Source organism: Mus musculus, chromosome 11, assembly GCF_000001635.26.
Source record: "Mus musculus strain C57BL/6J chromosome 11, GRCm38.p6 C57BL/6J".
NCBI classification, from domain to species: domain Eukaryota; kingdom Metazoa; phylum Chordata; class Mammalia; order Rodentia; family Muridae; genus Mus; species Mus musculus.
Window position 1 is genome coordinate 70,421,147 of NC_000077.6, and position 55,474 is coordinate 70,476,620.

At 47.8% G+C, this 55,474-nt stretch overlaps 4 protein-coding genes, 1 non-coding gene and 2 pseudogenes across 23 annotated transcripts; 5 read left to right on the forward strand and 2 right to left on the reverse strand.

Moving 5' to 3' along the window:
- Positions 1-5,338: 5,338 nt before the first annotated feature.
- On the forward strand, positions 5,339-5,832 carry Gm12313 (annotated as a pseudogene).
- Gm12314 (predicted gene 12314) lies at positions 7,870-8,407 on the reverse strand (annotated as a pseudogene).
- Arrb2 (arrestin, beta 2) lies at positions 11,339-19,682 on the forward strand. 6 transcript variants are annotated; one of them, NM_001271359.1, is made up of 16 exons: positions 11,434-11,607; positions 14,396-14,426; positions 15,017-15,077; positions 15,185-15,229; positions 15,415-15,611; positions 15,723-15,782; positions 16,164-16,231; positions 16,425-16,563; positions 16,798-16,882; positions 17,173-17,245; positions 17,502-17,639; positions 18,326-18,409; positions 18,516-18,595; positions 18,672-18,759; positions 19,018-19,129; positions 19,610-19,682. In NM_001271359.1, exons 1-15 carry the CDS (start codon positions 11,585-11,587, stop codon positions 19,109-19,111), a joined length of 1,266 nt encoding a protein of 421 aa, NP_001258288.1. In that variant the 5' UTR covers positions 11,434-11,584; the 3' UTR covers positions 19,112-19,129; positions 19,610-19,682. The 6 variants fall into 6 exon arrangements, 4 of the variants coding, with proteins under 4 accessions (NP_001258288.1, NP_001258289.1, NP_001258287.1 ...); NM_001271360.1 differs by having other exon boundaries at positions 18,705-18,759; XR_003949384.1 differs by having other exon boundaries at positions 11,339-11,607; positions 17,355-17,639; positions 19,018-19,677.
- Positions 17,109-17,172, forward strand: Mir7115 (microRNA 7115). Its single transcript, NR_106064.1, has one exon. It is a non-coding gene; the product is annotated as a microRNA 7115 (primary transcript).
- Positions 19,683-30,771: 11,089 nt separating the features above from the next.
- On the forward strand, positions 30,772-32,586 carry Med11 (mediator complex subunit 11). Its single transcript, NM_025397.3, has 3 exons — positions 30,772-30,917; positions 31,062-31,192; positions 31,956-32,586. Exons 1-3 carry the CDS (start codon positions 30,833-30,835, stop codon positions 32,091-32,093), a joined length of 354 nt encoding a protein of 117 aa, NP_079673.2. The 5' UTR covers positions 30,772-30,832; the 3' UTR covers positions 32,094-32,586.
- A 656-nt stretch (positions 32,587-33,242) lies between these two features.
- Positions 33,243-38,838, reverse strand: Cxcl16 (chemokine (C-X-C motif) ligand 16). Of its 4 annotated transcripts, NR_151496.1 has the most exons (7): positions 38,232-38,838; positions 37,883-38,021; positions 37,599-37,681; positions 36,930-36,999; positions 35,795-35,845; positions 34,509-34,916; positions 34,043-34,298 (listed from the first exon to the last, which is right to left on the reverse strand). NR_151496.1 is itself a non-coding variant. In NM_023158.7 (5 exons), exons 1-5 carry the CDS (start codon positions 38,299-38,301, stop codon positions 34,258-34,260), a joined length of 741 nt encoding a protein of 246 aa, NP_075647.3. In that variant the 5' UTR covers positions 38,302-38,838; the 3' UTR covers positions 34,043-34,257. The 4 variants fall into 4 exon arrangements, 1 of the variants encoding a protein (NP_075647.3); NR_151497.1 differs by lacking the exons at positions 35,795-35,845; positions 36,930-36,999 and adding an exon at positions 33,243-33,411 and having other exon boundaries at positions 34,013-34,298; NR_151499.1 differs by lacking the exon at positions 35,795-35,845.
- Zmynd15 (zinc finger, MYND-type containing 15) lies at positions 38,287-45,058 on the forward strand. Of its 11 annotated transcripts, none has more exons than NM_001029929.3 (14): positions 38,287-38,934; positions 39,406-39,994; positions 40,638-40,875; positions 40,965-41,120; positions 41,377-41,537; positions 42,293-42,445; positions 42,770-42,850; positions 43,003-43,119; positions 43,210-43,298; positions 43,387-43,485; positions 43,634-43,787; positions 43,961-44,019; positions 44,193-44,353; positions 44,769-45,056. In NM_001029929.3, exons 2-14 carry the CDS (start codon positions 39,424-39,426, stop codon positions 44,938-44,940), a joined length of 2,211 nt encoding a protein of 736 aa, NP_001025100.1. In that variant the 5' UTR covers positions 38,287-38,934; positions 39,406-39,423; the 3' UTR covers positions 44,941-45,056. The 11 variants fall into 11 exon arrangements, with proteins under 11 accessions (NP_001025100.1, NP_001335266.1, XP_006533893.1 ...); NM_001348337.1 differs by having other exon boundaries at positions 39,747-39,994; positions 40,641-40,875; XM_006533830.4 differs by having other exon boundaries at positions 38,793-38,934; positions 43,390-43,485; positions 44,769-45,058.
- The last annotated feature ends 10,416 nt before the right edge of the window (positions 45,059-55,474 follow it).

The window sequence follows — 55,474 nt, forward strand, 5'->3', positions numbered from 1 at the left end:
CTGGCTACTGACTCCTACTTCAGGCCGGATGACAAGGTGTCCTCAGATTGTGGTGTCCCACGGCTTTGGTTGGCTGCCCACGGGTCCCTGGATCTCAGTTCTAACTTAGGGCCTAGTCTCCCAAGCTGTCATTCTGTAGACTGTCATGGAGTCAGCCTGCCTCTGAGCTTAGTCCTCTCAGACAGACACATAGATACATAGATATCACCTGGTATCTCTTTATAGTCCCTAAATGGTTGTAGTTTTTGTAACTTTCTGGTCTCCAACCTTTTATGCATGAAAGAAGACAGTTGAGGTTACTCTGCCTTCGTGGGGACAGGAGCAAGATCACCACAGAGGTCACAAAAGGCAGAAACTGGGTGATGACTGCTGTCTTAGTAACTTTTCTATGCTGAGATAAGATACCATGACCAAGAAGTTTATTGGAAGCTGATAATTTCAGAGAGTCCATGACCACCATGGTGGAGCACACAGTAGTAAACAAGCAAGCAAGCCTTTGGTACAGGAGCTGAGAATTTACATCTTGAGACACAATCCCAAGGCAATAAAAAAAAAAGAGTTAACTGGGAACAGCATGAGATTTTTTAAAACTCAGAGCCCACCTCCAGTAACACACCTCTTCCAGCAAGGTCCCACTCCCAATTCTTCCCAAAGAGTTCCAACAACTGCAACTGGGGTATTCAGATTGGTGAGCCTAGGGGGCCATTCTCACCCAAACCACCACATCTGGCAACGCCCTCTCAGCTGTGTCCTGAGCATGAGTAGCTGGACTTGGATCTACATTTTTTTCTTATATGATTTTACTGATGTTGACGTTACAATAACAGGATGTGTTGGGTGTCTGTCATTGTGCCTGGGCAATCAAAACACGTCTTAGATGAAACAATGTCAGATACTTAATAAGCCTAAAGTTAAAAATCTATAACAGCATTATAAGCCAGATGTGATAGTGGACACATGTAACCCCAGCTTTCAGAGGGTTGAGGTAAGACGGTAGCAAATTTGAGGTCAGTCTGGGATACAAAGCAAATCACACTATAAACTGTAAGAATGAAAAAGATGGTCAAGGCCAGAAAGCATCTAATTAGATAAATCATGGAAGAGACTTCGCTTTCTTGTAAATGGCCCCACAGGTATGGACCACTGGGAAGGACAACATATTTGGAATCTGTGAAAATAACATCATATAGTTTATACCTATAGGGAGGGCTCTACTGAGCGGTGAGTGATGTCTGCCGTGCGGTTACTTGGTAGAAGTAACGTGGCAATCTCTTTTTCTGGATTATCCCATGGTGTCTTTCATCCCTAAAACTGTTCCCATCTGAATAAAATTCAAGATGTAGACTTTAACATGTCTGTTGAATCAGGCTCAAACTGGCCAGTAGAAAGTTCTGATCTGGGCAGCCTCTTTCATAACAGTTATTATTAGGCACTCCTGGAAACTCTTCCTCCATAACACCTCATCTATTCTTTGGTAATCCTGAAAATGTGTACCTTTTCTCTCTCCCCTTGTTTTTGGGAGAGCATCTTTAAATCGTGATCAAAAGTCCTGATGACGAGTTTGATTGCCTTCCATTGGGAGGATGAACTTGTCCCAGATGTCAATCTAATTTGAACCCAAGTTAGAGAGGATCTGATTGATCATTGGGAGTTGGGGTCAAAACTCTTTTAGCCATATTTGAACAACAAATTGGTTTAGGAAGAGTGGCTCACAGGTTAAGCTTAGCTGGAATCCACTGTTAGGGCTCAACTTATCTGTTCCATATTCCGTGAGCACACCTTAAGACATTGGGCCACTTTGCTCTATTAGGGGGTGTACTTCTGTGAAATCTCCAGAAGCAACAGTTCCAAGTTTCAAACACAAACTACAAAGCAAAACAAAATAAGTCTTCAAAACTAGGTGTGATGGTTTGTAGATGCTCAGCTCAGGGAGTGGCACTATTAGAAGGTGTGGCCCTGTTGGAGTAGGTGTGTCACTGTGGGTATGGGCTATAAGACCCTCATCCTAGCTGCCCAGAAGTGAGTATTCTGCTAGCAGCCTTCAGATGAAGATGTAGAACTTTCAGCTCCTCCTGCACCTTGCCTGCCTGGATGCTGCCATGTTCCTGCCTTGATGATTATGGACTGAACCACTGAACCTATAAGCCAACCTCAATTAAATGTTGTCCTTATAAGAGTTGCCTTGGTCATGGCGTCTGTTCTCAGCAGTAAAACCCTACCTAAGACACTAGGAGATACAGAATTTTGGATACTAACATAGAAGGCATGGAATTCTAAAGTATGAAAGCCTTTAGAACAAGATGATGAGGATAATGACAACACATTGTTTGATCTCAATCTTCCTAGATGAGTGTGGTGGTTTGAATATGCTTGTCCTATGGGAAGTGTTACTATTAGGAGTTGTGGCCTTGTTGGAGTGGGTGTGGCCTTATTTAAGGAAGTCACTGTGGGAGTGGGCTTTGAGGGCTCATGCTTAAGCTCCACTCAAGGCAGCAAAGACCCTCCTCCTGGCTCCCTGCAGAAGACGGCCTCCTGGCTGCCTTTGGATTGAGATGTAGAGCTGTTGGCTCCTCCAGCACAATGTCTGCCTGCACACTGCCATGCTTCCCACCACGATGATAATGAACTGAACCTCTGAAACTGTAAGTCAGCCCCAGTTAGATATTTTCCTTTTACAAAACTTCCCTTGGTCATGGTGTCTCTTCACAGCAGTGAAACTGTAACTAAGACAATGAGAATGTGCCTTTCATGAGAAGACTTCATATTTCTACTGAAGAACAGTGTCCTTGTCTAAGGAATAAGAAGCCAGTCTATCAAGCAGAGGGGAATCTAATTTGCATACATTATGACTGCCTTTAATTTGTTGTTGTCACAATCAATATTGTATCATTGTTATATTTTTGTCAAGTTGGAACTGCTCTTTTAATGGGATCCCTGCTGCTAGTGGCCAACTTTATTGGCTTTTCTATTTGAAAATACTTTTAAATAGTGTCTTTTTCTAAAGAGCTTTGTCCCTTTGACCATATGATTGTAACTTGCTTAGGTATCTTTCAGTACTACCAGTTGTTAATTAGTTTTGTTAGCATCATAATTTAAAGAACTACAAGCCACAACAACTGGCATGAAAAATAATTAAAATAGTTAAAATTCTACCTTACTAGAATATTTCCCATTTTTGTGGGGAAAGGCCAAATATATTATGTTGATTTTGAGGTTTTAAACGGTAGTAATTGTCTGTGCCATTATGTGCTGAAGAATAAATATGATTTAAAATTATTTAAGTGGTACAGACAGAGTGCATTTACACAATAAACACTCTATGATTGTATATTAGAAAATAAGTCCAATTTGATAATCAGAAGGAAAACCAATTTGTTTGTTAAATAAATTTAGTTTTATCAAATACTTGTACTTATTAGGGCTAGAGAGAGGCTCCAGTGCATGAGAGTGTCTGCGGCTCTTGTAGAGGGCCTGGGTCAGTTCCCAGCAGGTACATGGCAGCTCAGAACTGCCTGTGACTACTGTTCCAGGGGCGGGGCCATCACTCTTCTGACTCCTCAGCACTGCATGCACTTGGTGGACACAAGACATGCAAGGACACACATATACTCATAAAGTAAAATAAATAAATACTTTTTAAGATTTATTTATTATTTATATGTAAGTACACTGTAGCTGTCTTCAGACACACCAGTAGGAGTGTCAGGTGTCATTACGGAGGGTTGTAAGCCACCATGTGGTTGCTGGGATTTGAACTCAGGACCTTCGGAAGAACAGGCAGTGCTCTTAACCACTGAGCCATCTCCCCAGCCCCCAAATAAATACTTTTTAAAAGAAAAGCAAACAGGTAGCAACACTTGGCATAGACGGAGGAAGATACTCCACCCTCTGTGTCAGCAAACTCAGCCAATCAGGCAGAAGCATCACTTTACCTCTTGTTGGTGCTCCATCCGTTGTAAACAGATGCTTTTTCATGTCTTCCAAGGAAAAGTTACACAACCTGCTTGTCTCTCACCCTCTGAGACTCAGTAATGTGGAAGAAGAGGGTCAGAAAGAATGTAAGAGCTGGAGGAAGGGGCGCACGCTGTGTCACGATTCCCTTCATACTGAAACACTCCATCCTGGAGAGAGCTCATTAAGACTCTAGAAATGGGGGCTGGAGAGATGGCTCAGCGGTTAAGAGCACTGGCTGCTCTTCCAGAGGTCCTGAGTTCAATTCCCAGCTCATAACCATCTGCAATGGGATCCAATGTCCTCTTCTTCTGTGTTTGAAGACAGTTACAGTGTACTCATAGAAATAAAATAAAATAATTCTTTAAAAAAAAAAAAAAGACTCTGGAAATGGCCAGCCATGGTGATGCGTGCTTTTAATCCCAGCCCTCCAGAGGCAGAGGTAAAGAGGCAGGAGGATCTCTGTGAATTCCAGGCCAACCTGGTTTACATAGTGATTTACAAACCAGCCAGGGCTATACAACTGTTGCCTGTCTGTGGAATATGGTCTTCTAGCTGGGCTGCCTTGTCTGGCCTCAGTTGGAGAAGACACATATAGCCCCGCAGAGACTTAATGTGCTAGGGTGGGGGGATATCTCTGCCTCCAGAGTGCTGGGATTAAAGGCATGCGCCACGACGCCCAGCCTATGCTTTTTCATAATGCAGCTGCCATTGGGTCACCCCTGCTCTTGTAAGTAACCCCAATAAAGTAACCAGTTCACAGAGTAAGGTCTGGGGGGTAGATTTTGGGGGGATTTGTTATTTTGGTCTGTTGGTGGTGAGCTCTCTGGAGTGAATACATATGTGCTTGTATCTCCCCAGGAGAAGCGATCACTGTCTATCACCATGTCTAAAACTCAATGCAAAATGGAACTTGGAGTCTGTTTTGTTTTGTTTGTTTTGTTTTTTGTTTTTTGTTTTTTGTTGTTGTTGTTTTTGGTTTTTGGTGTTTTGGTTTTTCGAGACAGGGTTTCTCTGTATAGCCCTGGCTGTCCTGGAACTCACTTTGTAGACCAGACTGGCCTCGAACTCAGAAATCTGCCTGCAGTTTGTGCTCATTTAGTAATTTCAAGACTAAAAAGTCCCCAAAAAAAGAAAAACGAAAAAGAAAAAAAAGAAAAAGAAAAGAAAAAGAAAAAAGAAAGAAAGACATACTTATGTTTGGCCAGGCAGTGGTGGCGCACGCCTTTAATCCTAGCACTTGGGAGGCAGAGGCAGGCAGATCTCTGAGTTTGAGGCCAGCTTGGTCTACAGAGTTCCAGGATAGTCAAGAATACACAGAGAAACCTTGTCTTGAAGAAAAACAAAAATATTGGAAATAAGATGGCCACCCAGGGAACGAAAATCCATGTGCCTGGAAACAGATTTTAGAGGCAGTTTCTCTTCACAGTATCTTTTTTCAAATCACTTAGTAAGGATCAGGGCAGCTGCAGTACAGTGGGCAAATGACAACCCCAAACAGGACAGGAAGCATTTCTTTCCAATCCAAAATGGAGGTCTATCTAATGTTTTTCATAAATCTATGTATTCTTCTCCTTCAGATGACTACAGTTGAAAGGCAGAGCTCGTTTCAACTTCTGACAGTGGGACAATAGTGTGCTGTCACCCTACTGTGGACATCCTGTATGAACACACCAAACCTATCCCTCAACCAGATCGTTTGCATAATAATGAAGAAACACACAGGAACAAGTGCTGAAAACCAAATTAGAAGAACAGCTTGAGCAAGGGCCCGTGATAGAATGACTCAGCAAGGTGTTCTTCACTATAAAGCATCACCGGTACCCACATGGCCAGTACCACCAACATCCTAAGAACCTGAATCCTCCCAAAGACAGGTGAGCGCTCGTGATTCTCTGAGCAGCAAGGGAATTTTGTTTTGGGTCTTATTTGCCAGCTGAGAAAATGCAAATGGTATATTCATTAAGATGTTATGCGGGGAGAAAAATAAAAATACCCTTTCATAGAAAAAACCCTCAAATATTAAACATAAAATAAAACAAAGCATTCAGTCAATAATAGGCAAATAAAATGAGCATGCAGTTCTCCAAAGAAGAAATACAAATAAATAGTCAACAAATATTTAGCACCCTTATCCTTCAGGTAAATGCAAATTAAAACCTCGTTGAGGAACTAAAGAACTAGCCACTGAAAAGCTGCTCTTGCATAGTGAGGATGTGAGTTCAATACCCGAATAAAAGCCAGGGACCGTGGCAGGTGCTTGAAAGCCTTAGAAGGCAGAGATGATGGATCCCCGAGGCTGGCTGACCAGCAGCTGAGACCAATCAGGGAGCCCCAAGTTTTAGTTAGAGACCCTACCTCAAAAAACAAGACTTCTAGGGAATGAGATCTGAGGTTGACCTCTGGCTTACACACACACACACACACACACACACACACACACACACACACACACACAGAGCATTGTGTGTTGGAGTATTGAGATTCCATCTTACCTTTCTCAAAAGGGCTGTCATCAAGAAAGGACATGGCAGCAAACTGGTAGGCTGCAGAAGAAACGAGACATTTGCATGGTGGTGGTGGTGGTGTATAAATTGTGTAGCCCCTGAAGAAATCCACATGGAGATTTCTCAAAAAAACTAAAACTACAACTCTTGTATCTGTTGTATGATCCAAACATACCACTTCTGGGCTAAGGTCACATCCAACAGAGATACTGGCACATCCACATTTATTGTAGCAGTATTCACAGTGGATATTCACAGTAGCCAACATGTGGAACCAACCTATTTGGTTTATGCAGCTGTAAAGAACAATGAAATTATGTAATTTGTAGGGAACTATATCAAACTGGATATGAACATATTGAGCAGGGGTTCTCAATCTTCCTAATGCTTCAGCAAATACAGAAGTGCATTGCCTCGTGTTGAGGCGACCCCAACCACAAAATTCCTTCCTTCCTTCCTTCCTTCCTTCCTTCCTTCCTTCCTTCCTTCCTTCCTTCCTTCCTTTCTCCCTTCCTTCCTTTCTCCCCCCCCCCTCTCTTTCTATGTATATGAGTGCTCTGGTTTTCATGCACACCAGAAGAGGGAATCAGATTCCATTACAGATGACTGTGAGCCACCATGAGTTACTGGGAACTGAACCTCTGGAAGAGCAGCCAGTGCTCTTAACCACTGAGCCATCTCTCCTGCCCCATAACATTTTCACTGCTACTTCATAACTTTTGTTTTGCTATTGTTATGAGTCATAATGTAAATATCTGATATTTAATATATCTGATATATGACTGCTGTGAAAGGGTTGTTTGACCCCCAAACAGGTTGGGACCCACAGATTGAAAACCACCAATATTGAGTGAAATAAGCCAGACGCAGGAAGACAAATATATTTTTTCTCATAGTCAGTGTATGTATTATATATGTGTATGTGTATGTATGTATGTACATATATATGTATGTGAATATGTGCATGTGTGTATGTGTGAGTGTATGTATGTGTGAATGCATGTGTATGTATTTAATGACATGGAAGTAAAGGGAAAACTGTATGTTGAAAGACATGTAAAGGGAGGGGAGAGTGGGGGAAAGAGGATGATAGGAAGAAAGACAAATATTGCAGATTGTCTCCCATATGCAGTATCTAGACTTAACAATATGGATATATAAACTATGAAACCAGGAGGCAGAGTATGGGGAGGGGGAGGGGCCCAGAGGGACGAGGAACAGAAGGACAAGGGGGAGTGCTGAACAGTGAAAGTACCAGAATGGAACAGCCTTTTCTTTCTGAATCTTATTAAGGATTATTCATTAAGGTTAAATTATTCATTTCATATGAAGTTAATTATTCATTAAGGTTAAATCTCTAGGAGTGAGGGTGTTCTAGTTAGAGGGCACAAACGCCCATGAAGCCTTCTCCAATCTCCTCGTGAGTCACCGGCTCAGGTTCTTTGGGAAGATTGCTGCTTCCTTCCAGGTTCATATCTAAGAGTACTGCTTTGTCCCCAAAGGCTGGGGATGAGGAAAGTCTCTCCCACCCAGAACATGAAAATCATGAGTGCCACAAAGCTGAAGAGCTGCTTACTCGTGACATTCCAAGAAACAGGTGGAGGGGACATGTCCACATGATTCCTCATCTACTAGGTCCCAGTGCGTGAATCCATCACAGTTCAACCTCAGGTCTGAGAGGTCCCGTTCATGCCATGGATCCCTGTCATGTTGTTTGTGATCAGGGCGCTTCAGAGAGTCACCATACCCTGCCATCATTCCCATGCAGTTTGTCCTAGTCTTCCATGTGCATATTATACTTCTTGGTGTCTTGGCCTGTTCTTCTGGGGCCCTAGGATACGGCCATGACAGCATGTCCTTGGTTATGTGGGACACTTTCCAGGCTGCCAGCGGCACCTCACCCTTTGCAGCCACCAGATTCTCATGGCTGCAGTCCAGGCCAAAGCCATCTTCACCTTCTCTGGAAAAACATGATTTTCTCTCATACCTTTAAAATTAAAGAATATAGTGAGGCAGTGGTGGTGCATACCTTTGATCCTAGCACTCTGAAAACAGCGGCAGGTAAATCTCTGAGTTCAAGGCCAGCCTGGTCTACAGGGTGAGTTCCAGGACAGTCAACAACAACAACAATATGGTGGTTAATCTCAGTTGTCAATTTGATGAGATCTACTCATCTGAGAAGTGATCTACAATCATATCTTCTATTGTCTGCCTATGCAAGAATAGTTGTATTAGGTTGATTGAGGTGTGAAGACTCTTCCACCATGGATGGCATCATTCCCTGAACTTTATTTTTTAAGTAGCACTTGTATTAATTGTGTGTTTGTGTAACAGGGGCCTTCAAGCCATGGCATTTGTGTGGCTGTGTGGCTGTCAGAGACCAACTTGTGTGTGAGGGTGGGGGTGGGGAATAGGGATTGGGTCTCTCCTTCCACCGTGTAAATCCTGGGGATTGAACGCAAGCAGGTCATTAGAGTTGACATTAAGTGCATTTACCCACTAAGCTATACAGATTTCATGCTGTACTGACCATTGTCTTTCTCCTTGCTGTAGACAAAAGCTCATTATTTTATTGATATTGTTGTTGATTATATTTTGTTGGTGTGTGTGTGTGTTTGAGACAAAGTCTCAATTAGCCCAAACTAATTCAAACTTGATATGTGGCTGAGTATGACCTTGGCTTTTTGATCCCCCACTCACCACCACACCCAGTTTTGCCAGAGATCCAATATGAGGTTTTTGTTTTTATTTTTAATTTTATGTGCACTGGTGTTTCCCCTGCGTGTGTGTCTGGGTGAGGGTGTCAGATGTTGGAGTTACAGACAGCTGTGAGCTGTGGGTACTAGGAATTGAATCCGGCTCCTCTGGAAGAGTATTCAGTGCTCTTAATCACTGAGCCATCTCTCTAGCTTCCCACAAGGGTTTTATGATTGCTAGGCGAGCACCCTGACAACTAAACTACGACCCTTGCCCCCAAATTCCACTTTAGCTATAGACTGCCTTACCTCTGAACATGATCTTTAGCAAGGGTCAAATCTGAATAAATTCATGAGTCAAAAAGCTTACTGTTAAGAACTCGAGTACATTTAAGCTGACTGTGTTGCTTCAGGAGGCAGAGGCAGGGGGACCCCTGTGAGTTCCAGGCCACCCAGGGCTATAGAGTGAGACCTTGTCTCAAAGAATCATATTGGGGCTGAAGAGATGGCTCAGTGGTTAAGAGCACTTTTTGTTCTCACAGAGGATCTGGGTTCACTTTCTAGCACCCACGTGGAGGTTTATAACTGCCTGTAACTCTAGTTCCAGGGGATCTGATACCTCCATAGGCACTGTGCACACAAATGGTGATGACCATGCTTACATGCAGGCTAGCACTCAGACACATAAAGTGTAACACATTGTAACAATGAAAGAGCAGACTTAAAATGTGACAATAGAACGGGGGAGGGGTAAGCAGGTGTTAAACAAGGTCTATGTTTAAAAATTAAAGATGATCTGAGATTTTTTTTTCTCGTGTACATTGTTTTTCAAATGGAGAAAAGTGGAGAGAGAGGCATGAAGGTATTCCACTGAGGGGAAATGGGTAAGAGTAGAAGGAAGAGACCGAAGAGGAGAAAAACCTGTCTCTGTCAGTCACCCTTTTCACCCTCTGCCAAACCCAGTCAATGTTGCCCCAGCAACGAACCTCTAATATGGCCCCTCTGTTCCCCCTCCACTCCCTGTTCATCGTTTTCCCTTGACTAGCTTATCTTCTAGCGGTCTTGCTATGCTCTGTGTTACCGGAAAAGAGAAATCCCATCTCGACATTCCTCTGGTGAAAAACAAAATCCAATCAAATCATTGCTGGGCTGCGATTAAAGACAGAGCTTAGTGGTGAGTCCTTACCAAGCATGCGTGAGGCCTTAGCAGAAAATTACATTACATTAAATTAGATAAACACTACAGATCCTCAGGCTCTTTCTTTCACCTGCTATACAAAGCCTTCCGCAGTCTCTTCCTTCCACAGTCTGCAGCTCTCTGCCTCCTGCCATCTAACCCACAAGCACTCGTCTATAAAGAATGTCCTTTCCCCACTTCTGCCCATCCTTCAGAATGTCTGTCCTCAAATTTCCCATCCAATGGAGTGAGTGACTGCACTCCCTCCTCCCCCACGCTGGCCAAGCAAAGGCTTTTGGGCTTTTAGTTGCTTGATGTTCTGAGTCATACCTCTATTATAGCATTCCTGGGAGCATAATATAATACCTGTTCCTATGTCTCAAAGATCCCAGGAAAGTTAGGCCATGATAATTCATGTTTGGTCCCGATGGCTTGGCACAATGACTAACACGAAATGGAGAGGGAGGGAAGGATGAAGAAAATAAGAGATGGATGGAGTGGGTGAATGATAGCTAGGATAGACAGTCGAGATGACAAGGTCTGAAAAATGTTTTAATGTTTGACCCTGCACAAAAAAAAAAAAAAAAAAAAAAAAAAAAAAAAAAATCAAAGACGATACACCAGGGGGAGCTGAAGACCACAAGAACGCGGGAAAGGCAGGCCAAACGAGGCTGCAAGCTCAGGGATGAGCAGCGCGTCCCAAAGCAAGCATCATCACGCAACTGATACGGTGCATCCACGTGGGCAGCCCTTGGCCCTCAGAACTAGACAGCACTTGAGCTCATTCCCACCGCCCCCTCGATCCCGTCCCTCCTCCACTACAGTGAAAGCAAACAAAGGGGAGGTATCCCTGCAGGGCTACGGATACCAACGGCCAATCAGCTGCTTCTAATCTCCTCGAAGGCGGCCGCCTGCTTTTAAAGGGGCCCAATCTAGTTCTAAAAGCTTGAGGAGGGGCGGGGAGATCGGGAGTAGGGACGGCGCGGGGAGGCTTCCCCGAGGGAAACGGAGGGCGGAGGCGTGGGGCGGAGCCAGCTCGAGGAGGGCGGGCTGCGCCGCGGCGCGCGGGATCCGGCTGACGCAGCTGGCCCCGGCTCCCCGAGACCCAGACCGCGAGGGGAGGGGAAGGAGGAGAAAGAGTGAGGACGCGCGTGCGCAGTGGCGCGGGGAGGAGCGGGGACCTGGCAGCAGGCGAGGAGGCTGCGAGCGAGCCGCGAACCCGGCGGGCGGAGGGCGGCGAGCGCGCGCGCACCATGGGAGAAAAACCCGGGACCAGGTAAGGGAGGTGGGGCCGTGCCGCGGGGCATGGGCGGCTGCTCGTGGGGTGTGCCAGGTTGATCCACAGACAAGGACACCGGGGAAGAAACCCCGGGGCCGGACGCCTGGGTCCCTAGAGGGTAGCGGTCCGGGGCCGCAAGCCTTGGTCCTTGAGATATTGGAGTGGAGCGTGCGTGCTAGGGCTCCTGCAAAAAGCAAGACCTGATGGGGATCGGGAAACCCACGCCTGGGTTCTCGCAGAGATGTAGGAGTCGGACTACTGGGTTCTCTGTGCAGGCTGTGATGCAAGGGCGGAGGAAGGAGGAGCAGGTGGCCGGCCCCGAGGGGTTGTGTGCTGGGAGACTGGATGCTGGGAAGGGATTCCCCTAGACTCGTGCCCAACCAATGGAAAGCCTCCTGCCCAATACCCCACAGTCTGATTGCTCCCACCTGTCCCAAGGGCCCGATAGCTCTGCTACCAAACTTCTGCCTTCTAGGTTGCTAGGAGCAACAGCTTCTTCTTGAGAGAGAAGAGTGTGTAGGGACCCTCGCTGAAATTGGACTGTATTCCTCTCCTGGGGGTGGAGGGGAGAGGTAGTATCTCCCCTGGACACACATCCTCTCCCCGGATGTTCTCTGTGCAATCGAAGCTCCTTCCTTCCACTGATACCAGAGTTCTCTTTTTTGGTCTATAGCAAAATCCACTTCCTGTTGTGACCCAACACCCCCAAGAGGACATGGGGTGAATGCTTGAGTTCCAAAGGAGCAAGAGCTAAAGAATAGGTAGGGGCTATGTGCCTCAAGCCGGAGAGGACCAAGAATAAGGGCCTGATTATGAGCAGTGACTTCTGCAAAACATGGGATCAACCCCACCACTCCCACTGCCCTTAGAGTATGAGAAAGTAGGCATCTCAGCATTAAGAAGACCAATATCTGAGAGAGATGTCCACAGGGAAGACTGACCTCCTGGATTTGAGGTTAAACACCCCAGAGAAAGGGGAAGTCACTTACTTGGGGGGAGGCCCCCAAATTTCCGTTGTGTACTTCAGGGAGGGGGTAGATGGTCCAGAGAAAGACTGCTGACTTGGCATAATTCCCTACCATCTCATCAAATTCTGGGCCACAGGAAATGGAGAGAATGGCAGGAAGTGCTAAGAGGCATCTGCTTTAGCTGCACCCCCCCCCCCAAGCTGGGTACCTCCCTGGTCATTCCCTTACTCTGCCTCCTTGGCCAGCCTCAGTATGTGCCCACTGCCCGCTCCCTAACCAGGCAAGAGGTGGCTGGGGAAGATGTAGAGAGCAGATGCTCTGTAGTTACCCCAGGGCAATTGCCTGAGACACACTGGTTATGGCTGTCACAGGCTCTGTCAGGGCTCCCATTGGGGGAAAATACAGGGCAGGAAGAAACCAGAGGTAGAAGAGCTAGCCAGCCTAGGTGATGTCTGAGCTGTCAGCCCTAATTGGGACAGAAATTAGAGTGATTGTTCTAACTGCCACCATGTCCCAATGTGCCTTATTACTTGGGGATACGTAGGGGCGCCCTATGTATATGCCATATGACCCTAAGTATGACCCTGTGATGTATGGACAGCTTGGCTTTTGGGGAGGAAGAGACAAGTGGTTTTCTGAGCAGACATTTACATGGTGCTTGAAGGGAGGATGGAACACGGGGCATTATTCAGTGTGTTACCTGGGGTCCTTTCCCAGGAATTGCCCCTGGGGCAGCATGCCTCACAGGGGGCAGAATGACACTTGGAAGAATAAGCCACCGAGTAGCCAGAGCCCTGGGGTCACTAGACAGTTTCCTACTAATGCTCCCAGCAGCGGGTGGAGTCTAGGCTTAGGTTGTTGCAGTACCCGTGTAAAAAAATCCCCTTTGACTTGACAAACTGTGACAGGCAAGCGCCGCCACTATGTAGTGGTTGAGAACAGGGTCTTGAAGCCAAGGTACCTTCCTTAAGTTTATATCCGAGTCCCACCCTGTACATTCTCTGTGACCTTTGACAGAATTCTTGTTCGATGTAAAACAGGGATGTTTCAGTCTCAGCCATTGGGCTATAAGAGCAATAGATGCAGTTGGAACAGAGCAGCCCCCCTGTACCATGTTAGCCGCATCACCATCTTTGCCATAGGATGCTGCTGTGTTGGGACCACAGTGGATTTTTTTTTAAGCTGCGAGGCTGTTGGAGGTTCACGAAATAGTCAGACTTGGGCAAAAACCATCTGAGGGGCAGAGACTAGGCTCTGCTCCGGGAGTCACTGTATGGGTCCCTGAAGCTAGAGGTCAGTTGAAAAGATTATCTGAGTGTGATGGTTTGTGCCTTTCATCCTCGCACCAAGGAGGCAGGGACAAATGGATCTGAGTTGGGGCCAGCCTGGTCTATATGTCAAGATCCACGCTAGCCAGAGTTACATACGAAGGCCAAGGTCAAAAAAGGGGGGTGGGGAGGGGTGTTAGGTGTGACCCAGACAGTGTGTATCCATCCAGTTCGCTCTCAGTTTTGGAGAGGGTCCCCTGGGGAGGAGAGCCTGGGTAGTTCCTGGGGTAGCTAGTGGCCATTATTGTAAGAGGAGGAGTGAGTTATGTAGCATCGAACAGCAAAGGAGCAAAGGCTCGCTCGCCCTGACAGTTGGCTTCGAGGGGCTGCCATGTGGGAAATACTGGGACTTTATAAAAAAGCAGTGGGAAGGGTAGGGCAGGGATCCAGGCTGAATTCCCTTCTCAGGCTGGGGAGGGATAAGTCCTGGTGTGGTGGTCCTTGCCCAGCCTAAGGGAGGCAGTGGGGTCTTCCTTTCTGTTTTGTTAGGGTCTTCAAGAAGTCGAGCCCTAACTGCAAGGTGAGTCCCCCTCGATGCTTACCCTTTGATCCTCCCTGGGCCCGATCAAAGCCCTCGATGATCCCCAAGCCTTTGCTCCCCACTTCCTGTGACAGCTAAAAGCAGACTGACTTCCTTCCCTCCTTAAGCCCCTTGCCGCAGTCTGAAGAAGCCACAGGGCTGGGTGGGGTCTGGGTTCCTAAGCAAGCTTGTAACTCTCTTAGAAACCAACCCAGGGTGCCTGAGCTAGGAATAGTTAATAGTTTCCCAGGCTGTGGGCTGTTTATCTCAGAGCCCTTTGTGGGGACAGCTGCTACCTGCCTGGTCTGGCTGAGTGTTCCCTGAAGACATAGAAACACACATAAACACACACTTATGTGTACCGACCCTCCGTGGGTGGGCAGAGGTGTGGAAAGCAGGTAAAAGCTTAAACGAAAGTTTTACTAAGTTGTCTGGAAAACTCTACCAATCTCACCTTCCAGTCATACTGGGAGACAATCCTTCCTGATAACCCACCCAAGGGGAGCCCAGAACAGGACACCCACCTTTGAGAACTCTGGTGGCTTGCCACCATCCTCCCCAATTTCCCCTGTGACCCTTGACCTCCTCAGCTCACCGTGTACTTGGGCAAGCGCGACTTTGTAGATCACCTGGACAAAGTGGACCCTGTGGGTAAGTTTGCCTAGATGGCACCAACACATCACCCCTGCAAGAGGGGAGGTGATTCCTGGGTCTGGGAGTGGCCCCCTTCAGAAAATGAATCCATCTCTCTTTCCTAGATGGCGTGGTGCTTGTGGATCCTGACTACTTGAAGGACCGGAAAGGTACTACATGTATGCTGGAGGGGAGAAGACAACATTAGATGGGCTGACATTGATAAGAGAGGAAAGGAAGGCAGCATCAGAGGCAGGGAATAGGATTCCGGGAAGTCTGTTATGCCGAAGAAGGATGTGGGTGCCGTGAAGAAAGGGGCTTCTCCTAATCACCCTGACTCACCCTTACTTGTCAGTGTTCGTGACCCTCACCTGTGCCTTCCGCTATGGCCGAGAAGACCTGGATGTACTGGGCCTGTCTTTCCGCAAAGATCTGTTCATCGCCACCTACCAGGCCTTCCCCCCCATGCCCAACCCACCTCGGCCCCCCACCCGCCTACAGGACCGACTGCTGAAGAAGTTGGGCCAACACGCCCACCCCTTCTTTTTCACGGTGAGGATGCTCTCCATTTCCCGCAGGGCTTGGGGTCTGGGGCTCTTTGGGATTGACATGGGATGAGGCACCTGTTACCAGTTGAAACGCCTCCTTTTTCCTCTGCCACAGATACCCCAAAATTTGCCTTGCTCCGTCACACTGCAGCCAGGACCAGAGGACACAGGGAAGGTACGGGAGGGACGACTCTCACAATATGTGAATAGAACCAGGCTCAGCTAGATACACAAAGCACAGCTGAGCTGGAGGGTGAAGTGTAGGGGGCTCCTGAGGACAGGGTGGTATCCCCAGGGAGGTGTGTGGTCACTGAATCTGTTCTCTGACCTGCATGTACCTGGCTGGGTATGGGGTCTCCTCTGTGCACTGCCATGAGCCAGCCTCTGCCAGATGCCAGGCTAGAGAGAGAGACAGTGGGGCAAGAGAGTTCCTCTGTTTCCATGATGAGGCAAAAAATCCACACCAACAGGAATGAAGCAAGGAGGAAGGAGGGGGTGTGTTGGATGTGGTACCGGGAGCCTTGGGTAAGAGGTGGCCTTTCCTCCTCTTCCCAAGGCTTGTGGAGTAGACTTTGAGATTCGAGCTTTCTGTGCCAAATCAATAGAAGAAAAAAGTCACAAGAGGTAAGAGAAACAGCTCTCTCACTCACTCTCTCTCTCTTTCTGTCTCTCTCTCTCTCTCTCTCTCTCTCTCTCTCTGGTTTAACGGCTCCCACCCAGCCTCACAGCGCCCCAGACCCCAGTGGGAGGTAGGAATCTGAATTGGCTTGTGGTATCTTGAATCTAAGTCTTTCCCCTCCTCCAACCCCTGACTCAGGAACTCTGTGCGGCTTATCATCAGAAAGGTACAGTTTGCTCCTGAGACACCCGGTCCCCAGCCCTCAGCTGAAACCACACGCCACTTCCTCATGTCTGACCGGAGGTCCCTCCACCTAGAGGCTTCCCTGGACAAAGAGGTGAGGTGTGAGAGGGTGACAAAGATGTCACAAAGCAGGCCAGACTCCTGGGAGGAGGGGTGAAGCCACAGGCAAGATGGTGATTTGGGAGGCTTTTTGTTGTTTTTTTTTTTCTTAAGGCTATTGCCTTACTTGGGTAGAGGTACTGTGGGTAGGAGTTGGGGGTGGAGCAGGCCAGTGGGGTCAGTAAAAAAAAAAACAGGTACAAGCGATGCAATCTCTTCTCTTCAAAAGCTGTACTACCACGGGGAGCCCCTTAATGTCAACGTCCATGTCACCAACAATTCTGCCAAGACCGTCAAGAAGATCAGAGTGTCTGGTAGGAGGTGGGGGTGGGCATGGGGATAGGGAAGGAAGTCCCTACTTAGAAAGGCTGCTGCTGCCATGTCAGCCCAGGCCGTGTCGCAGTGTGGGAAACCTACCGGGCCATAAAGAATTGAGTCTGTTCCAGAAGAGATACATGGCCCTAGTGTTTACTATAGTAGGTCTGTTGGCCAGGGGTGGAAGGTGGAGGTGTGCTGCCCCCATGGGGTTTCCACCATGTGGTCGGGGGTTGTGGTGCCGAATTGTCTGTGTCACCCAAAGCCACTTGGTCCCCTGCCCCCACAGTGAGACAGTACGCCGACATTTGCCTCTTCAGCACCGCGCAGTACAAGTGTCCCGTGGCTCAGCTAGAACAAGAGTGAGTAAGGGTTAGAGGTGGGACCCAAGCGCCGGTCTTCAGAACCCATCTCACTTCTAAGGGTGTCTCTATAGCCAGGGGGCTCCAAGCTGTTAACTCTCTCGAACAGGTTGAACCAGAACCTACCCCCTCCTAATCTGTGCCCAAATGGACAGTGAGGGAGGAGAGACTGCCTGAGGGTGGTAAGATGAGCCTCCCCTAGCCCAGGCTCTCCAACAATCTTGTTCCCAACCCCCCACCCCACCCCACCCCCCAGTGACCAGGTGTCTCCTAGTTCCACGTTCTGCAAGGTGTACACCATCACCCCGCTGCTCAGTGACAACCGAGAGAAGCGTGGCCTTGCCTTGGATGGGCAGCTCAAACATGAAGACACCAACCTGGCTTCCAGCACCATGTGAGAGGGGAGAGGGGGGTGGGGGACAGGGGACAGGGGACAGGCTTCCGCTGAGAGCAGGCCTCGTGCCAGGCTCTGTGCTGGGTGCCAGGAAGGTATCAGTGAACAGAAATGACAAAAACTTCTCACATTCTAAGGGAGGGAAGACAGACAATTAGATAAGTGGTAAACTAGATAGGGTGTTAGGAACAAGTGTTAAACAGAGCTGTATAAAGTAGAGAGAGATAGAGTACGGCAGAGAAAGTAGAGGAAGGGGTGGGGTGTGCTGATTTTAAGTGAAGGACCCAGAGGAAGGAGGCATTGTGGATGGCTCCAGGCAGAGAGACCTGCAAACTGAAGGACAGGTGGGATGGTCCCCAGTGTGCATGAGAAATTGTGATGTGTCACTGTGGCCTTGGGCATGTGTAGCCCTGGAAAGGCCAGAGCTTCACCCAGTTGTTGCCTCTGCACTGGGTACACACGACACCACCTCCCAGGCCCACACGGCGAGAAGAGACACAAAGAGAACTAGGTAAAGGGGGCTGCACGTGCTGTGCTGCAGACCAAAGCACCCCTGTGAGTGGCAGAGATGAGGCCCCAGGAGATTCTGCATCCAGGATGCCATGAGCCTGTATGGCCATGTCTGCATAGCTGGTGCCGCAGGAGCCCTGGATCCCTGACCTCAGCTTCCCTCCTCCCAAATGCAGTGTGAAGGAGGGAGCCAACAAGGAGGTGCTGGGGATCCTGGTATCCTACAGGGTCAAGGTGAAGCTGGTGGTGTCTCGAGGCGGGTGAGTACAGCGTGGGGGTGGGGGGATGTGCAGGGCCACCGGGTTCTCTGTGGATCCATGGGTTGTGGTAGTTGTCCTCTTCACACAGCTCCTCTCCCTCCCGCAGAGATGTCTCCGTGGAGCTACCCTTCGTCCTAATGCACCCCAAGCCCCATGACCACATCACCCTTCCCAGACCCCAGTCAGGTGAGTGCCACCCACACGCTGAGCCCCGCAGAGAGGAGCTGAGCCAGGGTCAGTGGAGAAGTGATGGTCCTTTCAGCGCCCATCCACCCACCCCTTCTCTGCCCTTCAGCCCCCCGGGAAACAGACGTGCCTGTGGATACCAACCTCATCGAATTCGATACCAAGTAAGAAACACCCCCTGCCTTCTTCATTGATCCTCTAGGATAGAGATTCCCATGCCATTCAGATCCACCCCCCTACCTTGTGGGTCGTTTCCTCCTGCTTATAGAGGCTGTGGCTACTGCCCTGGGTCTCCTGTGAACCCCTCTGGGTCTTTTACCGCTTAAGTGCTTGACTCTAGGATGGGGTGGGAGGAAGGCAGAGTGGGAGGCCCAAGGAAGGGTCAGAAGCTTTTATTACATCTCCTCCTCACTCTCACCAAGCTATGCCACAGACGATGACATCGTGTTTGAGGACTTTGCCCGGCTCCGGCTGAAGGGAATGAAGGATGATGACTGTGATGACCAGTTTTGCTAGGACGAGGGGCTGGGAGAGGTAGGGGCGGGCAGGACTCAGGTCCCACGGCCCTCGAGGGTGGGAGGGTCCCAGCCTCTCCTCCTTCCCCGTCTGTCCGTCTGTCCACCCGAGATACACACTGGACCCATCACTTGTTGAAAGTGGGCATTAATCTTCTGACTTCAGCTCGCTGCCCCAGCCCCGCTCCCTAGGGCGGCAAGCTGTGTACACACCTAAAGTTTTGGGAAGGGAACAGTGAACGCAAGGAGTGAATGTAGAGAAAAGGTGTAGAAAGAACGCCCATGTTTGGCCTCACACCAACTCGCCCCCAGTCACCACTTCTGCCTCCCAATCCTTGAAGACGAGACTTTGGGGAGGGGTGAGCAAGGCCATTTCTTTGTTTCTGAGCATAGGGAAGAAATAAACCTTTTAATAGGCATGAATGTGTATGTGTTCTGTCAGCGGAGTTTAAGGGGTGTCCAGTGTACCCATCCATGATGCTTTTTTCTACATCTGCAGGGTACCTTACTTGGGTTATCAATAAATGTTTGCTGGATGACTGTGCTATGCCAGTGTTCCAAGGTAAATATTGAAACTTGGCTTGGTCTGTGCACACTCGCGATCGAGGCTGGTAAAGCCACAAAGTAAACTTAGTCTTTTGCAGGGAAAATAATAACTAACTTCCCTGAAGACTAGATGCTCCTGGACTGGGCAGGGAAGGACAGGCTCCTCAACTGTGAGGGCCAAAGGCAGGCTGAGGGGAAAGGAGTTAGCAACCCTCAACAGACATTTCTCATCACCCAGTGCAACTCCTGGGGGTAACCTTGGTCTTAGTTAGGGTTGCTATTGCTGTGATGAAGTACCATGACCAAAGCAGCTTGGGGAGGAAAGGGTTAATTTGGCTTATACTTCTACATCATAGCTCATCAGTGAAAGACTTCAGGACAGGAACTCAAACAAGTTTGGAACCTAGAGGCAGGAGCTGATGGAGAGGCCATGGAGAAGTGCTGCTGCTATCTTGCACTCGATAACCTGTTCTGCCTGCTTTCTTATAGAACCCAGGACTACCTGCCCACGGGTGACACCATCCACAATGGGCTGGCCCTCTTACATCAGTCACTTAAGAAAAATCCTTGTAGGCCTGCCTGTATAGTCTGATCTTTTTTTTTTTTAAAAGATTTATTTATTTTTTATATGTAAGTACACTGTAGCTGTCTTCAAACACCCCAGAAGAGGGCATCAGATTTCATTACAGATGGCTGTGAGCCACCATGTGGTTGCTGGGATTTGAACTCAGGATCTTCAGAAGAGCAGTCAGTGCTCTTACCCGCTGAGCCATCTCTCCAGCCCCCCGTATAGTCTGATCTTACGGAAACTTTTTTTTAATTTAATTTTATTTGTAATTCAGTTTTTACACTCCATATTCCACCCCCCACCCTCCCCATCTACCATCCGACTGTTCCATATCCCACACCTCCTCCTCACCTGACCTCTAAACTCCCTGGGGCCTCCAGTGTCTTGAGGGTTAGGTGCATCATCTCTGAATGAACACAGACCTGGAAGTCCTCTGCTGTATGTGTGTTGGGAGCCTCATATCAGCTGGTGTCTGCTGCCTGTTTGGTGGTCCAGTGCTTGAGAGATCTCTGGAATCCAGATTAATCGAGACTGCTGGTCCTCCTACAGGGTCGCCCTCCTCCTCCTCAATCAAGGTTCCCTCCTCTAGTTTGTGTTAAGTAGGCAGCACACCTTTCTAAAGGACCCATGCTATGTGCAATCTTGACCTACGTCCCTACCGCAGGCCAAGCATGATGAAGGGATACACAAGCATTACGTCATTCCCTGGTTGCACTGTGTCCCAGGGAGAACGGGAACTGAGAATGCATGACATGGACATCTAGGTTGGGGTTGGGGGTGCTTTCTCTAGAGAACTGAAAACAAAGTAGGGGGTGTACAAGGATAAACCTTCAGGAGCAAGGCAAAGCTACAGTGTGAAGGCTGGAAGGTGTCGTGTATAGACTCAGACCAGGGACCAGAGTAAGGGAATCACAAGAAATAAGGGAGGTTTCTGTGAGGCAAATGGAAGCAGCTTGCATGGACCTTGGCCTATGTTAAAGCTCATGAAATGGTAATTAAATCATCATTTATCCACAGGCTTTAAGTGTAACCCAAATACCAGTGACCTTGCTTACCACATCACAGGCCATCTTCCCTACCCATGCTGGCTGTCACACGAAGGGACTAACCCCTTTTAAGTCTTTACTTCCAGCCTCTCTGACTCCCATGACCCTGCACCTTGACCTCTAAGGCCATGGATGTAACATCACCAGAAGAAAGTTTTTTATGTTTTCAGTGCTCCTTAGGGAGATAATCCAGGCACGTGGGTTAAAAACACCTGAACTGTGTAAAATAATAAATGGTGAAAAGCCATTTCTCTCCATCCTCTTCCCTGCCCCGATTTCCCTTTTCTACCAGCCTCTGCCATCACCACCCAGTGCCTTGTTTATTCAAAGACTGTTCTTCATATTGAGTCACAGGTACCCAGGCCTTATGTTCGCACGGTCTCATCTGAAGCACAGAGGGCAGCAAACCATGACCCTGTGTGCATCTTGGGGCTCTCACCTGAAAGAGCCCTCTGAAGCCCTGCTCCCTCCCACCCACCCTGTGCTTGTAAGGAACAGCTGTTAGTTAACTAGATACCATTCCCGATTACTGGTTCTCTAATGGACATTCTGGCCGTCCGCTTTATTTATTTATTTATTTATTTATTTATTTATTTATTTATATTTAGTTTAGACAATTTTATAAAAGTCATCCCTAAAGAGTCATCTTTCCGAATGTGTGGTGCTTACTGCAGGACAGACTCCTGTAAGGAGACTTGCAGCTAAGAGCATGGACTGCTCTTGCAGAGGAGCCAAGCTTGGTTCCCAGTACTCATGGCAGGCAGCTCACAGTAGACTAACTCCAGCTTGGGGATCTGATGCTCTCTCTGGCCTCCAGAGCACTTGCATTCATATGTACATAGCCCTCACATAGACACACACACAATTAAAAATTAAACATTTTTAAAGGGTTGCTAGGTCTGACAGAGAGAACACATGTCTTTTTTTTTTTCTTAATTTTGATTCATTTATTTTATTTTTATGAGTACACTGTCGCCATCTTCAGACACCAGAAGAGGGCATTGGATCCCACGACAGATGGTCATGAGCCACCATGTGGTTGCTGGGAATTGAACTCAGGACCTCTGGAAGAGCAGTCTGTGCTCTTAACCACTGAGCCATCTCATGTACGCATGCACACCTGCTTGCACACACACACACACTAATTTTTAAAGAATACAGCAGCATAACGTAAACTAATCGGGTTTCAGATGAGTACTGTATGTTTTTTCATGTATATAGGATGTCTGGAAGAAAAGAAACGTAGCATACAAAAAGGACTGATAGGCAAGAGGGGCCCATGGGATAGAGAAGGTCAGAGAGAGTAATGGGTAGTGAGCACGGTCAAATACATCACATATGTGCATGAATGGCATAATGAAACCCATTATATATACAATAAACAAGCACTGATAATCTGGGCAGAGTGACACACACCGGTAATCCCTGTGCTTAGAAGTCAAAGGCAGGAGAATTGCCTCAAGTTTAAGGCTAGACTATGTTGCAAGTTTCAGGCCAGCCAGAGATACATAGTCTCTGTCTCCAAAACAAGTGATGGGTGGTACACACCTTTGATCTCTGCAGTGACAGGCAGATTTCTGTGAGTTCAAGGCCAGCTAGGGCTATATAGGGAGATCCTGTCTCAAATAAGTAAATAAAGTAACACAAACAAAAAAAAATAAATAAAATGAGTAAATTAACAAGGGCTGGAGTATAGCTCAATGAGGAAGTGTTCGCCCAGGCTGTGCATGCGCATCCTGGGTACAAGCCCCAGCCCCAGCCAGGGCTGAAGACTAGCTCTGTTATCTTGTTGATAGAGTGTTGGACTAGCCGGCCCAAAGCACAAGAAAGGAAGGAGAGGTAGGGAGAGGAGGAGGAAATTAGCCCTTTGTAATACTTGGCAAGGTATTTTTCCCAGTGTATTACATGTGCAGTTGTGTACATGAGTGCTCTGTCTCCACACACCCAGAAGAGGGCATTGGAATCCACTACAGATGGTTGTGAGCCACCATGTAGTTGCTGGGAATTGAACTCAGGACCTCTGGAAGAGCAGTCAGTGCTCTTAACCGCTGAGCCATCTCTCCAGCCCCTTTCATTCCCTTTTTATTTAAAGCACTCAATGTGGCTTTCTTTGATATCTCCACGTTGTTGGACAGCTTTTTACCTTTTATGTAGTTCCAAAACACTTTTGTTATTTATTATTGATAATGCTACACCTTTATGTGAAGGTAGACTTTAAACCCTTTCCTAACTGGTGTCTTAGTGTGCTCTGTCACCAAGCCTTTCACCCGTCCCTTTACTCATGGCCAGACACTTCGTTTTCCTTCCACTACACACATGTGCCTATCAGCCACGGTCTCATCAATGGACTGTTTCTCCTCTTTGCACAGTTTCACCCTCACCCCTGGATCTGTCCAGCCACCCTCACCTCTGCTCTAACACCAGGCCGAGTGGCTGGTCAGGGTATGCTGCCAAAGAACAGATCACCTGACCATGCTTATTTGCTCATTCAACAAATATATTTGAACAAACCCAAGGACCTGACACTGTGCTGAGCCCCGAGTAGAGATCTAAGACCACTAAAAACATACTGGTCTCTGACCTAGGCTGGGCCTTAAGTGCCTAAGAACACCCTGTCACCCAGTCACCCAGTCTCCTGCTCCCGTATTACCATTTTTACACCTGCCTCATGGTGAATGATGTCTTCCCCTTCCCCAAGATTAGGCAAAAAGGAATGACTGACTTCAACATCCCACCTCCTACTCCCACGAGCTGATCTAGACACCAACTTAACCACTGAGCCACCTCTCCAGCCCCTAATTTTTACCTTTTATTCAAAGTAATAAATACAGATAATTTAGAGATAGAGAGTTTGCCTAACACATATAAGACCCTGAGTTTATCCACAAGAGTCTATGGTGCTGTAATATTCTTTTCTGTGTCTGCCGCTGATGTAAGTTTGGGTTTGGTTTGGTTTTGTTGTTGTGTTTTTGTTTGCTTGGTTGGTTGGTTTTTGTTTGTTTGTTTGTTTTCCTTGATTTGGGTTTTTTGAGATAGTATCTCATTACACAATCCTGGCTGTCCTGGAACTCACTACGTAGACTTGACTAACCTCAAACTCAACATAAATCTGCCTGCTTCTGCTTCCTCCTGAGTGCTTGGATTAAAGATGTGTACCACCATGCCTGGCAGCTGTAAGAGTCTTAACAACAACAACAACCAAAAATAAATAAATAAAATAAGGCAGGCCCCTGATTTCTTTCTCCTCAGAGGGAACTCTCCTCGCCTCTTTCAAATGTTTCTTGAAGGCATTTACAACCCACTCACCCCATCCGTATCTCGGAACAGACTAGTTTTGTTCCTTTTTTTTTTTTTTTTTTTTTTTTTTTTTGGTGGTTTTTCGAGACAGGGTTTCTCTGTGTAGCCCTGGCTGCCTGGCTGTCCTGGAACTCACTTTGTAGACCAGGCTGGCCTCAAACTCAGAAATCCGCCTCTCTCTGCCTCCCGAGTGCTGGGATTAAAGGCGTACGCCACCACTGCCTGGCGTTTTGTTCCTTCTTGACTTCTGCCTTCAGCATCACCTAGCCGATGCCATGACACAGTGCCGTCAACTACAAAGTTCATGCTCAGACTAGACTGTACTGTAACTGCAAAATCGAGTTGCAAAATAAAAATTGCAGAGAGAGAGAGAGAAGGAGGAGGAGGAAAAGGGGGGGAGGAGGGGCGCCCAAGACTTTTTAAAAACTTCATAATGGTTTGGTTTAAGTAAGTTTATGGTTTTGTAGGCCACATTTGAAGATAAATGTATAGATACAGGCCACAGTCTGGACAAACCTACCAGAAGGTGAAGGTTGAGTCTCTTTGTCCTTCCTGGTCATCACAAAATGCTATTCACCCTGCCCCCAGCCCGTTCCCCAGAGGACTGTATCAGTTGGGCTCAGATCAATGTCGGCTATTGAATTATGCCTCTGTTAAGGTTCAGAGAGGATCTGTGGTCTTTCCCAATCACGTCTTTTTATACAGCTTTGTTTTCCCTGCTTAATGGTCATTCGAAATATGCTTATTCTCCAATTTATCACAAATTCACCCTATACTCTCTTCCATGAGTCTACATTCCAGTTCTTTCTAAACAAAAGGCATCCATCCCTTTCACGTCCTTGAAGATATATTTCAGAATCTTCCTACTGCACTGGGGTTCCCTGTCACCTTTCATGGATGACCTGGGCCTGGGCCTCTTACTGGGGAAATCTGATGGCTTCTGCAGACCAACGTGTCTTTATTCCATCTTCCTAAGTGAGAGTTCAGCTTTGTGAATCCCTAGATAACCCTAAGATCTATTCTGAGGTGATGTGATAGCTGGCCACTTAGGAAAGGCCTGCGTTTTCCAGAGGTGGGGAAGAGCATATGGCTAAGTTTCCTTCGATCACTCAAATGAGTCACTTCCCAGCCAGACCCCTCACATAGTTCCCCATCCACTGCATTTCCTCTTCCTCTTTCCCTGCAGCCCTAGCCCAGAGCAGGGGAAACTCAGGGTCTCAGGGTGTGCACACAGCGCCCCCAGCAGGGTTTCTCACACTCTACTGTCCATACAAGCCACCTGGGGATCTTTAAACACAGTGGGGGTTCAGTTGGTGTGGGGCCAGTGCTAAGACTGTGTCTCTAATGAGTCCAAGGAGGGCTGGCATCCAGGACTACAGGCTCACCCAGGCAAGACCTTAAAGGGCAACCACAGCCCAAGCCTTGACCTATGGAGTACTTGGAACTAACTGCCTGTGCCTAACAGTTCCATGAGAAAATAAATTTAAACATTCATTGAGAAAAACAGAGTCTTTGTGTTTTAGTCTTCACCCCAACGCAGCTGGGGTGTGGAATTCTGAATCAGTTCTCCCTCAAACATGGAAGGCTTATTCTTGCTGCAGGGAATGAAGTGGCTGGCGGTGGTCGCTGTTTTTCTGAAATTTTTGTTTTGTTTATTTCTGCTTGTTTCCTCTCTTTTCTTTCATTTCCTTCTTTCTTTCTTTCTTTCTTTTTTTTTTTTCTTTCCTTTTAAGAGGCGCCATGCCATTCTAATTGCCCAGCCATTGCCTACAGTTTCCTTTTTCTGGAAGCTTCCCTAAGTGCCTTTTGGTTGAGCCTGGTCCTCTATTTGTGTGTCTGGTTTCCTCCTCAGCTATCTGGGGCCTTTAATGGGCTCTCACATCTCAGAGGTACAAGTTCCTTCTTCTCACTTCCTGTGAGATCATCTAGAATCTAAGCCTCCTGGGCTGCTTCTCAATGGCCTTTTCTTGGCTACATTCATTTATTCCATCTCTCTCTCTCTCTCTCTCTCTCTCTCTCTCTCTCTCTCTCCTCTTTCTCCTCTCTGTCTGTCTCCTCTCTCTGCCTGTTTCTGCTTGTCTCTGTCTCTGCCTGTCTCTGTCTTTCTCTCTCTCTCTCTTTCTCTGTGGTGTGTGTGTGCGTGTGCGTGTGCGTGTGTGTGTGTGTGTGTGTGTGTTTGGTTTGGTTTTGTTTCTTTTTGAGGCAGGGTCTCACTCTGTAGCTCTGGCTGACCTGCAGTGGGCTAGTGCTCAAATTCGCCAGTGTTGGGATTAGCGCGTGGACCAGCACACCGTGGACCAGCACACCCACGGCTACACACATCTCTTTCCTTTACTTTACCTGCAGGAAGATTTTCTCATTTCTCTTTCATCTCATAATGGACTTTTCATATCTTCCCTCATGATCTGATTTTCCAAATGCATTTTTTTCTGGATTCAATCCTGTTTGTTTGTTTGTTTGTAAGAAGAGACAGGGAGCATAGGTGACATACCAAGGCCCTGTCTCAGAAGATAAATAAAATAGAATAAACTGGGGCATTCTTGCTATGTTATCCAGGCTGCCCACAAACTCCTGAACTCAAGTGATCCTCCTACCCTGCCCAGTCTTTCAAGTTAGCTCTGACCACAGGAATATGCCACAGTCTCAACTAATCAATCATACATTTAAAAACAAAAATCTCTGAGGCCTATGGAATTTGTTTTTCCTCTGTGTTTATTGCTTTCATGTTAGAAAGTCCTTCAAATATCTAGAAATCCTCTTCTGTCTGGTCATATCCAAAAGTGAAGTGGTAGCTAGGTGTGGGGGTGCAATCCCAGGACTCAAGAGGCCGAGGCAGGAAGATGTCTGACTCCAGGGGAGCCTGAAGTGAAAAGAATTGATTAACTGTTCCATGTGCATAGCTTCTCCATTGGTGCTGGCAACTCAAACACAGATCCCCTCTGGCTTGCCTAGCAAGTGCTTGACCAAGTGAGCCGTCTCCTCAGTCTTACTCATTTCCTTCAAGACAAGGTCTCAACTCAGGCTGACTTTGAACTTGCTGTAAAGTCTGACTTACCATGTAGCCCTGTCTGTTCCAGAACTTCACATGGAGAACAGGCTGACCTCAGTCTCACAGAGATCAACCTGCTTCTGCCTCTAGAGCACTAGAATCACAGATGTGCACCAGCACAACCAGCAGTATTTTTACTCTTGATGTAAATCTTTTTGTTGTTGTTGTTTTTCTAGACAGGGTTTCTCTGTGTAGCCCCGGCTGTCCTGGAACTCACTCTGTAGACCAGGCTGGCCTTAAACTCAGAAATCTGCCTGCCTCTGCCTCCTGAGTGCTGGGATTAAAGGCATGCGCCACCACTGCCTGGCTTGATGTAAATCTTAAGAGTACTCTTAAAAAAAAAATACATCTGGTTATGACACACTTTCTTCAAAGGTCCCAAAATCCCTTCAGAATTTCTTTCATTTTAAGAAATACTTTGAACAGGGTGTGGTGGTGCATGCCTTTAATCCCAGCACTTGGGAGGCAGAGACAGGCGAATTTCTGAGTTCGAGGCCAGCCTGGTCTACAGAGTGAGTTCCAGGACAGCCAGGGTTACACACAGAGAAACCCTGTCTTGAAAAACCAAAATAAAATAAAATAAAATAAAATACTTTAATTATTTGAGACAGGCAATGGTGGTGAACACCTTTTGATCCTAGCACTTGAAAGGCAGAAGCAAATCTCTGTGAGTTCAAAGCCAGCCTAGTCTGCAGAGTAAATTCCAGGACAGACAGGGATACACAGAGAAACCCATCCCCTCCCCCCCCCCATTTTTTAAAAATTTTATTTTATATACACATGAGTACACTGTAGCTGACTTCAGACACACCAGAAAAGGGCATCAGATCCCTTTTCATATGGTTGTAAGCCACCATGTGGTTGCTGGGATTTGAACTCAGGGCCTCTGGAAGAGTAGTCAGTGCTCTTAACCACTGAGCCATCTCTCCAGCCTCCCCCTACCTCTCTCCCCCGATTTTTAAAATTAATTCTTTGCGAATGTTGTACAATATGTATTTTGAGCATATTCACACCCACTACTCCCTAATCCACCCTCCGCCCTTTCACTTGTGTGTGTCTGTGTCACATGTGTGCAGGCATCTGCGTGTAAGACAAAAGAGGACATCTGATTTCTTATTTATTTACTTATTTATTTTAATTGGATATTTTATTTGTTTACATTTCAAATGTTATCCCCTTCCCCCTACCCCATTCCCCCTTACCCTACTTCTATGAGGGAGCTCCCCCACCCGCCCACCCACTCCTGCCTCACTGCCCTAGCATTCTCTACACTGGGGCATCGAGCCTTCACAGGACCAAAGGCTTCCCCTCCCCTTGGTGCCAGATAAGCTTGATATCTGATTTCTTGGAGCTGGAGATATAAGTAGTTGTGAGCCAGCTGACGTAATGCTGGGGGCTGAATTCAGGTCTTCTGCAAGAGCAGCCAGTGCTCTTAACATCTCAAGCCCTTCTTCTAGCATCCTAGAATGAATTTCAATTACTTAGCTTCTGAGCTTCCCTGAACTTCCTGTTCCAGCTTCATGTCAGCCCTGAGCACCAATCACATTCCATTCACTCCACATACACAGAACTCCTCACTGGACCTCAACCATACCAGGCTCCTTCACAGCCCCATCTCTTAGAGAATACTAGCTCCCTTTTCCACAACAACCTTTCATCCATCACAACAGCCCTTTAGAATTCAGTTCAAGAACCACTTCCAGGGCTGGAGAGATGGCTCAGTGGTTAAGAGCAATGGCTGCCCTTTCAGAGGAACCTGTTCAATTCCCAGCAACCACACAGTACCTCAAAACTGCCTACAGCTCCAGTTCTAAACAATCCAATGTCCTCTCTAACCTCCATGAGCAATGCATGCACATCACTCACAGACACACATACAGATACAAAATACCCTTACTCACCAAATTAAATAAATAAATCTTGGTGGGCAGTGGTGATGCACACCTTTAATCCCAGTACTCAGGAGACAGAGGCAGGCGGATCTTGGTGAGTTCGAGGACAGCCTGACCTACAGAGCAAGTTCCAAGACAACCAGGGCTACAAAGAGAAACCTTGTCTCAAAAAAACCAAATAAAATAAAATAAGCTAACAAACACCATTGAGTGAGAGAACATTTCATTTATCTCTATATCCATAGAGCCTAGCACACCTAATTGATAATCAAAGACAGAAAGGTCGAGGGAAGGAACCAGGACATGAGAATGAGCTGGGCTCAGGATCAGGAAGAAGCCTTAGGCACGGAGAATGTCATGCTTTCCTTGGGAGAGGTTGGCCACCAAAGAGCCCATGACTACCCAGTATGGAGGAACCCACTTGAACTCCCACTGTCATCACCTGGCCCAGGGCCAATGCTTAATAATAAATTCTTATAAATTCAGTAAGTCAGACAGTTAACTAAATCAGAGAGGTCTGAGTGGCTTTGGGCCACAGGGCTGTTTCAGTGGTGGCTCATATCTTTAATCCCAGTATTTAGGGAGGCAGAGGCAGTGATACTCAATTTGTGGGGAAGGGGGTGAGGGGAAGACTAGTGCCCAAGTCATGTCTGGCCACCCTTCTTTAATAAGCCAATTAAAAATGGAAAGTTAAAAAAGGAGACGTATCCAATGTGGCCACATTGGGAAGAGTGACAAAGAGATCCGGCAAGCCCCCTCAAGTCAGTCTTCAGGGTGCTAACGCAACATCAAAGTTTAAATAGAGCAAGGTTGTGCACATCTAAGTACCCCACCCCCACCCGCACCCCCACCCTCAGTCAAGGTGTGTGGTCACACCCATCACTGACTATTCATTATCTGGGCTTCAGTCTCATCCTGTAAAGTGGTCTGACAAGTTGTTAGAACTGTGTAAAATCTCTTTCTGGAAGACAAGTTCTGATAGTCAAGACTGAAGAGATACAAGTATCTCTTTAAACTATCTTCATTTTTGACAGACCTATTACACCAGAGGATCTCTATGAGTTCCAGGCCAACTTGGTCTAAACTGAGATCCTGTCAGAAAACAAGTCAATAACCGCCTCTTTCCACCCCTGTCTGGCCTGGCATTAGCGCCCTGGCAGTCAGACTAGACCAGGTAGACTCGGAAGGGCGAGGCCGCGCTGAGCATCCTGGGAATTGTAGTGTTCGCTGCAGTGGCCTCTGCGCAGGCGCACATTAACAGGCATTTCCGGGCTGTGGCGCCACACCTCGCAAAAGACGGCCTGTGGGGCTTTCCACTGGAACGATGGCTACCTACAGTCTGGCGAACGAGCGGCTGCGCGCCCTGGAGGATATCGAGCGTGAAATCGGCGCCATCCTCCAGAACGCAGGTTCGGGAAGCGAGGGGCAGACGGCAAGGGGTGAAGACCAGCCCGGGACTCTGCGTGCAGTTGGGGCGGGACCTGAATGCTAGCCTTAGGGCGGGGCTGAGTCTGAAGCCTGGGTCTGACATCGCCCTCTCCCCGCCCTGGCAGGAACGGCGATCCTGGAACTGTCCAAGGAAAAGACTAACGAGCGGCTCCTCGACCGGCAGGCGGCAGCCTTCACCACTTCTGTGCAGCACGTGGAGGCAGAGCTATCCGCTCAAATCCGCTACCTCACTCAGGTGGGTGTGTCTAGAAGGTGCTGGGCGGGGACCCCAGCTCTGAACCAACGCCCTAGCCTTGGGGATTCCCTGAGCTTTAGCTAGGTAAGACTGCCTCTTACGCGATAGGTACTTTCATTTCAGGGCTGGTTTAGTCCTCTAAAAGGAAAGGATTAAAAATGTCTAGGGTGTATAAACAATACCCTAGGCATACCAGCTGGCACAGGCCGGTATTCTGAGCTACTTAAGTGCCTGAGGCTGGAAGATCACAAGTTCAAAACTTGTCTGGGCAATTCAGACCCAGTAGGTCAGAAAGAGAGTTGGAGCTCTGTGTTAGAGCACTTACCTACCATAAAGAGGCCCAGGTACTGAAATAAATAAATAAAAATAAATAAATAAATAAATACTGAAGCTACCGAACGTTGTTCCCAGAAACTTGTGAGGCCATATTTGCTTGGGGACTAAGAAGACAGACATCGCTAAGAGGCTTCCAGAGTCTTTACTCCAGCTGCTACTGTTTACTGACATCTGTGGTGTGCTGGGCATATCCTAAAACTCTAGGAAGTATTCGCTGTGGTCCCTATTTCATAGATGAGGTTCACACAGTGGTTAAGCTTTTTCTTTTTTTTTTTTTTTTGTTGTTGTTGTTGTTGCCTTAGAACACTGAGTTACCAGTCAACTAATGTAGATCAAACTTGGGAAAGATGTGAGACCAGAGAAATAATACTGCCCGGTTGTGGGTGGTAAAGAGAGGCAGTACCCCATTGATTGATCTGACTTGTAGGTGGCCACAGGGCAGCCGCATGAGGGCTCCAGCTACTCTTCCAGGAAGGACTGTCAAATGGCTCTAAAGCGAGTAGACTACGCCCGCCTCAAGATTAGTGATGTGGCGAGAACCTGTGAGCAGATGCTGGAGAACTGAGTTCGGATGATCCAGAGTGTGCCCTGCACCAGAGACCGTAGGATGGGGAGCAGTGCATCATACACGTGCCCTACTGGTCAGGGCAGACGAGGACCACAAGGCAGAAAGGAGAACTGAAGAATCCAAAGCCCCAGTGTACACACATCTCTTCTGACTCTTCCAGCAAGACGGCCCTGTTTTCCACTATGCAAGATCAGACAGAGGTCAGAGGTCAACTCCCAACCCACTTCCTCATGTGCACCCTGCCCTGGAGTTTCAGAAGACTTGGCCCAATAAAAATAAATGTGTTCTTATAAGCACACACAGTGGCTCACACCTGTAGGCCCGGTACTTGGGAAGTAGAGGTGGGAAGATTGCTGTAGTTTGAGACCAACCTGGGCTAAGTACATAGAGGGACCCTCCTTCAAAAGGGGAAGTTATGTTCCTCATTGGAAGAAACAAAACAGGAACTAAGTGTTTTAATAATAAAAGCTGTATTTTTTTATAAAGCTAAGAGTCTCTCTCTCGCTCTCTCTCTCATATGTATGAGGCTCCAAGAGACTGAGGACTCGAGTCCTGTCTACACAGCATCAGCCCAGTCTATATAGCATCAGCGTGGCGGCTGTGAGGAGGGGAGTGAGAAAGCCCAGGCTTCAGTGTGGGGTTGGAGAACAGCTGATGGAGTCTCAAGAGAGACTTATGGCCAGGGGGCACCATCAGCAGTTCTGAAGGGACAAAGACCCAGAGTCTGCAGAAGTCACTAATTCTAAAAAAACATTTGCCAAGATTTATTTTATGTGTATGAACAATGGTTTTGTTATTGTATGTATATGTGTACCACGTATATAAATGGTGTCTGTGGAGGTCAGAGGGGGTTGTCAAGTCCCCAGGAACCGGAGTTGCGGATGGTTGTGGGCCACCATGTGAGTCCTTTAGAGTCTTGAACAATATCTGAAACCTGTTGACTTATCTCTCCAGCCCTCAGCCAATTGGTCTAAAAGTAATCTTTAGTATTACAGTTAAAAACAGAATTTGTCCAGTTTATTGTTACACTATGCAAAAAGCAGACACTTTTTAAAATTGATCTGGTAGTGGGAGGGTTGAACCTAGAACTTTACACATGCTAAGCAGGCACTGTACCTTGGGACTGCACTTTTGAACCACGTATTTGAGTGTTACATTTTATTAGACGTGGGGGAAGGCTAAGGGCAGAGGGGCTATTCATATATTATTAGTTGTAAAGAGTGTTCCCCAAGAGCAGTCCTTTAATCCCAACACTGCAGAGGCAGGCAGATCTTCTGAGTTTTAGGACTGTCAGGGCTGAATAGTGAAACCCTGTCTTAAAAAAAAAAAAAAAAAGTATTCAGCGACTGTAATCCTAGCACTATAGAAAGTGGAGGCAGGAGACCTAGGGATACGTAGTCATATACACAGGGAAGGCTGGAGACCTGGGGATACATAGTCATATACACAGGGAAGGCTGGAGACCTAGGGATACGTAGTCATATACACAGGGAAGGCTGGAGACCTAGGGATACGTAGTCATATACACAGGGAAGGCTGGAGACCTAGGGATACGTAGTCATATACATAGGGAAGGCTGGAGACCTAGGGATATGTAGTCATATACATAGGGAAGGCTGGAGACCTAGGGATACGTAGTCATATACATAGGGAAGGCAGGAGACCTAGGGATACGTAGTCATATACACAGGGAAGGCAGGAGACCTAGGGATACGTAGTCATATACACAGGGAAGGCTGGAGACCTAGGGATACGTAGTCATATACATAGGGAAGGCTGGAGACCTAGGGATACGTAGTCATATACATAGGGAAGGCAGGAGACCTAGGGATACGTAGTCATATACATAGAGAATTTGAGGCTGGCTTGGACTAAATAACATCTTAGCTAAACAACAAAACCCTGGAAATCCATACCTTTTTTATGAATGTCAATGGGGGCAGATGTGGTAGCATATGTCTTTAATCGCAGAATCTAGGAGGTAGAGGCAAAGGGTCAGCAGGTCAAAGCTAACCTAGGTTCCATATGGATACTTTGTCTCAAGACAGCATGAGAAACAGTGAGCTCAGGTTCCATTCACTGATGGAGACGAGCCTGCTGCCCTACCACCTCTCCCATGTCATCATCCATCTCTCATGAGCTTCCACTCTTGCTGTAGGCGCTAGGGTCTTGGTTCAACAGGAGTGTACCAGAGCTGCAAACCTGGAAAGGGTAAAGACATTGGGAGATGATCTCTGATTGAAGGAGACTCAAGGCAAGACAGGAGCTGAATTGGGGAATCACATTCCTAGACGTTAATTAACATTAAGGCCTAGTCCATTCTGGCTGATTCCTCCCTCACAAACCACAGAGCTGACAGCCTCCCAGGAAGGCTCTAGGTTGGTGGAAGTGAGGGTTAAGAGTCCTGGTTACCTGCAGAGTTCTGCTGTGTCGCTCTCCTGTTGCACAGCACATAGGCCATGGCTGCAGTGAGGAAGAAGACAATGGCCAGGAGGGACAGCACCGGTACCCAAGCTGGTGTGCTAGCTCCAGCTCCTGGTGCTTCTTGCTGTCTGTCATCTTGCTGTTTCTCATTTGCCTCAGCCTCAGGCCTAGCTTCCAGACCATAGCCTGAAGGGAGAGTGGTCATCTCCCAGGGTTGGGTGTGCTCTTTGTTTAAGGACAGTGCTCCTGATGGAAGAGTGGAGTGCTGAGTGCTCTGACTATGTGCAGGGGTGCTCGTGTCCGAAGGTGTCCCCTCTGCGGCCTCAGGGGTCTGGGTACTGGCTTGAGGCAAATGTTTTTGGTGGTGAAAACTCTTCCCATGACCAGTTCCACACTCTGGAGAGAAAACAAAAGATCAGTTACTAGAATGGCTGTAGAAGTATCTTCAAGGTATGGCGCTCTCTCTCTCTCTCTCTCTCTCTCTCTCTCTCTCTCTCTCTCTCTCTCTCTCTCTCTCCACACACACACACAGACACACACACAGGCACACACCCCACCACCCCTCCACCCCTAAGGGAAAAAAGGCAGATTAACAAGAGAAAAGCACAACAAATTCAAAGTTTTATGGGACACAGGAACCTTCAGAATAAAGTACAGGGAGAGTTATAGTGTGCTTAGACTAGATTAGGACAGTGGTATAGGAATATGACTGGACATAAAGGGTTCTCCTTAGTGTGGTAATGAACAAGGGACAACATTGAGATGTGGCATGGATTAAATCTCCAGTCCCCCAACTCCACTCCACAGTAAAGCAGGAAGGGGGACCAGTGTGGCTTTGTCAGATTCTTTCTGGCCTCCTTGTCCTAGCCAGGACTGCTATTGCATGAAAGATTTTATTATGTCCCGGTTTCAGGTGATGTCATAGAATTCCTGTATGGTCGGCTGTCCCAGAGAAAGGTGGAGGAAAGTCCGAGTGATTTGCTTTGCTGGGTCTCTCAACTGCTAAAATTCTCTATTTGGGAATTATGTTATGACCCCAGCAGAGGGAAGGGCATGGGTAGCATTCAGGGGACAGTTGAACAGCCGTGTATACAGCCCAGTGGCCGAGTTCTTGCCTAGCATGTATGAAGTGAGGCCCCTGCAGTTGGGGCAGGGCAGGGGAGGAAGCAAGTGGCAGAGGGACAGACAGGGATGAGGAAGTTCACAAACCATCAGATGCAGGCACAAGAGCAAGCAGGTGTGCTATCCTGCATGGGACTCTAGATGTATCTTACCCTCATCTACAGCCTTCTGGGACTTTCTTCAGAGTAAAAGGCCCAGGGTATCTGAGAGAGTTGAAGAAAACAATGTCTACATTGTCTCTGTAGCCTGAAAGGCAGTGAGTGGGGTACCGTTGATACCTCATTATAAACTAATGAGGAACATTTCTGGGGTTTTGTTGTTGTTTTGAGACAGGGTTTCTTTGTGTAGCCTGGCAATCCCAGAACTAGCTCTGGAGACCAGGTTGGCCTCCAATTTATAGAAATTATCTGCCTCTGCCTCGTGAGTGCTGGGACTAAAGGCACGGCGTCACCACACCCTACACATGTATTTTCTTTCAGAAGAAAAATACAGAGCTGGAGAGATGGCTTAGCGGTTAAGATCACTGACTGCTCTTCCAGAGATCCTGATTTCAATTCCCAGCAACCACATGGTGGCTCACAACCATCTGTAATGAGCATTGGATGCCCTCTTCTGGTGTGTCTGTAGATAGCTACAGTGTACACATATACATAAAATAAGTAATTCTTAAAAAAAAATACAATCTCTACATGAGAGGTGTAGCTGAAGGAATGCTGATAAGTTGTTTAAAAACTGGCTTATGTATCCTTAGGATTTATTCATTTCATTAAGTATTTGTTTGTTTACCTTGAAAGAAAAAAGATCAATAAATATTGAACTCAAGAGCCAACAGGAGGGAATGTACACCGTTAATCCCCAGCACTCGGGAGCCAGCGGCATTCAGATCTTTGTGAGTTTGAGACCACCCTGGTCTCCAAAGTGAGTTCCAGGACAGCCAAGACTTAAACAAAGAAACCCTGCCTAGGGCTGGGGAGGATCCCCCCACAAAACCCCAAAACAACAACAAAACAAAAACTGTAAATCAAGTATTACAAAATCTAGATGATGTGCATAGAAGCTGCCCATTGTAGAATTTTTTTCAACTTTTTGTTTTGTTTTTGAGGTAGGGTCTTCGTACATAGACCTGGCTATCCTGAAACTCATGTTGTAGACCAGGCTGGCCTCAGATTCACCAAGATCCACCTGCTTCTGCCTCCCAGAATGTTAGGGTTAAAGGTGTGTGGTTGAATTCTTTCAACTTAAACATGTTTATTTTCATCATGAAGTATTAGAAAATGAAAATAGTACCTTCAAGTGATTTCAGTGACAACACAGCAGTGAAAGTCAAGCCTGTTGCAGAGTCCTATAATCCCAGCTACTAGAGAGGTTGAGACAAGAAGATAGCAAGTTCAAGACCATCCCAGTCAACTTAACCAGACCCTGTCTAAAAATGTCAAAAAAAACCCGGGGAGCTCACTCAGGGGCAGTGTACACACTTAGCTTGACCAATCTTGAGTATAGTTTATATTAAAATAGTGACTTCAAGAAAATATTAAGTCGGGGGCTGGAGAGATGGCTCAGCGGTTAAGAGCACTGACTGCTCTTCCGAAGGTCCTGAGTTCAATTCCCGGCAACCACATGGTGGCTCACAACCATCCGTAATGAGATCTGGTGCCCTCTTCTGGAGTGTCTGAGGACAGCTACAGTGTACTTACATATAATAAATAAATCAACAAATCTTTTAAAAAAAAAAAAAAGAAAGAAAATATTAAGTCATAGCATTTGTGGTAGAACAAATTGGCCAAATCCAGGAAGATGACAGTAAATGATATTGGGAAAACACAGACTGAAGTGACAGAACTTCAGTGAAAGTTAAAAGGTTCTAACGAAGAAAGTGCTATGTGGCAGAGGCAAAGGGCATTGTAAGGTGGCAGCCTGCACCCTGATGGCCCACTGGAGGACAGAAAAGGCTCTCACCTTTGCGCTCAAAGCAGTCCACTAGTTCACGGACCCACTGGTCTTGGCTTCCCCCACACACGCTTTTGGACTGCAACTGGAACCTGCAAAAGGATCAATGTAGTCCACTCCTTCCCTTCCCTACCTTTCCTCATTCCAAAGGTGTGAAGTCACAAGAAGGTGAGCCCCACTACAGCTGGAAATCCCCAGATAAGTAAAACTAGAAAGGAATTAGGCTCCGGGACTTGGACTGGGTGTTCAGATCGATGGTCCCACACCTGCCCTGGGGGGAAAAGAGACAGTACCTGATAAAGAATGGACAACGATGAAATGCTTTCAGGTATTTTCGGATGTGATCCAAAGTACCCTGCGGTATCTGGGTGCCAGAAGAAATGGTACGATCACAAGAACAACTTCCAGCGACACTGCCCTGGTTGCCATCGCCTAATGGAAAAGGAATCAGCCTGGGTTCTCAGACTGAGGAATCTGCCCTTGTCCCAGTCTAATCTCAGACAGACTTTCCCTAGTCACCGCTGCAGCCCTGGATAGCTCTGGGCTGCGTTCTTAATCCCGCGGATGGACTTAGTGCCCCTCCGCAGTTTCCTTCAGGGGCCCCAGTCCCGCGTCCCACCCCCACCCCCACCCCCGACTAACCTGGCAGGGTCAGCAGCGCCAACAAGAAAAGGAAGAACGCAAGAGACAAGGGTCCAAAGCCCCGCCTCATCTCCGGCTTCTGCGGAGCTTGTTGGGACGAGGTCACCTAGCCGACATCCAGCCAATTCTCTAAAGCTTTCTCTTCTTCACCCTGACTGATGTTTTGCGAAGGCGCTGATCCGTGCCAAGCTCAGGAGGGGAGGGGGCGCGAGGTGGTGGCGCCTTCTGTCCCCCGGCGCGCGCTGTCCGGAACCGACCGTCTGGTCGGTACCGGGGAGCCCGCTTTGCGCCCAGCTCCCAGTCGGGGGACACACACACCCCTGCCCCGAAGGCGGAGCTCCAGTCTCCGGCCGGCCAGCCGTAGGGTCAGCCAAGACTATCCGACAAAACCGAAAGAAAATTTGGGCTGTAGAACCAGAGGAATCCGAGTGAGCAAGCTGTGGTTCCCGAAGAATGACTCGGTTGGGTTCGGGGATTTCAGCCCTCTTGAGAAGTCATCTGTCTGTCTGCTGGTTTGTAAAGTGGGTGACCCTCTAGATCCTTCCTCTGGCTCCAAGATGCTTTCACTTCCCTGGACCGCTGGGTCTCAGTAGGATCCAGTCACATGGCCAAGGTGAAGCAGTCAAACAAGTCACCAGACCTGTAGGAATGCCCACGCCCTGGCCTGATACTGCCTGACGTCACGACGGTCCTCCAGCACGAGGTATTTACCTTCGAAAAGTGGTGGCGGCTGTAGGTACCGGAGGAGAGGAGCGGCCGGAAAGGGGGTGGGGTTCGCACCAAACTGATCCAGACCCAAGAGATGCCTCAGTACTTACTCAGACCAACAGACCCCCAAATTTCCTCTTCTAAGCAAGCCTATCTCCATAGGATTAGCCTTACCTCGTGTCTTCCCTTAATTCAAATCTCACTTTAGGATTTGAATCATTGAGTTTTGTGCCCCAGGTACAATTTCATTCCTGAGTACTCCCCCTTTAACCCTAAACATCCACTTTCCAATCTAGCCTTCCTCCATTCTCATCCCTGCAAATCCTAGTCTCGGCTCCAAATATTCCTCTGTAAATCTTACCTCAAACCCACACCCTTCTCCCTTTTGCGACCCAGCCCAAAGCCTCACCACTACCCTGATCCTCACGATTATCACATATCCCTTTCTGCTCGGTCTGGGTCCAAGCCCTGAGTATCTAAAGACATGGAGTTTGTGTCTGGATACCGAGACGAGTTCCTCGATTTTGCTGCTCTTCTCTTTGGCTGGTTCCGCAAGTTTGTGGCAGAGAGGGGGACCATGGGGACCAGCCTTGAGGGCCGATGGCGTCAACTGGAGTCACAGATAAGGAGGCTGCCTCAGGATCCTGCCCTTTGGGTGCTCCATGTCTTACCAAACCGCAGTGTGGGCATCAGCCTGGGGCAAGGTGCCGAGCCAGGTCCTGGGCCAGGCCTAGGGGCTTCCCGGCTCCTGGGAGATGAGCCTCCACTTCACCTGAGAGACCTGAGTCCTTATGTCAGTTTTGTCAGCCTAGAGGATGGGGAAGAAGGGGAGGAGGAGGAGGAAGATGAGGAGCATGGAGAGAGGCCAGGCATGGAGAAGGTGGAACCACAGGAGGGTGGGGAGCCAGCCCCTCCAAGCAAGAGATTCCCCCAAGAAGCAAAGCCTGCTCCAGAGTCAGAGGTGACCCAGCAGGAGGCAAGCCGAGAAGAAGGCAGCAGAGAGGAGCGACCAGAGGATGAGAGGGCTCCTGAAAAGAGGAAAGGACAGAAGAATGGTAAGAGCCCAGGACGGCCCCACCCTGAGTCCTACCATGTCACTCAAGACCCAAAGAGGAGGCATGAGCTGGTAACCTTCATGCAAATCTGATGCCAGAAGTTGTTTTCATCTACCACAGTGTGTTTTTGTTCTGTAATTTGAATCAACATCCAAGCACTTGTAAGGAATGAAAGTCCAGAAGCCTTGCATCTTAAGGATAATATCCAGGTGCTAGGGCTGGAGAGATGGCTCACAGGTTAAGAGCACTCACTAACTCTTCCAGAGGATCCAGGTTCAATTCCCGGCGCCCACATGGTGCTAACCACCTTCTGTAACTCCATTCCCAAGGGGATCCAACACCCTCTTCTGGCCTCTACAGGCACTACATGCATGAGGCATACAGGCGTACAGGTGGAGAAAATACCCAAACAGGTAAAATAAAAATAAGTCTAAAGAAAAGGTCAGGTTTTGATAAGGTTCCTATATTTCTTACATTCTGGCCCTGCATAGCAGCTGCCCACATTCCATAGGGAATGCCTCTTTTATCTTGTCCCTTCTACTCATTGAGGTCACTTACCTGCCCTCTTTAGGCACCTAAATTTGCTGTATTTGACTGTGACTCTCTGGCCCCTGCTCTCTCCCCCAAATCTTCCATCTTTCAGCAGAGGCTGCCCCCCTGCACCTTTCCTGCCTTTTGCTGGTGACGGACGAGCATGGCACCATCTTGGGCATTGATCTGCTAATGGATGGAGCCCAGGGGAGTGTAGGCCAGAACCCAGGCACTGAGAATCTGGCTCCTCGGGCCTATGCTCTCCTCTGTCATAGCATGGCCTGCCCTATGGGCTCTGGGGACCCCCGCAAGCCCCGACAGCTTACCGTAGGAGACGCCCATCTCCATCGGTACAAATATCTAGTATCGGAGGGTAGGAGGGTGTGGGATCTGAACCCCTGAGCCCTTTCAGCCCAATGCCACCTTCATTCCCTTACAGAGAGCTAGAGAGCCTGGTCCCAAGGCTGGGTGTGAAGTTGGCAAAAACCCCAATGCGCACGTGGGGTCCTCGGCCAGGTTTTACTTTTGCCTCCCTTCGGGCTCGAACCTGCCATGTTTGTCACAAGCACAGCTTTGAGGTGAAGTTGACACCCTGGTGAGCACCCACAAGGCTGGAGTCAAGACTTGAGCAGTTGGCCAAACCAAGTAGAAAAGCAAGCCAGGCCAGTGGGGTGGGGGTGTCCCAGCAGATGGGGGTGGGAGGGTAAGAAAGGGTAGAAAAAAAAAAGAGTTATGGGCTGTTAGTTAAAGGCTGCAATACAAGGAGGGTGACTGGCATACGGGCAGAGGTACAGCCTACAGGACATGAAAACTAACACTAGGTACCTATGACCCCTGTGTCGCCCGCCCAGCCCCCAGTGCAGTGCAGTCTTGTACTGTGGAGAGGCTTGTCTCCAGGCTGATTGGCGGCGATGCCCAGATGACGTGAGCCACCGATTCTGGTGCCCAAGGCTCTCAGCGTTCATGGAGCGGGTCGGAGAACTGGCAAGTTTGCCTTTCACCTATACTGCAGGTACCAGAAGGAGGTCAAAGCGGCAGGGAGGGGGCCCTGGGACCGGGTCTTTGATACAGGATCCAGGGCTTGAAGGATATGTGATTGAAATCTACATCCCTGGGATAAGAGCTGGGCGCTGTGTATTTGGGATTAGGGATTGGAGGTGGTACCTGAAGTAGAAGAGGAGATGACAGCATCCCTGAGAGAGATTAGGGGATTTGAGGGTATCCATTCAAGTGCTCGATGACCTCCCTTCCCACTATCCAGTCACATGACCTCAAATATGTCACTTAAGCCAGGCATGGTAGCACATCCATAGCACTTGTGAGGCTGAAGCAGGAAGATCGTGAGTTCCAGACCACCCTGTGCTACATGGGATCTTGTCTCAAAAACAAGACAAAACAATAGCTAGCCCAGATGGGACATACCTGTAATCCCAACACTTCAAGACAGGAGGACCGGGTTTTCCAGAGTCGTCCTCTGCTACCTAGTGAGTTTAAAGCCAGCCCTGTCTCAAAACAAAAATTCTTCTTCAAACCCAAGTTTCCTCATCTGCAAAAGAGAAATACTAGCAACGATAAAAATCACACTTAATTATTTCAAGGGGAATGGAAGCTCTCTGTGCCTGAAACATAGTAGGTACTCAGAAATGAAAATTCCCTCCCTAGGTAGACCGAGGCCCAAAGTCAGGGTCTGCGGGGTTCGCAGATGGAAGGTAAAGCCCTGGGGCGTAGCCACCAAACCCTCAGTCCTCACCCTGTCTCCTTCTGCAGAAGTTACCAGTGAAACCTTTAACAAGGAAGCTTTCCTGGCCTCCCGAGGCCTCACTCGTGGTTATTGGACCCAGCTCAGCATGCTGATTCCAGGGCCGGGTGCCCCCAGGTACCCCTGGGGCAGCACATCATCCCTCAGCTGCCTTCTCAACGGTACGTGAGGCGTTTGCCAGGAATGGACTCTTAAGCCTAGAGGGTAGGTTGGGAGACTAGGGGAGTAGACCAAGTCCCATATAACCACTGCCTATACACACCAACCCTCTACTAACACAATCAGAACTATCTCAAGCCTTTCCAGACCACAGAGAGACCCTTCCTGCCTGATCCATCCAGTAACCCTGCCCCTAGACTAACTCCAATCCTGCTACAGCTTCTGGCCTTCTTTCTCCCAGAGCGCACAGCTCTTGTGGGAGGAGCAGGGAGATGAGGCAGGGAGTTTACAGAGCTCTGGGCGCTTGCTTTCCCTCATCCTCTCAGGTGATCCTTACCAGCTTCTGCAGGGAGACGGGCCTGCCTTGATGCCTCCGGTGCCCCTCGAGCCACCCAGGAGCCTCTTTGGTGAGCCAGAGGGGTCCTGAAAGAACTGGGAGCTAGGACAGAGATCCTGATGGGGGTGGCAGACAAAACCTGGTGCCTGAGCAGAGGGAAGTGCTTTAGAGGCTGGGGGTCCAGGCCTGGCATCTGGTGGTCCATCAAGGCACTCTCCCCAGGTTCATGGCAGGATTACTACACGTGGCGGGGCCTCAGCCTGGACTCCCCCATGGCTGTGCTTCTCACCTACCCACTGACGGTGTACTATGTCATCACCCACCTGGTACCCCAGTCCTGTAAGGAGTGCAGACAGGACTGGAGGGTGTGGAGGTGCGGGTGTGGCTGTAAGAGAGCCCCTAGTTTTTAATGGGTTCACCTCTCACCAGTCCCTGAGCTCAACATCCAGAACAAGCAATCCCTGAAGATCCACGTGGTGGAGGCTGGCAAGGAATTCGATCTCGTCATGGTGTTTTGGGTAAGCCCCCAGCCGGGAGAGTGTGCACTGAAAAGATGGATGTGGACCTAGGGAGGGACCCAGAGCTGACCTTCTCTCTGTCTCTAAGGAGCTCTTGGTCCTTCTCCCCCATGTGGCCCTGGAGCTACAGTTTGTGGGTGACAGCCTGCCACCTGAGAGTGACCAGCAGCATTTTACTATGCAGAGGGTGAGAGCAAGAGAGGGACCTGCTCTTCAGCCCTGCCTCTGATAGCCTCCGGGTGGGACCCTCTCCTTCCCCTCCACCTTCCTCTGTTTTTTTCCTGGTGCTTCCATTATCCTGTGGCTTCCCCCCCATACCACTCTTGGCCCCACAGGATGGACCTGAGGTGTCTCTGCGTCCTGGTTCTGGAGTATCAGCACGGTTCAACTCTGGGACTAAGGAGAAGGGAGGTCGAAGGGACCTGCAAATCAGGGTGTCTGCCAGGCCCTATCACCTGCTCCAGGGACCCAAGCCTGACCTGGTTATTGGTAAGAGCCTGGGGTTCATGAATGGGGATCTGGGACAGGGTTGGAGTTTTTTGTTTGTTTGGGTTTGGTTTTGAGAGGAAGGAGGGGGAGGGGGAGAGGGAGGAAAGGGAGAGGGAGAGGGAGAGAGAGAGAGAGAGCGCGCCCCAGCAGCCCGCATCATCCTCTCTTGGCAGGATTTAACTCCGGCTTTGGTCTCAAAGATACATGGCTGAGCTCTCTACCCCGGTTACAGGTGGATAATCTCACCTCCCAGCTCCTTTCCTTCCCTAAAGGCTCCTTCCACCACCCTTAAACTGCTCCGTAGACCTCTCCAGCATTAGGGTCCCTTCGGGAGGATGGGTCTCGGGATGTACCTGAGAAAAGGAACTTCCCGTGGGAGTGTCTGAAGGCCCACCCAAACCACAGTCTCTCCGAGTGCCAGCATTCTTCACTGAGAGCAGTGAGTACGGCTGTGTGATGGACGATCAGACTATGGCGGTGGCCACCGGAGGGGGCACCAGCTCGCCACAGCCCAACCCCTTCCGCTCCCCATTCCGCCTTAGAGCAGCTGACAACTGTATGCCCTGGTAAGGCCCCAAGATCACCTATTGTCTCCTGACCGGCGATTTATACACTCTGCATCCCAAAAGGTCTCTGTATTCCTGGGACCCTCTTCGCCCCAGCGTTTCAAGCCTCTATCTCTGTCTTCACTACTTTTCCACTCCCTTGCTAGTCTGGACAAGCTCCAACACAACCTTTTAGATCCAGCTCACAACATCTCTCAACTCCTCGCCCTGCTCCTGAAAAGATTGATGCTCCTTTATTTCCCCCACCCCACCCCCGGGGATCGAACTCAGGCACCAGGCTTAGCGGCAGATGCTTTTATCCGCTGAGCAGCCCCCAACCACCACCAGCTTGGAGCTTTTTCGTGCCCTGAGCAGCCTCACTTGCTAGGAGGCCTGGCCCCTGGCCCTGATCACGCCCTCGCCCTCACCGCTGCAGGTACTGCAACGCCTTCATCTTCCATTTGGTCTACAAGCCTCCCCAAGGCGGCACAGTCCGCTCGGCTCCCGGCCCTGCACCTAGACCCCCAACTCCCGCTGCACCTCCTGTCCCGGCTCGAAGGCGCCGAGGAGAAAAGAAAGCTGCACGCGGGCCCCGCCGGCGCAGATGAGAGCGGACTTGGCAGCCGTCCATTCCCAAGCATGCGCCCTAAAGGAAAACATTCCAAGGCCCAGGGAAGACTGATTGTCGGAACACAAAAGGTTAAATAAAATTACTTGTTTGAAACCTTTTGACTTCACCTTCATGACTGGGTCATTATCCCTGGTAGGAAAATAAGGATGTTTGGGTACTTTCTCCAGCCGCTTTCACTCTGCTACCTGGCGTCTCAGCGAGTAGGATGTACAGCCTTCTCTGATAATCCCAAAGTCCACTCCCAGTTTGTATGTTGATGAGTCATTTTTTTTTCTAGGCTATGAACATCGGAGTCTCCCGCTAAGACAGCTAGAGACCAAAAAAAGCAGACAGTGGCCTCCCTTAACGAAACTGGGAAGTAGACGAACTCCTTGGCACGTGATCCACACTTGGTTTGGATTCAGTTAAAAGCCTAAGGAGGCAAACTTTACCTTTTCTCTCATTCTCCACAATCTTACTCGACCAGAACCTAGACCTCTCTTTCTTAAAATCCCCGAGTGTAAGTTGGAAGTGAGGTTTGCTCGATAGAAATAGGAAAGCAGTTATAACTTGGCGGGGACCAGAGGCTGATGGGTGAGCTATATTAATTACAACAGGATCATGCAAACCGAGCAAATCTTTACAAGGTTTCTTCATAGCCAAAGAGTACTGGTAACTGTCCTTTGTATCAATATAATGGCATCTCCAGAAGCCAGCAAGATGGCTCAGCAGGTAAGAGCATTGGCTGCAACGCATAATGAAACCTGAGTTCATTCCTCAGGACCCACATGGAAGAAAAGCAGTTCCTGAAAGCTGTCCTCCACCAGTGTGGGCTCGTGCACACACATATCTCCATGTCATTAGCCTTGCAGGCCGCTGAAAGAACTTCCCAAAGCCAGGCGTGGTGGCTTATATTCCTGCAATGCCACCATTCAAAAGGCTGAGACAGGAGGATTCCCTTCAGTGCTAGGACAGTCTATGCGACAGTCTTTTTTAAAAGGTGCCAGGAGTTGGTATTCTCTTTCCACCATGTGGGTTCTAGGAAAGGAACTGAGGTGTCAGGCTTGGGGCAAGCATCTTTTAGCTGAGGAGCCATCTTGCCAACTCCAGTCATTTCTTAATATACTGTCCTGTTCACATTAAAATTCCTTCAGTTATTTCAAATATAACCTTTAAAGTTGGTTTGTTCTGATCAAGAAATAATGAGAGCTGGGTATGGAGGCAGATGCCTATTATTCCAACATCCAGAACACTGAGGCAGGAGGATCTCCACAAGTTCTAGCCTGGAGTATGTAGTGAGACCTCACTAAAAGAATGACTTGGGTGGGGGGAGCCTGGAGCAATGGCTTGGGGGTTAAGAGGATTTGTTCCTTTGCAGAGACCCAGGTTCCATTCCCAGCACCAGCATGGTGGCTCACAACCACCTGTAACTCCAGTTCAAGGGGATTTGACCTCTTCCAACATCCCTGGACACCAGGCACACAAGTATACACGGACATGCAGGGGGAACATATGCATAGGTAGAAAATGAATGAATATAATTTTTAAGCATTCCTTAAAAGGAGAGAGCTGGGACAGGCCTCCTTCGGTCATGTCTCTTCAAGTCTCTCTTGGTCTATAGCAGTTCTCTTATCTCTCATTCTCTCAGAACTTACTCAATGGCAACCTGAATCAGTTGTCCCCTGGAATGTTCCTCATTCGGGCTGATTACTTCCTCGGGGTGTTTTTTTGTCTTTTATTTATGTGTTTGATTTCCATAAACAGGTCATTAGATCTAGCTGACCGACAGCGAGTTTTCCCATCGTGCTTGCCAACCTCTGCCAGCTAAGCTCAGGACCTCTGGCTCTTCCATTCCCTTGAGCCAGACACCTCTAAATAACAATATGCATTCTGTCATTATGGAATTTCCCATTTGGTTGCTCAATCATTATTTCACTTCCTTAGGGAGGGAGGCACTTTCTGAGTCATACTTGATAGCACCACAGACACATCTAAACCCTGAAATACCCTTTATTTCCCCTGACCCACACTTGTTATTCCTAGTCTAGTTACACACCATCCAAGGGCGGTGCTACTTCTGTCTCTAAAGGTCTGGCCGGGCACAGGGCTGGGAATGTATTATACTGTTTCTCTAACTCTGCCCACACACTCATGCTTTCCACTCACACACCACCCCCCCCACCCCCCACCCCCCCACCCCCCACCCCCCGACCCCATCATATCTTCTCTCCTTGTTTCAGTCTCTGTGGCCAGAGAGAAGCCTAGTTTCCTGGTGGACTGAAGGGAAACAAAGTCTCAGTGTTCCTTCCTCCACCAAAGATAACCTCCAAACTCCCAGCCAAAAGCCAAGTAAACAAACAAAGCAGGGAAGGATATGTTATCTGCACAAAGCAGGGAAGGATATGTATCTGCACGCCGCCATGGGGTTGCTAAAGATTTCTTTATTCATTTTCATTTTGTTCTGATGATCTGTTCACTTTTTCTCCCATGAACAGATACAGTCCTTTTGTAATAAAAAGTTCCATAGCCAGGCAGTAGTGACACACACACCTTTAATTGAAGCTCTAGGTAGGCGGAGGTAGGCAGACCTCTTGAGTTTGAGGCTAGCCTGGTTTATAGCGTGAGTTCCAGGACAGCCAGGGCTACACTGAGAAAACCCTGTCTCCAAAACCAAGTTTCATAAGCAAACTGCTCCTTGATGGATTCACTTCCTGTCCCCTCCACCCCCGCCCCCCTGAGCATGGCTTCTTGCCTGTGATAGCATAAACTGAGAAGACTGAAGACAGAGAACCTCAAGTTGGAAGCCAAGTCTTGAGAAAGGAGAAGAAGAGAAAAAGGAAGGAAAAGAATAAACAAAACCAAACCAGGAAACAAATTTTTCACAATGTATATAAATTATGACAACTTCAAGTCAGAGTGTCCATAAATCTCTGTTGGAAGAGGACCATAAGCATCACTTTGTGTGCTATCTGATGCTTTAGGACACAAATGCAGACCTTGACTACCCCACCTAGGGTGTGATTTGGATTTGAAGCATCTCCCTAAAACTCTCAGTTTCCAGGCTTTGGAAGGGATGAGGTGGCCAGGGTTCTGATGTACCCAACGAATTCCTTGATGGATTCTTATGATTGAATTATTGCCAGGTGGTGAGAAATAGGAACAGAGCTTTACTGGGGACATGTCTGCGGGGTGCCGTGTTGTCTCAGGCCCCTCTCTGTCCTTTCGGCTTCCTGATTGCTTTGAGATAAGCAGCCAGGCTCCACAGCTGCTCTCCGCCAGGATGATCTGCCTTGTTCTAGGCCCAAAAACAATGGAGACACAGATCTTAGACAGAAACCCATTAGACTGGAAGCCCCAAACAACAACAAGAACAACAAATCCTTTCTCCCTTAGTTGTTTACTTGGGTATTTTGTGATGTCAATGAAAAGTCTGACACTATTTACAATAAGAATCTTGTGACTACAAAAGCTGGCCTTTGACTATCAACTGGCCTTTCTCAGAAAAGGTATGCTGGCCTATTATAGGGTGGGATTTTGAAAATGTGGGTTTACAATACTTTGTGTTAATCAGAAATCCAATTAGTAGGTCTTAGAACCCAACCCCTAACTAAGACAGAGGAGAAAAGGAGAAGCAGGTAGAAACAGTGGATAGTGATAGACACTGGAGGGAAGTGAAGCACAGAGAGAAGACAGGTAAGGAAGGGCAGATGGAAGAGGGTGTGGTGGGCCACAGCCAGGACAGTGAGAGTGCAGAACACAGAGAGCTCAAAGGGTAACGGAGAATGACAATTTGTGCTGGCACTTGAGGGGAAGATTATGACCAATACCAACTTGCAGGACTAGGAGAATAGATGAGAACATCTGGACAGACCCAGGAACGGCCTCCAAGCCACAAGTGATGGCCGGAAATGTGGCTTAGCAGTGGAGACCTTGCCTAACATGTCAAGGTCTTGGATTGGATCTCTAACAGTGAAAAAAAGCAAAAAGCAAAAAAAAAAAAAAAAGTAGACTTCACTTGGGAAGGCAAAATGTAAGAAGAGTGTTGAGAGGAAAGGGAACTAGGAAGGCTGTGGAGATTGGCTGTGGGACTGGGTGGGGAAACTGGAAAATCAAGAGAGGCTGGAAACCGGAAAAGCCAATGCTCTCGAGCTAGGTAGGATGAACAGAAAGACAGCCCCAGTTCTTGGCAACAAATTGACATTCCCTAGTGTGGTGGTGGCAGGCTGGAGGGTAGGTGGAAGGAAGGTAGATGAGAGGCATCCGCAGGTACTCTGACTTTCTCTGCCGTTCCCTTCCTTCCAGTATCTGTGCGTTGTTCATGTTCTGTCGTGTCTGCTTCTTCCTACAGATATTCAGATACAACTGCCAGGAAAACATGTGCTTATTTATACATCTCTCTCTCTCTTTTTTTTTTTTTTTTTTTTTTTGGTTTTTCGAGACAGGGTTTCTCTGTATAGTCTTGGCTGTCCTGGAACTCACTTTGTAGACCAGGCTGGCCTCGAACTCAGAAATCCGCCTGTCTCTGCCTCCCAAGTGTTGGGATTAAAGGCATGCACCACCACCGCCCGGCTTCCTTCTTTCTTTCTCCCTTTCTTTCTCCCTTTCTTTCTTTCTCCCTTTCTTTCTTTCTTTCTTTCTTTCTTTCTGTCTTTCCTTCTTTCTTTCCTTCCTTCTTTCTCTTTTTTCTTCTTTCTTTCTCTGTGTAGACTTCACTGTCCAGGAATTTTCTGTAGACCAGGCTGGCCTCAAACTCACAGAAATCTGCCTGTCTTTGCCTCCCAAGTGATAGGATTAAAGGCATTCTCATCACCACTTCCTGGAATTAGTTGTGTGTGGAGGTAGTTGGTGTTTGTTTGTTTGTCTGTCTGTTTGCTTGTTTGTTTGTTTTGAGACAGGGTCTCTCTGTTATATAGCTGTGGCTGTCCTGGAACTCCCTATGAAGATCTTGGTGGCCTCAACCTCACAGAAATCCACCTGCCTCTGTCTATACAGGGCTGGAATTAAAGGCATACACCACCCTGCCCAGACTTCATTCATTTATTGTTTGCTTATTTATGAGATAGGGTCTCTGCAGCCCCCAACCTAGAGATAGGCCAGGTTGACTTCAAACTCTCAATCCTCCTACCTCAGCCCTCTGAGTGTGCTGAGCTACCATGCCTTATCCACTTTTAATTCTTTTTCTCTCTTTTTTTTTCAGAACAGAAGTTTTTTTAAGATTTATTTATTTATTTATTATACATAAGTACATTGTAGCTGTCTTCAAACACACCAGAAGAGGGCGTCAGATCTCATTACGGATGGTTGTGAGCCACCATGTGGTTGCTGAGATTTGAACTCATGACCTTCGGAAGAGCAGTCAGTGCTCTTACCTGCTGAGCCATCTCACCAGCCCAGTATTATTTTTAATTAGGTATTTTCTTCATTTACATTTCGAATGCTATCCCAAAAGTCCCCCATACCCCCCACACTCCCCTACCCACCCACTCCCACTTCTTGGCCTTGGCGTTTCCCTGTACTGAGGCATATAAAGTTTGCAAGACTAAGGGGCCTCTCTTCCCAATGATGGCCGACTAGGCCATCTTCTGATACATATGCAGCTAGAGACATGAGCTCCAGGGGGGTATTGGTTGGTTCATATTGTTGTTCCACCTACAGGATTGCAGTTCCCTTCAGCTCCTTGGGTACTTTCTCTAGTTCCTTCATTGGGGGCCCTGTGATCCATCCAATAGCTGACTGTGAGCATCCACTTCTGTGTTTGCCAGGCACCGGCATAGCCTTACAAGAGACAGCTATATCAGGGTCCTTACAACAAAATCTTGCTGGTGTATGCAATGGTGTCAGCGTTTGGAGGCTGATTATGGGATGGATGCCCGGGTGTGGCAGTCTCTAGATGGTCCATCCTTTCGTCTCAGCTCCAAACTTTGTCTCTGTAACTCCTTCCATGGGTGTTTTGTTCCCAATTCTAAAAAGGGGCAAAGTGTCCACACTTTGGTCTTTGTTCTTCTTGAGTTTCATGTATTTTGCAAATTGTATCTTGTATCTTGGGTATTCTAAGTTTCTGGGCTAATATCCACTTATCACTTATCAGTGAGTACATATCATGTGAGTTCTTTTGTGGCACTTTTAATTTTTTTAACTGACATATAATTACAAATATTTATCCAGTATAATGCATAATGACAGATGAAGGCATCTGGTACCACCTCAAACTTATCATTTTGTATTTGTAACATTCATAATTCTTTGTGCTGCTGTTTTGAGACAGTTAGTAAACTGTCTGCCACACCCTGGTACCCTATAAAGAACACTATCCAAACGTACCTCGGAGTCCATTAACCATCCCCTCCCCTCTTTAATGTATATGAGTACACTGTAGCTATCTTCAGACACACCAGAAGAGGGCATCAGATCCCAGATCCCATTACAGATGGTTGTGAGCCACCATGTGGTTGCTGGGAATTGAACTCAGGACCTCTGGAAGAGCAGTCAGTGCTCTTAACGACTGAGCCATCTCTCATTAACCATTAACCATCTCCCCATTAACCATTCTCAATGAAAGTGTACGTGCCCCTCAATCCCAGTGTTCAGAAAGAACCACTGTAGCCGTTCAGTTAGTTGTATTTGTAGAGACTTTCCATCAGAATGTAAGGTTAGGTTTGTTTTTAACAAACATTTATAATCATGCTTTGAGTAATTCTAATTCCATTGTCATTTTTATTACATGAATTAATTTATCTGGGGCACATGCTTGCACATGTGGGAGGGTAGAGCATATCTTGGAATCAAGGTCAGGCTGTCAGGCTTGGCAGCAGATCTGCTGAGCCATCTTGTCAGCCAGGAACTTCCTTTTCAATGGTCAGTGTACCATGGCCAGTTTTTAAAAGTCTTCAGGCAGCCTCTTTTCCTGGATGACTGTACACCAATCTAAGATCACACTATAGCCAGTTCCAGTTTTGAACATGTAGGCAATTTCTAAATTTTCTCAACAATAAGTGAGGGATGAAGAGTAAAGGGGCCTAGTTTGCTACCAAGCCGGATCCAAGACAGTCCAGACCTGCCTGGTGAGTGAGGAATTAATTTCACTGCTTTGCATGGAGTTTCTAATCAAGGAAAAAGCTTTCGGGCTGGTGAGATGGCTCAGTGGGTAAGAGCACCCGACTGTTCTTCTGAAGGTCCAGAGTTCAAATCCCAGCAACCACATGGTGGCTCACAACCATCTGTAACAAGATCTGATGCCCTCTTCTGGAGTGTCTGAAGACAGCTACAGTGTACTTACATATAATAAATAAATAAATCTTTAAAAAAAAAAAAAAAAAAAAAAAAGAAAAAGCTTTCTATACGTACCTGGTAAATGCGTGGGATGGGGGTGTGGTAACACTATGAGTCAGTCCCAGTCCAGCCTCCACCCCACGCCTGAACCTTACTAGAGAGGAATTATAGGTAGAGATCTGAGGAGCCACTGAAAATGACTGCTGTAGAATCAAAGGGGGCTTCACCTCTGGGGACACGCAGGGTGGCTTGGGGGACACTATCGATTCTAAGGAACCCATAAGAGGTGCTCTAGTCAGGGATAACTGGAAGCTTTCAAAGCTTTTGCTTTCTCACTGGAGGCAACATAGGTGATGTAAGAAGAGCCTTCAAGCCCTGGGTTGTTAGCACTCAACAGCCGGAACTGATGGCCACTCCCTGAGGTCAAGGGTATGAATTTAGTTTCCTAGTGTTTGGAGAGATTGTTTTTGTTTTTGTTTTTTTATTTATTTCCTTTCATTTTTAGTCCCCCGGATCCACTCCTCCATTTCCCTTCAAAAACCAAAGAACAGACTTCCCAGGTTTATCAGGCGAATGTTGCATAACAAGTTACGATCTGGCGTTAACCCTCACACCAGAGCTGGTTATCTTCCTGTTGCCGGCTTTTAGCTTGAGCCCATTGTAATCAGAGAAGACGCTACATGACCTCAGTGTTTAAAACACTCTAAAATGTACTTTTTATTTATGTGTATGAAGTGTTCTGCCTACATGTATAAATGTGTACTACATATGTGGCTGGCGCCCACGGAGGTCAGAGGGGGGTGTCAGGTCTCCTAGAACTAGAGTTACAGACATTTGTGAGCCAACACATAGGTGCTAGGAAACAAACCTGGGTCCTCTGCAGGAGCAACAAGGATTTTTAACCTCTGAGCGCCATTTCCAGTCCCTCATCTCAATATGTTCTAAGGCTACTTGAAAAGAGTGTGTATTCTATTGTTAATCTATAAATATTGATTACACCCTGCTGGTTGAAGGTAGTGAATTTTTGTTTCCTTGATTTTTTTGTTTAATTGTTCAATTGCTGACAGGTGCACCGTGGCTCATGACCTCAGGGAAAACTGGTTTGAAGCTGAGCTCTGTTAGCGGTCTGCAGAGCTGAAAGGCGGCTTCTAGAAAGGTGGACAAGCTGATAGGTAGATCACTAGAATGTAGAGAACCACTCAGTCCCAAGCTCTACCAGCCGGGTGTGGAAAACACAAATATCAAACGCTCACATATTCACTCTGTGCCAGGCTACACTTAATGTCTTTTTTTTTTAGATTTATTTATTATTATATCTAAGTACACTGTAGCTGTCTTCAGATGCATCAGAAGAGGGCGTCAGATCTTATTACGGATGGTTGTGAGCCACCATGTGGTTGCTGGGATTTGAACTCAGGACCTTTGGAAGAGCAGTTGGTGCTCTTAACTGCTGAGCCATCTCTCCAGCCCTACACCTAATGTCTTAGTGCTGATGGTGATATTACCCTCACTTCGTGGTAAGGACATTGAGACACAGGGGACCATGGGATTTAACCAGTTAAACACGCCAGGCAGCTGGGCTTCAGGACCCCATGTCTTAACGACCCTCCGCATCCTCCGGAATACAGTTTTCTGGGACAGAAAAGCAAGGCTTAATCCGGAAGCCCTTCCTTCCTAGGTGCAGGCACTCTCCCCTCTGCCCCAGCTCTCTATTTCTAAGTGTGTTTATTTTGAGAGTGTTATCATTTTGAAGTCTGTGTGTTCAGAGCCACACCCCTTGTTTTGTTTTGGTCCGAGGCAGAGTCTTCGGTTGGTCCGGAGCTTGCGCAGTGGACTGAGTGGCCGTCGAGTCCTGAGGATCTGCTCTGCCTGTCTCTGTCCTCCATGGTTGGGATGACAAACCAGCAGCACCAAACCAGCCAGCACTTTTTTTTTTTTTTATGAGTTTTAGAGATCAAAGTCTGGGAATTGGACTCCGATTTTCAAGCCTGCAAGGCAAGCATTTTATTGTAAACTACTTCCTCAGCCCTAAAGCCAGTGTCTTAATCCACACATCCATGACTAACCATGCAGAGAACCAGAAACACTTGGGCTGAGTTCTCTCTGAAATGCAGGGAGAAGAGAGCCACAGCTTCCTAGGACCATGACTGCCCCCTCAGCCCAGCCCTGCCCACCCCTCAGCCCAGCCCTGCCCAACTCATCACTGCAGTGAAAGAGCAAAAGATTTAGGAGTCAGATGACATGAATTTTATCCAGTTCCCTGAACTGACTAGTTTCATGATAGCCATATTTAGGCTTTGGAAAGTCCCTTGAAGACCCATGTGGACCTGCAGTGGTCCCATTGGAGGACAGAAGGAGTTTTAACAGACAGCATGATGGAAGGTCATTAGGTCCCTGGGCTATGCTCTTGAAGGGAAATGTGGTACCTGGGCCTCTCCTGACTTTCCTTTGCTCCTTGGCCACGAGGTAAGCATTTTTACATGTGTCCCTGCTGCAATGTGCCATGTCACTAGGGCCCCAGAACAGTGGGCCTGCTGATCTTGGACAAAAGCCACCTGTTAGGGTTTTCCATCTTTGGCTGGTAGAGCTTGGATCTGAGAAGTGATTTTTCTATTACCTGGTCATCACTTTGTCCACCTTACTAGAAGTTATTTTTCAGTTCTGCTGACTAGGAGAGCTCAGCTTCAAACCAGTTTTCTCTGAGGTCATAAGTCACCACTCACCTCTCAGCACCTGATTTGAACAATTAAATGAAAATCAGTAAGGAACCAAAAATCCAGTACCTTCAACCAACAGGGGGTAACCAATATTTATAGATTGCTTCTCCCAACAATAGAGTACCCAGAAACATTGAAGGAAGATAAACCTGCTCTCCAGAGGTTAATTATCTCAGGTTAAGGTAATGGAAAGCTAGCAATGACCATAGGCAAGTCACCAAGTTTCTCTGGATCTATCTCCTTACATAATACTAAGCATTGAAAAAGTGCCTGAGGGCTGGAGAGATGGCTCAGCGGTTAAGAGCACTGACTGCTCTTCCAGAGGTCCTGAGTTCAATTCCCAGCAATCATTTGGTGGCTCACAACCATCTGTAATGAGGTCTAATGCCCTTTTCTGGTGTGTCTGAAGACAGTGACACTGTACTCATATACATAAAGTAAGTAGTCCTTTAAGAAAGAGACAGAGAGCCGTGCATGGTGGCACACGCCTTTAATCCCAGCACTCGGGAGGCAGAGGCAGGTGGATTTCTGAGTTCCAGGCCAGTC

Coding starts and splice junctions, on each gene's coding strand:
- Arrb2 (NM_001271358.1), top strand. CDS start 11,585: ATGGGAGAAAAACCCGGGACCAG. Junction 15,612..15,722: donor CCCACCCCTTCTTTTTCACG/GTGAGGATGCTC, acceptor CCTCTGCCACAG/ATACCCCAAAATTTGCCTTG. Junction 18,760..19,017: donor CTCATCGAATTCGATACCAA/GTAAGAAACACC, acceptor ACTCTCACCAAG/CTATGCCACAGACGATGACA.
- Med11 (NM_025397.3), top strand. CDS start 30,833: ATGGCTACCTACAGTCTGGCGAACGAGCGGCTGCGCGCCCTGGAGGAT. Junction 30,918..31,061: donor CGCCATCCTCCAGAACGCAG/GTTCGGGAAGCG, acceptor CCGCCCTGGCAG/GAACGGCGATCCTGGAACTG. Junction 31,193..31,955: donor AAATCCGCTACCTCACTCAG/GTGGGTGTGTCT, acceptor TCTGACTTGTAG/GTGGCCACAGGGCAGCCGCA.
- Cxcl16 (NM_023158.7), bottom strand. CDS start 38,301: ATGAGGCGGGGCTTTGGACCCTTGTCTCTTGCGTTCTTCCTTTTCTTG. Junction 38,022..38,231: donor GGCGCTGCTGACCCTGCCAG/GTTAGTCGGGGG, acceptor CTTTTCCATTAG/GCGATGGCAACCAGGGCAGT. Junction 34,917..37,598: donor GGACTGCTTTGAGCGCAAAG/GTGAGAGCCTTT, acceptor TTTTCTCTCCAG/AGTGTGGAACTGGTCATGGG.
- Zmynd15 (NM_001029929.3), top strand. CDS start 39,424: ATGGAGTTTGTGTCTGGATACCGAGACGAGTTCCTCGATTTTGCTGCT. Junction 43,299..43,386: donor ATCTCGTCATGGTGTTTTGG/GTAAGCCCCCAG, acceptor TCTGTCTCTAAG/GAGCTCTTGGTCCTTCTCCC. Junction 43,486..43,633: donor AGCATTTTACTATGCAGAGG/GTGAGAGCAAGA, acceptor TTGGCCCCACAG/GATGGACCTGAGGTGTCTCT.